Source organism: Lissotriton vulgaris, chromosome 2_1 (assembly GCF_964263255.1).
Source record: "Lissotriton vulgaris chromosome 2_1, aLisVul1.2, whole genome shotgun sequence".
NCBI lineage: Eukaryota > Metazoa > Chordata > Amphibia > Caudata > Salamandridae > Lissotriton > Lissotriton vulgaris.
Window position 1 is genome coordinate 603,530,773 of NC_141687.1, and position 72,089 is coordinate 603,602,861.

The 72,089-nt window shown below is 46.6% G+C and overlaps 1 protein-coding gene across 1 annotated transcript; it reads right to left on the reverse strand.

The window, feature by feature from the left end:
• Positions 1-16,090: 16,090 nt before the first annotated feature.
• Positions 16,091-55,880, reverse strand: LOC147730819 (uncharacterized). Its single transcript, XM_086954118.1, has 2 exons — positions 54,718-55,880; positions 16,091-16,220 (listed from the first exon to the last, which is right to left on the reverse strand). The coding sequence occupies exons 1-2, from the start codon at positions 55,878-55,880 to the stop codon at positions 16,091-16,093; spliced, it is 1,293 nt and encodes a 430-aa protein (XP_086810244.1).
• Between the last annotated feature and the right edge of the window lie 16,209 nt (positions 55,881-72,089).

The following is a 72,089-nucleotide window of genomic DNA, read 5'->3' on the forward strand; positions in this document are numbered from 1 at the left end:
TGAGTGAGTAGTGTGGGAGGATTACTCCCAGGGTCATAATTGACTCAGCACTTGGGGGCAGATTTATGATGCCCTTGCGCCTCTTTGCGCTGCAATTGCGTCACTTTATTTGATGCAAAGGCGGCGCAAACAATGCGCCCTATTTACAACGTGACGCATCTAGGAGATGCGTCACGTTGTAAAGCCCTGCGCCATAAGGAGGTGTTCCTGCGCAGGGGGGGGGCGTTCCTGCGCAGGAACGCCTCCTGAAAGTGGCTGAGTGAAATCTATGAGATTTCACTCAGTCACTTTCAGGCCAATGCTGCGTCAAAACCCTGTGCCTGCTTGAAGCAGGCGTAGGTCTTGACGCAGCATTGTGTAGATGGGGCACCCCCGAGCCTTGCTGGAGCTGCGTCGCGCTTGTGATGCAACTCCAGCAATGCGCCACCTTTCCGGCACAGATGCGTCATGCATCTGTGCCGTTTTTCCACCATGGTGTGCCGCATTGTAAATGCGGCGCACCATGGGTGGCGTAGCTGTGGCTAGAGACAGCAGAGGGCAGTACTACAGAGTACCCTTAAAGGGCTAGAGACAGCACAGGGCAGTACTATAGAGTACCCTTAAAGGGCTAGCGACAGCAGAGGAAGCGCACCTCACATGCTTGAGGTAAACAATGTCCTGAATCCAGAATTTGCCTGACTTTTGGAATGTCTTGTGCCAGTGTGTCTACCTGCATGTGGACAAACATGAGTCTGCACCGGCACAGATGGTTAACCGGCCCTCTGAGTCCCTCAGGCCATCCTTTTCATACAGGGAACAATGCTCTGCAGGTAATGCCAGTACTGGTTCCACAAAAAGCTCCTTAACCTGATGTGACAAATGTATGCAATACTCGTGAAACATTCATTTGCACTGCACTAGGTCTCGCATTAGGAAAGTTTGAGCTATTGGTATTGTAAATGACAAATATTTTATTTATGTGTTGGTTTTGAAAATAGTGAAATTAATAGCTTTGTCATTTACAATGCCAATAGTTATAACTTTTGCAAATGTGACACCTATAGCATTTGCAATGCAATATGTGTTATATTTACATGACTTACATGTATTGATATTACAAATAACAATGGCTTTTATTTTTTTTATAATTAATACTTAAATAAAAGTTATTGTAATTTATAATGGCAATAGCTTAAACTTTTGTAAATAACTTTTGTGAAGATTATGTTCAGTGTATTTTATTGTGACGAAAACCCAAGAACCGAAGTGAAATATTAACATATTTTTGTGACATTTGTAATAAAGCTTGAAACATTGAGAGAACATATTTAAACCAGTTGTTGTTGAATGGTTGCACAGATTGATGCTGTGGTGGCGCTGAGTGATGTTGTGGTGGCGACGAATGATGCTGTGGCGTTCAGTGATGCTGTAGTAGCGCATAGTGATGTTGTGGTGCCCCAGTGATGCTGTGGTGATGCGATAGATAGAGTGAGTGCGATAGACCGATATAGTGAGGGCGATAGATAGATAGAGTGAGGGCGATAGACAGGTAGAGGGAGGGCGATAGATAGATAGAGTGAGGGCGATAGATAGATAGAGGGAGGGCGATAGAAAGATATATAGATAGATAGAGTGAGGGCGATAGATAGACATATAGATAGAGTGAGGGCGATAGATAGATAGAGTGAGGGAGATAGATAGATAGATAGATAGATAGATAGATAGATAGATAGATAGATAGATAGATAGATAGATAGATAGATAGATAGATAGATAGATAGATAGATAGATAGATAGATAGATAGATAGATAGATAGATAGATAGATAGATAGATAGATAGATAGATAGATAGATAGATAGATAGATAGAGTGATGGCGATAGATAGATAGACATATAGGGCCCGATTCACAGAACTAACTTGAGACAAAATCTTAAACTTACAACCATTTTCGTATTCACAGAAGGCACTTAATCAATTCGGTATTCACAGAAGTTAGGAGTCCTAACTTTAGGACTCCTAAATGCCTTCTGTGAATACCGAAAGTCCTAAAGTTAGGATTTTTCTCAGTTTAGGAGTAGTAAAGTTAGGAATCCTAACTTTAGGACTCCTATATGCCTTCTGTGAATACCGAAAGTCTTAAAATTAGGATTTTTCTCAGTTTAGTAGTAGTAAAGTTGAGAAAAATCCTAATTTTAAGACTTTCGGTATTTACAGAAGGCATTTAGGAGTCCTAAAGTTAGGAGTCCTAACTTTACTACTATTAAATTGAGAAAAATCCTAACTTTAAGACTTTCGGTATTCACAGAAGGCATTTAGGAGTCCTAAAGTTAGGACTCTTAACTTCTGTGAATACCGAAATGAGTCAGTGCCTTCTGTGAATACCAAAATGAGTAAGTGCCTTCTGTGAATACCAAACTGGTAGTAAGTTTAGGATTTTGTCTAAGTTAGTTCTGTGAATCGGGCCCATAGACAGAGTGAGGGCGATAGATAGATAGAGTGAGGGCGATAGATAGAGAGATAGATAGATAGATAGATAGATAGATAGATAGATAGATAGATAGATAGATAGATAGATAGATAGATAGATAGATAGATAGATGATAGATAGATAGATAGATAGATAGATAGATAGATAGATAGATAGATAGAGTGGGGGTGATAGATAGAGTGAGGGAGATATATAGATAGATAGATAGATAGATAGATAGATAGATAGATAGATAGATAGATAGATAGATAGATAGATAGATAGATAGATAGATAGATAGATAGATAGATAGATAGATAGATAGATAGATAGATTGATAGAGTGAGGGGTGATTGATAGAGTGATGGTGATAGATAAATAGATGTGGGGGTGTGTGTGGAGGGGTGTGTGGGGGGGATGTGTGGGGGTGGTGTGGGGGTGGGTGGTGTGGGATGTGCGTGTGGGGGGGGTTGTGTGTGGGGTTGTGTGTGGAGTTGTGTGTGTGGGGTTGTGTGTGTGGGATGTGTGTGTGGGGTTGTGTGTGGGGTTGTGTGCGTGTGTGGGGTTGTGTGTATATGGGGTTGTGTGTGTGTGGGTGTATGTTTGGGGGGTCTAGGTGTGTGTGTGGGGGGGTCTGTGTGTGTAGGGTTGTGTGTGGGGGGGTCTTTGTGTGCATGTGTGTGTGGGGTTGTGTGGGTTGTGTCTGTGATTGTGTGGGGTTGTGTGTGGGGTTGTGTGTGTGGGGTGTGTGTGTGTGGGGGGGTGATGGATAGATAGAACAGCGCACCCATAGCTGCATAAAATAGTGAAAGGATGAATAGGTAGAAGCACCACAAAGAATGGACGGATAGATCACCGGAAGGATGCCACTGTGAACCGAATTCTTCCGGTGTGGGTCGCATAGCAGGTATAGATCAAAGGGGGAGTCACTTCTTCCTGCTCCCTTGGCTGTTGACCTTGTCTGGGACAATAAACTGAAGGAAGCCAGGCAGGAAGCTGCAGCAGTAATTGCTTGTGCATATTACTAACGCAATCGCCAGGCCCGTGGCAGTATGAGAGGAGAGATGGGGGATACATTTTGCTTCTGTTTAGCTCTTGGGTTTCTCGCTGCTGGGTATTAGTGTGAAGTTTCCGTGCTCTGACTATGCTGAAAAATGCTTGAACTGAAGAAAGGGGCGATTTAACATTGAATCCCGGCGCTCACAAATCAACCAAACAGTGTGATCCTCTGCAAAATGCCTTAACTCTCTGTAGGCCCCCTTGTTTGCCAAAATATTGAGGGCCAGATTTAGGATGCCCTTGCGCCTCTTTGCGCCGAAATTGCATCACTTTATTTGACGCAGCGGCGGCGCAAACAATGCGCCCTATTTACAACGTGACGCATCTAGGAGATGCGTCACGTTGTAAAGCCCTGCGCCATAAGGAGGCGTTCCTGCACAGGAACGCCTCCTGAAAGGGCCTGAGTGAAATCTATGAGATTTCACTCAGTCACTTTCAGGCCAATGCTGCGTCAAAACCCTGCGCCTGCTTGAAGCAGGCTTAGGTCTTGACGCAGCATTGTGTAGATGGGGCACCCCCGAGCCTTGCTGGAGCTGCGTCGCGCTTTCGACGCAACTCCAGCAATGCACCACCTTTCTGGCACAGATGCGTCACGCATCTGTGCCGTTCTTGCACCACAGTGTGCCGCATTGTAAATGTTTACAACAAGGGGTGGTGAGGGACAGAGTCTCTGAATTAAGCAGAAAGCTCTCACCCAGTCAAGAGATCAGGGCTAGATCCAACACCGTTTTTTAGCTCACTGCACCATCCCAGTTTCAGAACCTGGCTGTATGCAAATTAGTCTGTTCCTGTCCCAGTGCATGATGGGAACAGGACAAACCAAACTACAAAAGCCAATTCTTACACTGGGAAGGAAACAAGCTCCCGGGGACCGGTTTCTGGCATTACAGCCGTCTTCGGCCCGGTTTGCTTGAATCCTGATGGTGCAATGAGCAAGGGTCTCACATCTGAGAATACCCTTCCACGCTTAGGGTGGACAAAAATATTTACAACAAGGGGTGGTGAGGGACAGAGTCTCTGAATTAAGCAGAAAGCTCTCACCCAGTCAAGAGATCAGGGCTAGATCCAACACCGTTTTTTAGCTCACTGCACCATCCCAGTTTCAGAACCTGGCTGTATGCAAATTAGTCTGTTCCTGTCCCAGTGCATGATGGGAACAGGACAAACCAAACTACAAAAGCCAATTCTTACACTGGGAAGGAAACAAGCTCCCGGGGACCGGTTTCTGGCATTACAGCCGTCTTCGGCCCGGTTTGCTTGAATCCTGATGGTGCAATGAGCAAGGGTCTCACATCTGAGAATACCCTTCCACGCTTAGGGTGGACAAAAATATTTACAACAAGGGGTGGTGAGGGACAGAGTCTCTGAATTAAGCAGAAAGCTCTCACCCAGTCAAGAGATCAGGGCTAGATCCAACACCGTTTTTTAGCTCACTGCACCATCCCAGTTTCAGAACCTGGCTGTATGCAAATTAGTCTGTTCCTGTCCCAGTGCATGATGGGAACAGGACAAACCAAACTACAAAAGCCAATTCTTACACTGGGAAGGAAACAAGCTCCCGGGGACCGGTTTCTGGCATTACAGCCGTCTTCGGCCCGGTTTGCTTGAATCCTGATGGTGCAATGAGCAAGGGTCTCACATCTGAGAATACCCTTCCACGCTTAGGGTGGACAAAAATATTTACAACAAGGGGTGGTGAGGGACAGAGTCTCTGAATTAAGCAGAAAGCTCTCACCCAGTCAAGAGATCAGGGCTAGATCCAACACCGTTTTTTAGCTCACTGCACCATCCCAGTTTCAGAACCTGGCTGTATGCAAATTAGTCTGTTCCTGTCCCAGTGCATGATGGGAACAGGACAAACCAAACTACAAAAGCCAATTCTTACACTGGGAAGGAAACAAGCTCCCGGGGACCGGTTTCTGGCATTACAGCCGTCCGTCTGCTCCATCAGGATTCAAGCAAGCCGGGCCGAAGAAGGCTGAAATGCCAGAAACCGGTCCCCGGTAGCTTGTCTCCTTTCTGGTGAAGAATTGGCTTGGTAGTTTAGTCTGCCCTGTTCCCATGATGCACTGGGCCAGGGACAGACTGATTTGCATATAGCCAGGTTCTGAGCTGGGATGGGGCAGTGAGATAAATAACGGTGATGGATCAAGCCCTGATCTTTGGACTGGGTAAGAGTGGTCTGTTTAACTCAGACACTCTGTTCATCACCACCCCCTTTTCTAAATCGTTTTTGGCCACTATAGGTGTGGCAGGGTATACTCAGACATGAGTCCCTTTCTCACTGCTCCATCAGGATTCAAGCAAGCCGGGCCGAAGAAGGCTGAAATGCCAGAAACCGGTCCCCGGTAGCTTGTCTCCTTTCTGGTGAAGAATTGGCTTGGTAGTTTAGTCTGCCCTGTTCCCATGATGCACTGGGCCAGGGACAGACTGATTTGCATATAGCCAGGTTCTGAGCTGGGATGGGGCAGTGAGATAAATAACGGTGATGGATCAAGCCCTGATCTTTGGACTGGGTAAGAGTGGTCTGTTTAACTCAGACACTCTGTTCATCACCACCCCCTTTTCTAAATCGTTTTTGGCCACTATAGGTGTGGCAGGGTATACTCAGACATGAGTCCCTTTCTCACTGCTCCATCAGGATTCAAGCAAGCCGGGCCGAAGAAGGCTGAAATGCCAGAAACCGGTCCCCGGTAGCTTGTCTCCTTTCTGGTGAAGAATTGGCTTGGTAGTTTAGTCTGCCCTGTTCCCATGATGCACTGGGCCAGGGACAGACTGATTTGCATATAGCCAGGTTCTGAGCTGGGATGGGGCAGTGAGATAAATAACGGTGATGGATCAAGCCCTGATCTTTGGACTGGGTAAGAGTGGTCTGTTTAACTCAGACACTCTGTTCATCACCACCCCCTTTTCTAAATCGTTTTTGGCCACTATAGGTGTGGCAGGGTATACTCAGACATGAGTCCCTTTCTCACTGCTCCATCAGGATTCAAGCAAGCCGGGCCGAAGAAGGCTGAAATGCCAGAAACCGGTCCCCGGTAGCTTGTCTCCTTTCTGGTGAAGAATTGGCTTGGTAGTTTAGTCTGCCCTGTTCCCATGATGCACTGGGCCAGGGACAGACTGATTTGCATATAGCCAGGTTCTGAGCTGGGATGGGGCAGTGAGATAAATAACGGTGATGGATCAAGCCCTGATCTTTGGACTGGGTAAGAGTGGTCTGTTTAACTCAGACACTCTGTTCATCACCACCCCCTTTTCTAAATCGTTTTTGGCCACTATAGGTGTGGCAGGGTATACTCAGACATGAGTCCCTTTCTCACTGCTCCATCAGGATTCAAGCAAGCCGGGCCGAAGAAGGCTGAAATGCCAGAAACCGGTCCCCGGTAGCTTGTCTCCTTTCTGGTGAAGAATTGGCTTGGTAGTTTAGTCTGCCCTGTTCCCATGATGCACTGGGCCAGGGACAGACTGATTTGCATATAGCCAGGTTCTGAGCTGGGATGGGGCAGTGAGATAAATAACGGTGATGGATCAAGCCCTGATCTTTGGACTGGGTAAGAGTGGTCTGTTTAACTCAGACACTCTGTTCATCACCACCCCCTTTTCTAAATCGTTTTTGGCCACTATAGGTGTGGCAGGGTATACTCAGACATGAGTCCCTTTCTCACTGCTCCATCAGGATTCAAGCAAGCCGGGCCGAAGAAGGCTGAAATGCCAGAAACCGGTCCCCGGTAGCTTGTCTCCTTTCTGGTGAAGAATTGGCTTGGTAGTTTAGTCTGCCCTGTTCCCATGATGCACTGGGCCAGGGACAGACTGATTTGCATATAGCCAGGTTCTGAGCTGGGATGGGGCAGTGAGATAAATAACGGTGATGGATCAAGCCCTGATCTTTGGACTGGGTAAGAGTGGTCTGTTTAACTCAGACACTCTGTTCATCACCACCCCCTTTTCTAAATCGTTTTTGGCCACTATAGGTGTGGCAGGGTATACTCAGACATGAGTCCCTTTCTCACTGCTCCATCAGGATTCAAGCAAGCCGGGCCGAAGAAGGCTGAAATGCCAGAAACCGGTCCCCGGTAGCTTGTCTCCTTTCTGGTGAAGAATTGGCTTGGTAGTTTAGTCTGCCCTGTTCCCATGATGCACTGGGCCAGGGACAGACTGATTTGCATATAGCCAGGTTCTGAGCTGGGATGGGGCAGTGAGATAAATAACGGTGATGGATCAAGCCCTGATCTTTGGACTGGGTAAGAGTGGTCTGTTTAACTCAGACACTCTGTTCATCACCACCCCCTTTTCTAAATCGTTTTTGGCCACTATAGGTGTGGCAGGGTATACTCAGACATGAGTCCCTTTCTCACTGCTCCATCAGGATTCAAGCAAGCCGGGCCGAAGAAGGCTGAAATGCCAGAAACCGGTCCCCGGTAGCTTGTCTCCTTTCTGGTGAAGAATTGGCTTGGTAGTTTAGTCTGCCCTGTTCCCATGATGCACTGGGCCAGGGACAGACTGATTTGCATATAGCCAGGTTCTGAGCTGGGATGGGGCAGTGAGATAAATAACGGTGATGGATCAAGCCCTGATCTTTGGACTGGGTAAGAGTGGTCTGTTTAACTCAGACACTCTGTTCATCACCACCCCCTTTTCTAAATCGTTTTTGGCCACTATAGGTGTGGCAGGGTATACTCAGACATGAGTCCCTTTCTCACTGCTCCATCAGGATTCAAGCAAGCCGGGCCGAAGAAGGCTGAAATGCCAGAAACCGGTCCCCGGTAGCTTGTCTCCTTTCTGGTGAAGAATTGGCTTGGTAGTTTAGTCTGCCCTGTTCCCATGATGCACTGGGCCAGGGACAGACTGATTTGCATATAGCCAGGTTCTGAGCTGGGATGGGGCAGTGAGATAAATAACGGTGATGGATCAAGCCCTGATCTTTGGACTGGGTAAGAGTGGTCTGTTTAACTCAGACACTCTGTTCATCACCACCCCCTTTTCTAAATCGTTTTTGGCCACTATAGGTGTGGCAGGGTATACTCAGACATGAGTCCCTTTCTCACTGCTCCATCAGGATTCAAGCAAGCCGGGCCGAAGAAGGCTGAAATGCCAGAAACCGGTCCCCGGTAGCTTGTCTCCTTTCTGGTGAAGAATTGGCTTGGTAGTTTAGTCTGCCCTGTTCCCATGATGCACTGGGCCAGGGACAGACTGATTTGCATATAGCCAGGTTCTGAGCTGGGATGGGGCAGTGAGATAAATAACGGTGATGGATCAAGCCCTGATCTTTGGACTGGGTAAGAGTGGTCTGTTTAACTCAGACACTCTGTTCATCACCACCCCCTTTTCTAAATCGTTTTTGGCCACTATAGGTGTGGCAGGGTATACTCAGACATGAGTCCCTTTCTCACTGCTCCATCAGGATTCAAGCAAGCCGGGCCGAAGAAGGCTGAAATGCCAGAAACCGGTCCCCGGTAGCTTGTCTCCTTTCTGGTGAAGAATTGGCTTGGTAGTTTAGTCTGCCCTGTTCCCATGATGCACTGGGCCAGGGACAGACTGATTTGCATATAGCCAGGTTCTGAGCTGGGATGGGGCAGTGAGATAAATAACGGTGATGGATCAAGCCCTGATCTTTGGACTGGGTAAGAGTGGTCTGTTTAACTCAGACACTCTGTTCATCACCACCCCCTTTTCTAAATCGTTTTTGGCCACTATAGGTGTGGCAGGGTATACTCAGACATGAGTCCCTTTCTCACTGCTCCATCAGGATTCAAGCAAGCCGGGCCGAAGAAGGCTGAAATGCCAGAAACCGGTCCCCGGTAGCTTGTCTCCTTTCTGGTGAAGAATTGGCTTGGTAGTTTAGTCTGCCCTGTTCCCATGATGCACTGGGCCAGGGACAGACTGATTTGCATATAGCCAGGTTCTGAGCTGGGATGGGGCAGTGAGATAAATAACGGTGATGGATCAAGCCCTGATCTTTGGACTGGGTAAGAGTGGTCTGTTTAACTCAGACACTCTGTTCATCACCACCCCCTTTTCTAAATCGTTTTTGGCCACTATAGGTGTGGCAGGGTATACTCAGACATGAGTCCCTTTCTCACTGCTCCATCAGGATTCAAGCAAGCCGGGCCGAAGAAGGCTGAAATGCCAGAAACCGGTCCCCGGTAGCTTGTCTCCTTTCTGGTGAAGAATTGGCTTGGTAGTTTAGTCTGCCCTGTTCCCATGATGCACTGGGCCAGGGACAGACTGATTTGCATATAGCCAGGTTCTGAGCTGGGATGGGGCAGTGAGATAAATAACGGTGATGGATCAAGCCCTGATCTTTGGACTGGGTAAGAGTGGTCTGTTTAACTCAGACACTCTGTTCATCACCACCCCCTTTTCTAAATCGTTTTTGGCCACTATAGGTGTGGCAGGGTATACTCAGACATGAGTCCCTTTCTCACTGCTCCATCAGGATTCAAGCAAGCCGGGCCGAAGAAGGCTGAAATGCCAGAAACCGGTCCCCGGTAGCTTGTCTCCTTTCTGGTGAAGAATTGGCTTGGTAGTTTAGTCTGCCCTGTTCCCATGATGCACTGGGCCAGGGACAGACTGATTTGCATATAGCCAGGTTCTGAGCTGGGATGGGGCAGTGAGATAAATAACGGTGATGGATCAAGCCCTGATCTTTGGACTGGGTAAGAGTGGTCTGTTTAACTCAGACACTCTGTTCATCACCACCCCCTTTTCTAAATCGTTTTTGGCCACTATAGGTGTGGCAGGGTATACTCAGACATGAGTCCCTTTCTCACTGCTCCATCAGGATTCAAGCAAGCCGGGCCGAAGAAGGCTGAAATGCCAGAAACCGGTCCCCGGTAGCTTGTCTCCTTTCTGGTGAAGAATTGGCTTGGTAGTTTAGTCTGCCCTGTTCCCATGATGCACTGGGCCAGGGACAGACTGATTTGCATATAGCCAGGTTCTGAGCTGGGATGGGGCAGTGAGATAAATAACGGTGATGGATCAAGCCCTGATCTTTGGACTGGGTAAGAGTGGTCTGTTTAACTCAGACACTCTGTTCATCACCACCCCCTTTTCTAAATCGTTTTTGGCCACTATAGGTGTGGCAGGGTATACTCAGACATGAGTCCCTTTCTCACTGCTCCATCAGGATTCAAGCAAGCCGGGCCGAAGAAGGCTGAAATGCCAGAAACCGGTCCCCGGTAGCTTGTCTCCTTTCTGGTGAAGAATTGGCTTGGTAGTTTAGTCTGCCCTGTTCCCATGATGCACTGGGCCAGGGACAGACTGATTTGCATATAGCCAGGTTCTGAGCTGGGATGGGGCAGTGAGATAAATAACGGTGATGGATCAAGCCCTGATCTTTGGACTGGGTAAGAGTGGTCTGTTTAACTCAGACACTCTGTTCATCACCACCCCCTTTTCTAAATCGTTTTTGGCCACTATAGGTGTGGCAGGGTATACTCAGACATGAGTCCCTTTCTCACTGCTCCATCAGGATTCAAGCAAGCCGGGCCGAAGAAGGCTGAAATGCCAGAAACCGGTCCCCGGTAGCTTGTCTCCTTTCTGGTGAAGAATTGGCTTGGTAGTTTAGTCTGCCCTGTTCCCATGATGCACTGGGCCAGGGACAGACTGATTTGCATATAGCCAGGTTCTGAGCTGGGATGGGGCAGTGAGATAAATAACGGTGATGGATCAAGCCCTGATCTTTGGACTGGGTAAGAGTGGTCTGTTTAACTCAGACACGCTGTTCATCACCACCCCCTTTTCTAAATCGTTTTTGGCCACTATAGGTGTGGCAGGGTATACTCAGACATGAGTCCCTTTCTCACTGCTCCATCAGGATTCAAGCAAGCCGGGCCGAAGAAGGCTGAAATGCCAGAAACCGGTCCCCGGTAGCTTGTCTCCTTTCTGGTGAAGAATTGGCTTGGTAGTTTAGTCTGCCCTGTTCCCATGATGCACTGGGCCAGGGACAGACTGATTTGCATATAGCCAGGTTCTGAGCTGGGATGGGGCAGTGAGATAAATAACGGTGATGGATCAAGCCCTGATCTTTGGACTGGGTAAGAGTGGTCTGTTTAACTCAGACACTCTGTTCATCACCACCCCCTTTTCTAAATCGCATTGTAAATGTGGCGCACCATGGGTGGCGTAGCTGTGGCGCACTGTGGCACACATTAACTTGCGCATCCCTGGGGATGCGCCAGTTAACATAAATCTGCCCCCTTGTGCTTAGAAACGAGCTAACCATATTGCAGCTGTGGGACACACTGGACGCTTACGTTTTTTTTTTTAGAGAGGTTCCAGTTTTAATGTTGTTAACCACTTTTTGAAACAAACAGATATCAATTCAATATTTACCATGTAAAACCTTCTCTTTAAAAAAATTAATGATCTGTTACCTAACATGAAAGCTGCTGGTATCATCCGAGTGATGACATCCAAGGGGACTATCTTTATCAAACCGGTAAGATAAGGTGATGAAGGTGATGAAAAGAATTAATGCTGTCATCAGTGAAAAAGAGAAATTATAAAGGCATGTAAATAGGATAAAAGCACCCCGGTTCAGGCGAAGGAAAGACAAGTGGGTGCATTCCTTTATTAAATTTTATTAGGAAACACAGTTTGGCTTTCTTGTGATCCATTGTTATTAATGCTGAACCGATTGTTAACTACGGGGGAGGGAGGTAGTTACCCTTTTAATATTGTAGATCACTGGAAGTGCAAGATATATGTTGCGAGTTAAAAAATCATTATGAGGGAGAACGCTGTTTGAAATAGATGTTGCAGATATATTAACTAACAGATGCACTGAAATTCATAATGTACTGACCAGGATACACTACTACGCAATATGCACGATAATATAACTTGTACAACAAATGGAATTTCATTCTGGCTTAATCTCTGGTGCAGGATACTGCACTACTTGTAAAACTCTAACATTTGTTTAAATAAAAAGAAACACAAAATAGACCTTCACAATAAGGGCACTAAATATTACCTGAACCTGTCAAACCCTGTAAACAGGGTGGAAGTCGCGGCTAATACAGTAAATGAAAACTGACAATTCAGTGGCAAAGGCATGGGCTTTTTAAGATCTTTGTGTGAAGAACTTGCAAAAAAAAAAAAAAAATCAGGTGATTCGTGCTCTATGCTGGGGGGGCCATTAAATGAATGGGGCGGAGAGGAGCCTGTGAGAACTCGCGGCAGCGATCAAAAGAAGGGTGGGAGGGACATTGGCAAGCGAGCATATGGGGATGAGGGGTGTGCAGCCTGGTGAGCTGAATGCGTGTGGCAGCAGAGGCGGAGCATGGAGCACGCGCACGAAGTGTCTGGTGGCAAATGGAAGCTGTGCACAATGCGCGTGGTTGTGCTCACATGCACTGTACCCGATCCGCACTTTGGGTGCACTTTTGAAAGCCCTTACTTTAATCTCGCCAAAGCATCCCTAACGGGATGGCTTCAGCGAGTCCTAAAAATGACCACCCATTAAGCAGGCACGAGCAATGCTCTTCAAGGGAGATGTGTCACTCCACCTCATCTTGTGTCTGCTCAGGCACCTGGCAGACTCGTAGAAACTCATAGATGAAGAACCTGTAGTCCAGCTCTTACGTGGTATAGCATATGACAAGGCAATAGCTAACGCTGAGAACTTTTTTGGCAACCAGGAATCTCAAATACAAGCAGATCAAATAAGTCTGTCCATTCAAGGAGTGCAAATTCATTACCCCTGTATGAGAAATGATAAGCATAGGCAGCAAAATTCCCCTGCTACAGCCATCTTCTCCACCGAATGGCATAGTCGAACCAACTGAGCCGTCCAATGCTGGGCAATACATTAGGAGAACAGCTGCCCTTGCTTATCTTCGGAGTTCACTCTGGTTAAACATGACATCTGCTCTTACAAATCAGTGGCCAAGAACACCTATGCTGGTTAGAGTCATCCAGCAGTAGGCATCTCCTGAGAAGTACCTGCAGGGCGCAGGCAGGAAAACGGCCAACCTCAAGGCCACGGTGCAATACGTCAGACCACCCTGGCGCCCTGCCAGCTGCACCCTCCTCACTGCCTCCAGCACCTCGCATTCATGGTGAGAGCAGGTTGTGGGGGCTTCTGCATCACCCGATTCCTCCCCCTAAAATTTAAATTTCCCAACAGCATTGCCGTTGGTAATCCCCATCGGGCCGCACTGATCACCAAGGTCCCACATAAGGAAGCCGCCTGCGTGTTAATGCTTCTATATCTGATCAGTAAACAAACTTAGGTGTTTACTGACTAACATAGGATACATTCGCAGTGAGAGGGGAGAACAGAGTGAGTGGTTTCCACACGGGAATCAGGAGATGCTTGATACATACAAGATTGATCAGACATGAATGTTTCCATCTAGGCGTGGTCAAAGGGGAATGTTTACACACTGAGAGACAGAAGCAGAGAGAAGTTTACCTAGAGAAGAGTGACCATAGAAGATAGCTCCATATGACAGGAGTGAGTAGATGGAGAGGTTATACACACAAGTGATCGGAGTGTGTTTATACAACATACACACAAATGCAGGGACACAAACATGCGCACACATAGTGCCGGTAAGTCTCCAGGTACAAGGACCGACATAACCTCCACAGACTGTCGAATTGTATAAACGGAGGTGTGAACTTTGTCTATTTACGCCATTTACACTACAAATGCTCGTAGCAAGGTTACTGAAATTCACTGTGGTGGCACATGGCCCATGAGAAATCAGGTCGACACGGGCTCTGATTAAAACAGCAATTGAAGATACCCATTAGTGAAACCCACAAAGGCATTGCTTTCCCGTACCGGATGATAGATAAATCTATCAATAATTGAAAAATATATATTTTTATATGCAATAAGAAAACAGACATTCAAATATTCTGGTCTTGACAAAGATGGTGCGTACCCAGCAATTCACCGAAACGCGTCGACGCTTCTGTCTTATTAACTTCAAGGGACTATATGCTTGGGACATTGATGATTCTTACCCAACAGTGATTATAGATCCTAATGAATTAATAATCTAGGATGTTTCTACATTGAGTCACCTATTATTGTCTCTTTTTTGAGCTTTTAATTGTTTTCATGAAATATCTGGGGGACTATTGAGATGATGTATGCAGTTGATTATGTTTTTATATGTGTTTGATAATTGAATTGAATAAATTGATATATGTTTCCTAATTTGGGATTTTTTCGTTTTTGTGCTTATATTCACAGCTGGCAGAGGGTGTACTATTTGACATTGTATTGGAGTTGTGGTGAGAATGAAAGTATGATTGACATCTAAACCAAGGGAAAGACTTTGATTACACTGGTTGTGTTGGTACCCTGTCCCTTGGATAGTTGGGCCACTCCCTTTTTAATTTCATATTGTGTAAGTTAGTACACCACTAGGCATTTCCCCAGGCTGAGTGTCTGAATACACGTGTTGGGCACCTTTGCGTTTAGAGTTGACTCGCCCTTTCCTTAATTGTAGTCGCCAGTTTCTACTAGCTGCACCTCCTCTTTCATGCTTCTGATGGACACGGTGCTGGCATCCTGATTGAGAGACCTGTGAGATCCCATTTGTCCTCTTCTATCTATTTGGGCAGTAAATGTGGCACGCAAATTCCACGTACGCTTCCACTCCCTGCACGATTGCAGATCAGAGATGCTTCCCACTTGGCCACCTAGTTTGGAACCAAATTTCACCAGCTCTGCACGAATGAGTATGTTTGGTGAAGGGGAAACAAATGACCTTACCTCATTTTAAAACCTGGTGGAAAACATCTAAAGGACATCCAACCGGTTAACTTTTATGGACAAAGCCAGGATGTCCTGACACAGCATAATTGGATGAATTCATTAGATAAATCATTTGAGGATTTTGTGGTGGCTGGATTTTAACCTTTAAGCGATCACTGTTAGGAGACCCCTGAGGCCAACCCCTCGAGATGGAGGGTAAAGGGACACTATGCAAAAGCAAGGCCAAAGCTTATACCTGCTGAGTAAAGGAGTACAGCAAATGAAGAGATTCCAGGAATTCGAACCAACGACCCTCTTTGCAACAGCAGGAAGGGGATAATTGTAGAGAATATAAGGTAACTGACCTATTTTCCTAGTTCTCACTGGACCATTTTTGATTTGCTTCTCTTCCTACATTCATTCTTTCAGCTGCGAGAAAAGTTGGTCGCTTTTTGCTAAAACTATGGTCTTAGGAGTGAGTTTAGAAGATCACGAGATAATGGAGCCACCAAAATGAAGCATAGTTTTGCAAGTATTGGTTTACTTTCATCCTTCTTCCTTCTAAATCTTTTCTCTAAATTGGCTACAGTTCCTCTGTAGGTAGATAAGAGAACTCAAATATTCGAGGACAATTTTAGAGGAAGTCGCAAAAGAAAGTGAGAAGCAGAGCAAAGGGGACCAACCTCTTGGGAAACTGTGAGAGTTACTGATTGTCTGCTGCATCTCAAAGCTAGGAGAGGTGGAGCTGAGTCGATAAAATTAGAGGCATAAAATGCGAGATCTAGCCTTGTCCTTTGACCCTTAGGGGACTTGACCTGATTGGCAATCTTGCAGCTTCCTTAGGTGCCAAGTTCATCTATGGTTTACACTGAGAGATAAGCGAACAGAGAGAGGTCTACAATGAAATAGGACATTATATGCAAGGCTGTTCTGTGAGAATTTATAAGAAAGTAAGTGTAGTGCACTTTGAAAGCAGTGAACAGAGGCAGATATCTACAAAGGGAAAGAAAACACAGAGAATGGGCAATTTACCAGGTTAGGGGATTGACCTTGAGTAGATGGTTTATGAAGAGTTTAACAAGAGGGATGAAGAGAGTAAACACATGAATGTTTTGCACAAATATAAAGAAGTGCACCATTAAAGGGGGTTAAGAAGAAGAAAGAAAATGAAAAGATGCTTACAGCAAACTGTGGGGCATATTTACAAGCCCCAATCGCCACAACAATGTCACTTTTCTCAACGTTGTGGTGGCGATAGGGGCTTCGCCTTATTCACAAGGCGGCGTTAAGCCACTTCATATTCACAAGGTACCATTAAGCCACTTTTAAGGCTTAATGCCGCCTTGTAAATAAGGCACCCTTTCACACTACACTTAGCGTGAAAGGGGAGGGCAATGGGTGTTGCTATAAGTGTTCCACCGCAAAACCCACTGATTTTGATGATGTCCCATATATTTACAAGGCTGGCTAAATATGGGCCAGCGCCGAAATTAAGACCAGGGAAAACCTGGTCCTATCCTGGCACAACGAGGAGAAATTTTTAATTTCTCTTTGCTTTTGCTGTTTCCACATGTGCTGCCTTGTGCAGCACACATGGAAACAGCAAAATACCAGTGATTGTTTATTTGCAGGAAGGTGTCCCTTCCTCCACATAAACAATCATTATAAAAAAAATTATGTTTTGCAGCTATTTTATGTCCTGCATTAAGCAGCACACATAGAAGTTACAAAACACCCTTCATGCACATAAACAATCTTCCCCCACAACCCAGACACCCATGGACTATGGTGCAAGGTTGCCTGTGTTGGTGCTAGGCAGCTAAATTAGCTCCAGCACAGGGGTAAACGCAGCGCTGCACCATATTGTTGTAAATATAGTGCAGCCCAGCGTTTCAGAAGTGGCAGAGCACGGCGTTAAGCCAACCAGGCAAATGCAACGCTCCGCCACTTCTATTGTAAATATGCCCCTGAGATTGGTGCTTGCCAGCAAGAGTGGCATAAAAAGAGGAAAAGGGTGAGTAAACAGAGATATGTTTACAAAAAACTTAGGGAAAGAAAAGAAATGTTCCATCAAGAGGAGTTCAAGAAAAGGAAACAGGCAAATGTTTGTATTGAACTGAGCGGGACAAATTAAGTGTACAGTCAAAAGTATTTTAAGACGAGAACAAAGGAGGGTTGTTGGACAGGCCTCGTGGAAGGCCCGTTCCCTCCCCGCATGATAGGGCCCGGGCACCGGCTCTCCCTGTATCCTCAGAAAGAATCATCCCAGCAACCCACCGAGACAACCCGCAACCCGTCCCCAACGGGGCGACTTCTCCCGCACACCCCGTTATCGGCTGGCCCGGGCCTCCATCAGCAACATTGCCCCGGCCCAGCCGCCATCTTGGGCACTGCACCACGAGGCCGCGTGGCCGCGGCTCGACCCCAACCCTGGGCCCGGCCAGGCCCTGACATTGAGGCACCACCATCCACCCAGGAGGTGAAGAGACCACTTGGCAGGTCAATGGGAGAAAGGAGTGTCGATGGCTCTCCCCCGCCAGGTGCCGATCGCCCCCAGCCTCCCCGGGCGCTGGCTCCACCCCCCCTGCTGGGTGTCTGGACTCCCTCATCCCGGACCTCCCGACCTCCAAGCGCGAGGGTCCGGACATCAAAGGAGGCCAGACCTATAACTGGGGCAGCTCCAGAGCAGGAAGGTAGTTGTATCCTGGAGTCGAGAGACACCTTGAAGAACTCATCCCTGACGGACTGCTGGCGCTGCCGCAGCCCTGCCTTGTGAAACTACCTCTGAAGCCTGCTGGCGCTGCCGCGGCCCTCTGCAACGTGAACCATCATCCAAGCCTGCTGGCGCTGCCGCGGCCCTCCTTTGAGAACTATCATCCAAGCCTGCTGGCGCTGCCGCGGCCCTCCTTCGAGAACTATCATCCAAGCCTGCTGGCGCTGCCGCGGCCCTCCTTCGAGAACTACCATCCAAGCCTGCTGGCGCTGCCGCGGCCCTCCTTCGAGAATCATCTTCCAAGCCTGCCGGCGCTGCCGCGGCCCTCCTTCAAGAACTATCATCCAAGCCGACTGGCGCTGCCGCGGCCCGACCTTGCAGACCCCTAAGCTCGAGGATTGTGAGCTTCCCTCGTGCCACACCTGTACCCGACCGGTACCAAGACTGTCCCGCTACCCCTTTCCCTACAGAAACTAGAATTGAGAGGACCCTTTTGTCCAGACCTCACTGTATCGCTGATAACCTTGCTTCAAGAACCGTATATAAAGTGTGTTGACCTCATCCTCGTGTGGTGTCCATCTGTGGGGGGGAAGTTACTTGTCTGTACGATCGCTGGAGACGGTCCTCACCGGAGGCCTCTCCCCCTGTCCTCGGCCGACCCTCCGGGTCCCCGTCTAACATTGGTGGCCAGCGGCGCGATCCGAACCAACGCGTAATCGTACAGAGAGTAACTCACCCCACGACTCAACCACAATGACAACAAAAGAGAGCGGAATCACAGAAAACTTCCAGATGGAGAAACTAGAAGAGTACAACCACAGAGAACTGAAACAATTTTGCATAGAACTAGGCATTGCTACCACCGGACTGAGCACGAAAGAAGACTTCAAAAAGGCCCTGGAATCGTGGGCAGAGACGGGTACGGCTGTACCCCAAAACCAAAGCCGCGAGGCACCGGAAACGAGCACCACTCCGACCGAAGAGAGAAGATCGGGTCTCTCCCCGGAAGAGATCCGAGAACGGGAAAAAAGCAGGCTCCACGAACTGGAACTAGCTCGACTTTGGTTAGATGGTGAACTGAAATTGGCAGAACAAAAAATAACGTTGGAACACCTGCGGCTCCGAGAGGAAAGGGAAGAGAAACAAAGACAGAGAGAGTTAGAAGAGAAAAAGCTAGCCTACGAACATGAGCGCAACCTAAAAGAAATAGAGCTTCGGAAACAGAACAAAGATCTCGGGGTTCCCGAACGCCCGAACACTCCCGCTTCCACAGACCCTAAAGTCCACATTCCCAAGGATGTCGTCAGAGAGTATTACCGGAACGATGACATCCAGCAATGGTTCAAAGCCTATGAGGTAGCCATGACCTCCCACCAGATTTCCCGGAGCGACTGGGGAGCCGGGTTATGGGGGAGGTTCGTCAACGAGGGGCGAGACGCCCTGCTGCAACTCCCGGACCATCAGATGACAACATACGACCACATGAAAGCCGCACTCCTCACTCGATACGGACTCACGCCCGAGATGTACCGCCAGCGGTTCCGCGACTGCAAACGGATCCCGGGTACGACTTGGGTGGAGTACGTGAACTTCTTCAGCCGAGCCTTCAAGGGGTGGATCAAGGGCAGCAAGGTGACCACGTACGAGCAAATTCCAGAAGACCATGAGGAGTACGAGGCCGACCAGCCCGAGTGGGAACCAGCCGCCATGTCCCTGGTCTGCCTAGGGGAAAGAGACATGATCCCGCGGGCCCCCCTACCCGCGAACACGCAGAAGTACAGCCAGTGGGTCAACATTAATGGGCGCCGGGCTGAAGCCCTACGCGACACCGGGGCCAGTGTGACAGCAGTCCGCTGTCATCTGGTGACCCCGGATCAGATTCTGCCAAACATCCTTTGCCCCGTCCGGTCAGCCGACAATTCAGAAAGCCTGTGTCGGATGGCCTGAGTCCCCTTTGAGTGGGGAGGAGTGTCCGGAATGCTGAAAGTGACTGTCCGCGATGATGCCCCTGTGGACTGCCTCCTGGGGAACGACCTTGAAAGTTCCCCCTGGGCCGCCGTCGAAAGAAGAGAGCACCTGGGGATGTTGGGCCTCCCTGAATGGGCTTGCATAACGACCCGGTCCATGGCCGCCCGCGCCATCCCCAGTCCAGAAGAACCGGAATGGCCAGAGCCTCCTCCCCCGATCATCCCAGAGGGAGCCGCCCTAGGAGCTAATCCCCCAGAACAAAATGAAGACGGGCCCGTTCAACCCCAGGACCTTCCCGAACTGGCCCAGTGGCGTCAAGAGGGTGGTCCCACCCCGGAACAATTCCGCCAGGAACAGAGAGCCTGTCCCTCACCCGAGGGACTCCGGCAGCAAGCCATCGCCCAGAGCGCAGGAGACACCTCTGGGGCCCACTGGATTTATTGGGACAATGACCTGCTCTACAGTGAGCAAAGAATCGCTGAGCTAGGGGCCAGTCGGGTACTGGTGGTACCCCTCCGCTTCAGAGACTTCCTTTTGAACTTGGCACACGATGTCCCCCTCGCTGGGCACCTGGGGCAAGACAAAACGTACAACCGCTTGGTAAATCACTTCAACTGGCCCAAAATGCGAAACGACGTCTCCAACCACTGCCGGGCCTGCCCCACCTGCCAGGCCAGCGGGAAGAGCGGCCGAAAGATCAAAGCACCCCTGCAACCCTTTCCCGTCGTCACCACCCCGTTCGAACGGGTGGGAATAGACATTGTGGGGCCCCTGGACCCCCGCACGGCACAGGGGCACCGATTCATCCTGGTCCTGGTGGACCACGCCACCCGCTACCCCGAGGCCATTCCTCTCCGGACCGTGACAGCACCTGTGGTAGGCCGAGCCCTGATGGGGATCTTCTCTCGAGTGGGCTTCCCCCGGGAAGTCGTCAGCGACAGGGGCACGAACTTTATCTCGAAGTACATGAAGTCTCTCTGGCAGCAGTGCGGGGTCACATACAAATTCATGACCCCTTATCACCCGCAAGGAAATGGACTGGTCGAGCGGTTTAACCGCACTCTCAAAGGAATGATCATGGGCCTGGAAGAGCCCCTACGTCGACAATGGGACGTGCTGCTCCCTTGCCTCCTATTCACCTATCGAGAAGTCCCACTGAAATCCCTCGGCTTCAGCCCCTTTGAGCTCCTTTACGGACACCCAGTCCGGGGTCCCCTCAGCCTGGTCAAGGAAGGATGGGAGATGGCCCCCCAAAAGACCCCTCCAGATGTGTTTAAGTATCTCCTGACCCTCCACAACCAGACCCGGCGATTCAGGGAGCTCGCCAGTCAACCTTGAGGCCAGCCAGGAGGACATGAAGAAATGGTACGATCAGCATGCCTCCTCCATCGAGTTCGAACCGGGACAGCAAGTCTGGGTGATGTCGCCGGTCGAACCCTGTGCCCTGCAGGACAAATGGACAGGACCCTTCAAGGTGATAGAGCGCAAGGGCCCCGTCACCTACCTGATCGACATGGAATCTCCCCGGAACCCTCTACGAGTCCTCTACGCCAACAGACTCAAACCCTACTTCGTACGCTTGGAACTCTGCCTACTGATGGCAACAGACAGTGGGACGGAGGAAGACTCCGAGCCCCTCCCTGACCTACTGAGAACCCGTGAACAGGATGGCTCAGTGGACGGGGTCAGACTCTCCGACGCTTTGACCCTGGAGCAGCGCCAAGACTGTCGAGCTCTCCTGCTACAATTTGCAAACTTGTTCTCCCTCACCCCCGGGGTCACCCCCTGGTGCCTTCACGACGTGGACACCGGGGATAGTCCACCTATTCGACACAGGGCGTACCGGGTGCCAGATCGGGTGCGCGCCTGCATCCAGAACGAAGTCACCAAGGTGCTGGCGCTAGGAGTGATCGAACCATCCGACAGCCCCTGGGTCAGCCCAGTCGTACTGGTCCCCAAGGCTGCTGCCCCGGGCGTTGCTCCCGAGCTCCAGTTTTGTGTGGACTATCGGGGCCTGAACGCCGTTACCAGAACAGACGCTCACCCCATCCCCCGGGCAGATGAGCTAGTTGACCGCATGGGGGCGGCCCGCTACTTGAGCATCTTCAATCTAACAGCGGGCTACTGGCAAATCGGCCTCACTCCCAGGGCCCAAGAACGATCCGCCTTCTCCACCCCGGATGGCCACTACCACTTCAAAGTGATGCCATTCAGCATGAAAAACGCTCCAGCCACCTTCCAGCGACTTGTGAACCAGGTACTGGCGGGCCTCGAAGATTTCAGCGCCGCCTACCTGGACGATATTGCTGTGTACAGTCGCCACTGGTCAGACCACCTCCACCACCTCCGAGAAGTCCTGCACGCCCTCCAGCAGGCCGGCCTTACCATAAAAGCCAGCAAATGCCAGGTTGGCCAAGGGTCCGTGACCTACCTTGGACACCAAGTGGGGAGCGGTCTGGTGGTACCCCTTCAGCTCAGGATCGCTGCCATCCAGTCCTGGCAACCACCTGTCACCCAAACCGAGGTCCGAGCCTTCCTGGGGCTCACCGGATACTACCGGCGGTTTGTAAAGGACTATGGCAGCATTGTGGGGCCCCTCACGGAACTCACATCCAAGAAAAGCCCCAAAACAGTCAACTGGACTTCAGACTGTCAAACGGCCTTCTTGAAGTTGAAGGCCGCCATGTGCACCGCCCCCGTGTTCCAGGCCCCCGACTACAGCCGGGAATTCATAGTCCAGACGGACGCCTCGGATCATGGCGTTGGGGCAGTCCTCTCTCAACTCAACGTTGAGGGAGTCGATCAGCCAGTGGCCTTCATCAGCCGACGCCTGCTGGCTCGAGAACAGCGCTGGAGCACCATCGAGCGGGAGGCCTTCGCAGTGGTCTGGGCCCTCAAAAAACTCTGGCCCTACCTCTTCGGTACTCACTTCAGGGTACAGACAGACCACCGACCCCGGCAGTGGCTGATGCAAATGCGGGGGGGGAAACCCAAAGCTGTTACGATGGTCCATCTCATTACAAGGGATGGACTTCACTGTGGAGCATTGCCCTGGCCAGGATCATGCCAACGCGGATGGCCTGTCACGCTTTTTCCGCCTCGGCGAGGAGAGTACCCAAGAAGATGGGTGACTCTCCCTGCCTTCAGCTGGGGGGGACGCATGTTGGACAGGCCTCGTGGAAGGCCCGCTCCCTCCCCGCATATTAGGGCCCGGGCACCGGCTCTCCCTGTATCCTCAGAAAGAATCATCCCAGCAACCCACCGAGACAACCCGCAACCCGTCCCCAACGGGGCGACTTCTCCCGCACACCCCGTTATCGGCTGGCCCGGGCCTCCATCAGCAACATTGACCCGGCCCAGCCGCCATCTTGGGCACTGCACCACGAGGCCGCGTGGCCGCGGCTCGACCCCAACCCTGGGCCCGGCCAGGCCCCGACATTGAGGCACCACCATCCACCCAGGAGGTGAAGAGACCACTTGGCAGGTCAATGGGAGAAAGGAGTGTCGATGGCTCTCCCCCGCCAGGTGCCGATCGCCCCCAGCCTCCCCGGGCGCTGGCTAACCCCCCTGCTGGGTGTCTGGACTCCCTCATCCCGAACCTCCCGACCTCCAAGCGCGAGGGTCCGGACATCAAAGGAGGCCAGACCTATAACTGGGGCAACTCCTAGAGCAGGAAGGCAGTTTTATCCTGGAGTCGAGAGACACCTTAAAGAACTCATCCCTGACGGACTGCTGGCGCTGCCGCAGCCCTGCCTTGTGAAAGTACCTCTGAAGCCTGCTGGCGCTGCCGCGGCCCTCTGCAACGTGAACCATCATCCAAGCCTGCTGGCGCTGCCGCGGCCCTCCTTCGAGAACTATCATCCAAGCCTGCTGGCGCTGCCGCGGCCCTCCTTCGAGAACTATCATTCAAGCCTGCTGGCGCTGCCGCGGCCCTCCTTCGAGAACTACCATCCAAGCCTGCTGGCGCTGCCGCGGCCCTCCTTCGAGAATCATCATCCAAGCCTGCCGGTGCTGCCGCAGCCCTCCTTCGAGAACTATCATCCAAGCCGGCTGGCGCTGCCACGGCCCGACCTTGCAGACCCCTAAGCTCGAGGATTGTGAGCTTCCCTCGTGCCACACCTGTACCGGACCGGTACCAAGACTGTCCCGCTACCCCTTTCCCTACAGAGACTAGAATTGAGAGGACCCTCGTGTCCAGACCTCACTGTATCGCTGATAACCTTGCTTCAAGAACCGTATATAAAGTGTGTTGACCTCATCCTCGTGTGGTGTCCATCTGTGGGGGGGAAGTTACTTGTCTGTACGATCGCTGGAGACTGTCCTCACCGGAGGACTCTCCCCCTGTCCTCGGCCGACCCTCCGGGTCCCCGTCTAACAAGGGTAAACAAAGAAAAGTTTACATTGAATTCAGTAAATATAAAGAAGTTTGCAATCAACAGGAGTTGAAGGAGAGGATAAAGGAGAATACATGTTGAAATGCTTGCATTGAGCTGAGAGAACAAAAAGAAGCGGGCCATCAAGAGGATTTTAAGAAGAGGGCAGAGGAGATGAAACAGAGCAATGTTTACACCCAACTGAGTAAATATAAATAAGTTTACAATCCATAGGAGTTGAAGGAGAGGTTAGAGGAGAACAAACTTTGAAAATGTTTATTTTGGATTGAGCGCACAAAAAGGACTGTACCATCAAGAGAAATGTTTACTGAACTGAGGGAACATAAAGACGTTTACCATCAAGAGGATTTCAAGAAGAGGAAAGAGGTTTGTAAATGGAGATGAGTTTACAACGAACCGAACGAACATATTTTTTTTTCCATTAAGAAGATTTTAAAAAGAGAAAAGAAGAAGGTAAACAGAGAAATATTTAGTGAACATAAAGAAGGGCATCATAGAGAGGGTTTTAAGAAGAGAAAGTTTCCATAAATAAAAGCTAAGAGATTAACCGGGAAGATTTAGGAAGATAACGTTTGCAGTAAATACAGACATGCTTACAATGGGGGAGCAGGAAGAGAATCAACCTTTAGTAGGCGTTGAGAACAGAGTGAATCTTGCAAAGAGAGAACATTTAACAGTGAATTCTTGACGCTGTGAGTGGAGTGCTCAGAAAGGGAAGTTAGACTGACAGGAGATGGGTGGGTTGAATGGATGATTGTAAAGAGAGAGCGGCGTTTTCACGGAGAGAGTGGGGCGTTAAGAGACGGTTTCACTTAGGAGAGGACATGAATGCAAATATTTGCAGTGAACGGAGCGGGAAACACCTGCACTGAAAGAGGACATGGCAGAGAGATCCCACAGTGAGAGGGGAGTCCGCAGGGAGATGTGTTTACATCAGACAAGGGTGACATCACCTGTCAGGAAGTGAGTAGAGATGCCTTCTCGGGCCAGGCAATGAACACAGAAAGACTGTTATTCCGAAATAGCTGTGAGCAGAGGTTCGGAGACCGAGGAGGGAGCTGTACGTACTGTAAAGGCAGAGCAGAGATGTATGCTCTCGGGAGACAGGAGAGAGCAGAGAGTAGCATAGCACAAAACAAAGGAGAGAGGGTAGAAGCAAGAACAGAAGAGAGAGCGCTGGAAGGAGCGCTCAGCATTTCCACTGACACTCTTGATGCCAAAAAACATTCGCTTTTGCATATTCTGGGAGGTGCGTTTTTTGGCTGCATAGCGACAGCTCGACGCCCACGTGCGGTGCTCTGCCTGGGAAGCACTTTATATGAGGGAACATTCCAGGCACTTGTCAGAGAATGAAGCGCGCGCGTGCTCTGGGGCTGCTAATAACTGCTTATAGGAGCCATCATTATCCCCACCGGCGCCCCCACCCCCCCTGTTTAACTCGCTCTGCCTCTTCACTTCACTCCCTGCTTCACCACCCCCGGCTCTTTCTCCACCGCCTGCCTGCCCCTACCTCTTGAACCCATCCATGCTCTCTGTATGCCCCCTGCCTCCGTGTGCCCCACCCCCCGTGCCATGCTTTCCTGCACCCCATAACTGCCCCTTCTTGATCTCCTGCCCAACCCCTGCTTGCTGGTTTCAGCTCTTTCCTCACCCTGTGCTTAGCATCTCAACCCCTGCCTCCTAAGATCCCTCAGTACTCCCCACCTCACTTCTCTTTCTTCCCCTGCCGGTCCTCTGCCTCTCTGAATGATGCCATGCAGTTTTCTGCCTCCTCACCTCGCTCTTCCTTTATTGCCTTCAGCACTCTACCTCCTACTCTGGCATTTTCCTCACAGCTGTCTCTTAGTCTTACCTCCCTCCCGCCATGTCCACCATTCATCCCCCTGCCTCATAAGATACCTCCCTGCTCTGCTCCTTCTCCCCTGCTTGCCTGCATTCCACCTCCAGGCCCATGCTTCTTCACCCCATGGGGCATATTCTCAAGGACTCATCGCCGACTTTTCAGCACTTTAGCACCGCAAAAGTGGCGATAGATTTATCGCCCTATTCCCAAGCTGGTGCAAACTGCCGACATCGCCAGTTTTCCAGGGACAGCTGCCACAAAAAACATCGCCACGGGTGAGAGCGACAATTAAGGCTAAAGAGATGTAGAGTAGGGTTTCCCATGCAAAAACACACGAAAACACAACTTCTTGACATTCTAAACGATCAGCTAGATCTGCGATGCGATCCAAAAACAGGCGATAAGGTGCGTTAGCAAGGAGGGATTTAACACCTGCCTTTTACTGGTGTTAAGAAGGACGACAATCTGCAGTATGGAAGGGAGCCCAGCCCAGAGCCACATCTGATGACCAACACATGTCATGGATCTACTGATCATGCAGCTCGGAAAACTAAGAGGGTCACAATACCCACCACCACCACCCCCAGGACCACCCCCTTGGAAACCCCTCCGGACTACCACCGAGGCAGCGCAGCACAAGACATTTGACCTTCTGAAAATGGTATGGCCCCCAGCCACACAATTGCTGTATGTAGGGAGAGGTGGGAACCAAGTATGTGTGAAGGAGGCAAGTCACCCATGAATAAGAATGTACACAATGCCAAGTGTGAGGGTGATGTGCTGGACAGACATCCGAATGCAAAGCACAGACATGTCCATGTGGGCATATAATGCTGGTGTCTGTAGTGTTGTGGACAGTAGACGCAACCATGTTACCTCAGGCAGTGGGGAAGACCTCTGTCATGTAGCTTCATCATCCCCTCATGTAAGCGTAAGCGGAGTGGGCTGGTCCGGCGTACGCGAGCCCTGCGTAGGAGTGTGAATAAATAAGCTGGGGCTCCGGACGTGGTTCACTTCCAAGATGGCCAACGCGTCTGGCAGGGAGGCACCGCTCAGCCAGCCACGAGTCTGCTGCCGTGCCCGCCAGCCTCCTCAGCCGATCTCTGACCTCCACAACACAAGTCTCCAGCGCACCCAGCAGCACAGCACCGCAGAGTTATGTGTGTGCTGACTACTGCCTTCGGCCTATATTTCGTTCAGCAGGTCCCCCAATTCAAATCGAGTTTGATTTATTTATGGCAAAGTCCAGTAGGCTACAGACATTGCTTCCAGTGCGGCCCACCCGGATGACGACTCACTGAAGGCAGCGCACCCGCTTAGTTCTTCAGGTGCCACTGGTTCTGTGCAGCTCAAGTCAAAGCCATGTGGCTGTGGGCCCTTGCTGATCACTGCCTCCGGCCTACACTGCGGTCAGCAGGACTCACACATTTCAAATCCAATCCTGACCCTCAAGGACACACCATCATCGCTGGCTGCGCACCAGCTCAGCTCTTCAGGTGCCGCCAACTATGTGCACCACAACTCATGGACCCTTTATGAATGAGTTTCGTGCTGTGTACAATGTCACTTCAGGCAGTGGGGAAGGTCTGGGACAATGATGATGATGAGGCAGGTGTACCACACCCCACTGCAGCTGCAGCAGGAATATCCCGAAGGGACACATCGAACAACAATTTCTTCACATGAGCCCGCTCAGCTCTGGTGCCTCTGCCTCAGTTCAGCTCTATTCCTGGACCTTTTGTGTGTGATTCCAGAACTGGTGCCCCTGCCTCAGTGCAGCTCAATTCCTGGACCCGTTATGATTGAATCTGTGTGTGTGATCCGATGATCACTGTTCTGGTTGTTGCCAGCACCAACCACTCCCTGAGGGCTGGCTTATACTCACCCCACACCCATCCAGCACAGGCGTCACTGGACATGTGACCCTTGTAATAAAAAGGGGCTGGACGCATGTGCCCATAGCCAGTTCCACTATCTATCTAAGTGTGTCTGTGTGATCATTATGTATGCATGACGGCCCCGGGCCCTACCACATTACATTGTGCTGTTGACGGTGGACGCAACCATGTCACCTCAGGCAGTGGCTGAGACCTTGGGCATGTAGCTTTGTCGTCCTACCCTGAAAGTGTAAGCGGAGTGGGCTGGGCCGGCATATGCCAGTCAAGCAGAGGGATGTGAAGAATTTGCACGAGTAACTACATATCTGCAGCCACAACTGATTTGAACACATTGCACATGTCCCAATACCTTGTTACATCTTGGAGATCTGGTCACATATCCCACGACAACAGTGGACATTGCTGTATTTGCCTGGACTCTGACTACATGAGCGGACAACAACGCGGTTTAACACACAGCTGTGAAAGTAAGGCACTCCCCAGAGTGGACAACGGTGCTTGGCAACAATCCTCATTCTGACATACTGCTGCATTGGTCTGCTTGTTGTGGCACTTATCTTGCCCATACTGGCACGCATATGCTAATTAAGTCTACACACCTTCACTTGTATTCAACTGTGATGAGTGTTGATTTGAATGACAATGTGTGTCTCACTGACTATCTGGATCACAGCCATTCATGCACATTGAAAGCATTACCCAGGGAGTACCTTTTTGTTGAGTCACTGTCCCTACATTCATCCATACTTACATACTTGATTGATCATAGCCATGACACATCTGTGTGATTTAGAATGTGTTATTAACATTCAGTGGTGTGTTGAAGCTGGAGCAATACAGGACCATGCAAACCTCTCTTTACATTGTTGCCCGTGGAGGGCCAGCCAGAGTCCTTTAGGGATAGACAAGTTCATTTGAAGTGGAAGACTTCAGTCCGCAGTATGATTACTGGGTCATTGGTAACCAAAACAAATATGTCTGAGTGTATCGGGGGACAGTAGAAGGTGTTATTCCAGGGCATGATGCAGAGGGCAGAACCAAGCTGAAAGCGGCCATATGGCGGAGATGAATGCTACCACTTCATTCTGACCAAAAAGCCGGATTCATCATCATCCTCGTCCTCTGATTTGTCAGGGGCCTCACTTATTAATGGTGATGTTCTGTCTTCATCACTGTGTTGCAGTGACACATCAGGAGCCAGAGGTGGAATGTCTGTTGCACTGTGTGGCACTGACACTTCAGGGAGCAGAGATATGGATGTAGTTGTAGCAGCAGCATTCATCAGCGTCTGGCCTTGTAGTGGCAATGCCATGAAGAGTATCTACAGGGCATGGAAGATCCAACCTACACCTCGCTGGTGTGCAGACGTGGCAAACATTCTTTCCTCCTGCATCATCTCCAAGCTCTCATCCTTCTTCTTCTGTGTCAAAACTCCAGGGTGACATCGCTGGAGCCACTCTGAAATGACAGTTGTTCTTAGCTCAGAGTCATGACTCCAGCACTGTCAGCCATGGATTGTTGGAGAGCATGGAGCGGACAGTGGGTGTCTGTTAGGGACTGTAAGTGGTCCCTGATTCGACTTAGACACCCACGTATGACATCTAGTGTGGCTGCCACGAGGTCGAACTCGATCCGCAGCTGATCAGCCATCTTCTCCTGGCACCCTAACACAGGGCATTGGAATGCCATGTGTTCGTCGCAGGGGTCCTAGTGTGGTAAATAAATTATTACCCTGTCATAATTTCTATACATTAATAAGGAATAAGGATAGCTCATAAAATGAGAGGCAGAGTCCGTGGTGTCCGATTCAAAAGGGCTTTAATACAATGACTCGAGTCACTGGAGAATCGGGTTCCATCACCACTAAGGTTCAGGAAGGGTCGTCATCTAAATATTCATTCACATAACACATTATACATAGTAAAACCATACAATTGCATTGAATAGAGAAGACGGAGCGCTCCAGGCGGAGCAAGTGAAAGAGAGAGATAAGAACAGATGGGCGTGAAAGAAGGCGTGTAAGGAGGCGTACACGTGGGTGTTCACTTGATGAGTCATAGGTGTGTCATAGGTGGGTGGATGCATAGAGGAGATCTGCAGGGTCAGCAGGAACCTTTACCCTACTTGTGCGTGCAAAACTGGTCATGACGTGTAACTGGGGGGAGCTGGGGGGAGCTGACTTTAGCACTAGTAGAGGAGTCTGGGATGTCAGAACGACCTGCACCTTTGGCATATCTGATATCTTGTGTTTGGAGGATGTATTGTCTGAAGTAAAGGTCTCTCGAGCAAAAGCTGTTCATCACTAAATGCTAGTGTGTGCATATATTTCTTCGTGCATTGCGTGGGGGCCATGGGCCTTCTATGGCAACGGGTTCAGTAAATCACGTGAATGGAGACAGGAAGGCTAGGCCCTATGTTCTGCAGGCGGAATATGTTTACCCCTTTCACTAGACTGGAATGTGTTTTTGCGGAGCTGAGCAGATAACTGTAGGCAAAATACCGTCTTGGCAGGCCAGGCTGGGCACCTCTCGGCTGAGCAGGATGTAAGGGAGAGGTCAGGGATGCATAACTAAACTGCAGCTTTCAGAGTCAGGAGAGGCTCGGAGCCTGAATTCAGGGCCTGGCTCAGCTGGGCCACAAAAACGTGTGCATCTCGACTTTTAACACTATGGCTGCTAAGGCAATTCCACTCCTGTGCTGGGAATTGCCATTTTGCTGGTGTCATGACGAGCTCAGCTCGTCATAAGCACAGCTCCAGGCTACCTCATGACGAGCTGAGCTCGTCATGAGCATGGAAGTGGTTAAACCTGTACCATGTAAATGCATTGGCAACGTAGGACTCAGTGCAGAATTAACGTTTCATTCATGGAAGGCCTAATAACTGACATGCTAACATTAGACGGAATGCAGGGGCATTATTATTACAGGCATGAGAAGGGAATTTCATGACAACATGGACATACATGGGGCATAGGTACATGGATAGGGTGCGAGTGGGGGACACACTGGCCACATACAATTTTCTATTTCCTCATTCCCTCCTTGTCCCCTACTGTGCCCTTCAGGACACATCTATATTCATGAGACCATCTATTTGTTCATATAGCATCATTTGCTCGTCTTTTTTCATTTGTGCACGTGAACATGGATGTGGACGGGGCATACAGGCAGTGGCACACAAGCCGCAAATCGCTGGGCCACATTGCAGACAGAGACAGCAACTGAATACTACGAGCAGTATTATTCCTAGGAATGACAATACTTTCCATCCCCAGGCTGATATCACACTCCAGAGCCAACCGGACCAAGTCCAGGTGCCTGGATTCTGGTGTATCTCGTGAGCTATCTTATGGAGCCTTGTTATTGCTGCATACACTGATGGTGCGTTATTAGGAATAAACACACAACAACTGGAGCCGATCACTCTACAAGCTCCGCCCCTATCGGCCAGGATGACGTCAAGAACAAGGCGGTTCTGAAGAACAACAAGTCTCATAGCAGACTGTTCCTCGGTCAAGTTACCTAAGGCAGAAGTAGTCTCATTCACTACTGCTTCCAAAGTTCTGGTTAATTTGCGTATTAATTTACTGTTTTGGACAGGACCTATGAAGAAAAAGAATCCTTTATTGAAATCTGTATCTTGCTCCCACGCTGTCTCAGTCTGATCGACAACCGGGGACTCGGTCTCCCTCTTGTGTCTTACATGTACGAGTCGGGAGTCTCGATGATAATGGGATGGGGCTAGAAAAACAGGTGGCAGTAGGAACGCAATATAACACGTTCCACCCCAGTCTAAGGGCAGACGTACATAGGCTGTCTGACCGCAAATGAAATAGGAATGGCGGGAAGCTTTGAAAGTAGACTTTCCTTTATCATTGAATTCGACCACAGTATTACAATCACTGTGTCCCAAGTGCACTGAACCATTCTTTCTAACGCATAATTCACCTTTTACTGGTAAGACTGTTATAAACGGTGAACCTGTATTTGTCTCGGACTGGACGTTCAGAATCATGAGGCTAAGGGAAACATTTCCTAATTCGTACACTTCATTTTCTAGATCTGTTCCTTTCCTTTGGGGAAAACCATCTTTGTCGGGAAAACATGCCTTATTCATTACTATATTCAGGTCCCCCCAAATCCATTCACTCTGGGAATCTGTGAACTTTCTGTCTTGTGTTGATGACATTAAAGCAAACCAAGCTCCGCACGAACCATTGTGCGAAAACGGATAAGGAAAGAGGGGCAGAACTCCCTTCATTTTCTGATAAGGTGGGAGTCGGCCACATACCCAGCAATTCGTTACATTGCTGGTCTGGTGAGAATGGTGTAACATACGAATAAAAGTATTGTTGCGCAGTGCTAGTCGATATGACAATTCATGGGGTGGCAGGTCACTAAATGTGTGCTCTACAGTGTCATTGAAGGAAGAATGTATATGTGAACCAAGAGGAGGAAAGAAAACATGTAGCGTCAAGCTTATACATATAATCGATATACTTAGAAAAAACATAATGATCAGAGTTACTATGCATCTGCTGCGTAAGTTTTTGCAGTATTTATCTTTCATCCCTTTCTGTCTATCTCTCTGTCTATTTGGGTCTACGATCTAACACATGTCAGGAACCTGTCTAACCGCTTCACCCGAGGGGGACTTAAACAATTAAACGCTGTCTGACTTACTAGACCGTAATCGCTGTTTATACTCCTGTTGCGGAGTCTTTTCTAGCAAAGGGAGTTTAGAGTCACTGATTTCAAGGCAGTCCTTAGAGTCTTTTACCGAACCAAGTCCATGGAAGCGTTTCACGTGGTGGGCATGGAGCCAGCCCTTCCTCCCCTCGACCTTGACGGCGGTCCTCGTCGTGAGAAGAACCAGCTTGGGTGCGCTCCAGCGGGGCTCGAGAGGACTTGAACGATCAAAATTTCGGACAAACACCAGGTCTCCCGGGACAATCGAATGATTCTTCACCTGGGTGTTGTCGGGGAAGGCAGCTGCAACCTGTGAACGACAAGAAAGGAGTGCAGACATCAAGGAAGCCAGGTAATCTGTCAGCATATTACTGTCGACATCAGTGATCTTTTTCGGCATAGGCGTACCCCACATATTCGGCGGTCTATCAAAAACCACCTCGTACGGGGATAGTCCGGTTCTGGAATGAGCTACCATACGCATGTAAAAGAGGGCAACCGGCAAGGCTACCATCCAATCCACGCCTTTTTCTGCACAGACCTTCGCTAGCTTGGTTTTGAGTGTCTGATTGTGTCTCTCTACGAGACCTGCTGCCTCTGGGTGTCGTACGCAATGGAATTTCCACTGGTACCCTAACAGAAGAGATACTTGTTTCATCAGCTCAGAAGAGAATGGCTGACCGTTATCTGAGTACACGACACGGGGCAAGCCATATCGCAGAAAGAATTCTCGGACCAACTGCTTGGCAGTGGTCACAGCAGTGTAATCTGGGACTGGGTACGCTTCTGTCCATCTAGATAGTGCACATACAACTACGAGGACATACTTGAATCCTCGACATCTGTCCATCTAAATATAATCCATCTGGAGGACTTCAAAAGGGTGGTCAGGAGGATGAAATCTACCTTGTTCCACGGGAATGCCTTTGCCTGGATTGAACTTACAACAGATCATGCAGGTACGCACTTTCTGTTTCGCTGCTGCACGTAAATGCTTGTTGAACCAGATGTTCTGTAAACTGTCTAACATGGCCTTTTCTCCTAAGTGTGCTGGACTATGTGCTGTATTAATGATAGCTTGAACCATGGAGTCAGTTAGAAACCACGTGGCTTTGCCTTTTGTCATCCAACCCTGATCTGTCTGGACCCCTCCTTGTTCAGTCCATTTCTTGATTTCGTCTGGAGTGGCATGTGTCTGTATGTCGAGTACATCCTGTGAGGGATCCCTGACTGTCATGCAATTCGTCAGTGATGGTACTTCTGTCTTTGTCGTGTCAGTTGGAATGTCTGTTTGAGTCTGGGCTGTAAGTTTAGCTGTTCGATCTGCCAGGTCGTTACCCTGGGAAATAGTGTCAGTGACTTTCGTATGTGCTTTGCACTTCATGATAGCTATGGCTGTAGGCAAGTGTATTGCATCTAACAGAGCCTGAATGAGGGGACCATGCTGTATTTTGGCCCCATGAGAGGTCAGAAAACCTCTCTCCTGCCAGAGGACTCCAAAGTCGTGAACGACTCCGAAGGCATACTGTGAATCTGTGTATATGTTTACTTTCAAGTTCTTGGCTCATATACAGGCTTGGGTCAGAGCGATGAGCTCTGCTGCTTGGGCTGACAGTGTGTCAATTCGATGTGTCTCTATGACTTCAGTATCAGTGGTCACTGCATATGCGGCCACTAACTCTCCTGTGCTTGTTCTCATGCATGAACCATCTACATAAAGTGTCAGGTCTTGGTCGGGTAGTGCAATGTCTGTCAAGTCTTGTCTTGGCTTCGTCACTGTGTTAATTACTTCCACACAGTCGTGTGGTGCAGGGTCTGCTGTGCTCGAGGGTAAAAGTGTAGCAGGGTTCAGGGTATTGCATCGTCTGATCTCTATGTGTGGCTGGAACAATGTCAGTTCATATCCTGTCAGTCTTGCTATAGTCAGGTGTTGTGTCTGAGTCCTGTTCAAGAGAACTTCCACTGAGTGTGGAACCTGCACTGTCAGGGGATGTCCTAACACTATGGAATCGCTTTGTCTGATTGCTAGGGCTGTTGCTGCAACTGATTTTAGGCACGCAGGCAGAGCCTGGGCCACCGGATCCAATGTACTAGAAAAGTAAGCACAAGGCTTGTGTTTTCCTGCTTGATCTTGTGTAAGGACAGATAAAGCTGTGCCTTCGCGTTCAGTGACAAAAAGTGTAAAAGGTTTGCTGTAACATGGAGTCGCTAAAACTGGTGCTTGACATAAAGCTTTTTTCAATTCATCAAATGCAAGTGTATGTTCTTGAGTCCAAGGGAGGACAGTCGAAGTCGCTGCCTCCTGCGTTGTCAACTGTATGAGTGGTTTGGCTAGATATGCGTACTGGGGAATCCATTGTCTGCAGTAAGAAGTGAGGCCAATGAAGGCCCGTACTTCCTTTTGTGTCTTGGGCTGTGGAAGATGTGCAATTAACTGAATGCGATCAGGTGTCAACTGTCTACCCCTCTTTGACAGCAAGTGTCCAAGGTACACCACTTGCTGGACACAGAATTGTAACTTTTAAGGAGACACTTTGTGCCCCTTTTCTGCCAGGAAGTATAAGACTGTCAGTGATGCACGTTCACAGTCTCGTTCTGTTCGTGCTGTGATCAAAAGATCGTCAACGTATTGGAGCAGTGCAGTGTCAGTAGGCATGTGAATGCTGTCTAGTTGTCTTTTCAATGCTTGACTGTAAATACTTGGACTTTCTGTGAACCCTTGAGGAGCCCTCGTAAATTTAAAGCTTCGTCCATTTAAACAGAATCCGAAGAGGTATTGGCTCTCTGGATGGATCGGGACATTAAAGAAGGCGTTCTTGAGATCAATTACAGTACAGAACGTCGCTTCCGAATCAATTGCAGTCAATAGTGAAGAAATGTCTGGGACCACTGGGTACTGTGGTATTATGCATTTGTTCAGTTCTCGGAGGTCAATCACTAGTCTGTAGACTGGTGGTGCATTTGGGTCAGTTCGTTTAAGAATCGGAATGATAGGAGAATTACATACATTGGAGTCAGTCTCCACAACCACTCCCTGTGCAATGAGTTCGTCAACAATTTTCAGTAATGCTACTACAGCATCAGGTGGTAACTTGTATTGTCGGATTCGTGGCAGTACAACTCCTTGTTTGAGTGTGACACGGTGTGGTGTAATGTGCATGTAACCTACATCAGTCGGACCTTGCGCCCATAAGTGCTGTGGTACATTCTGGAGTCTGGGGTCAAAATCTCTCAACACATAATGTCCTTTAAAATCACGTAAAAATAATCTCACTCCTTCCGGAGAACAACAAATCACTGCTCCTAGTTCTTTCAATGTCTTTATACCAAGCAAGTTTTCTGGACATGATTTAGTAAGCAACAAGTCTGTAGTGCGGGACAATGGACCGACTCCTAGGGAAACTGGCTTTGACACTTCGTTAACAATAAGCTTTCCTGAAAATCCCAGGGAAACATTCTGTGAGCCTGAGAGGGGTGCCCCTGGAACCTCGTCATGACTGATGGTAGTTCTGCTCGCCCCTGTGTCAATCAGAAATTTTCTATCTTTTCCCAATACACGACTATGTACATAGGGACCCTCTTGATCTACAGGTACCTCAATAAGGCGCAAGCAAACCTCCCTCTCTAGGCTGTTTCATGAATACTGTTGATAGTCTGGGTAGTCTGACTGTGCATACTGGTACATTTGTTGCGTGACATGTTGTGTGGCAGCAATGGGTTGGGGTACAGCTACTGTCTGTTGCGTGTTCTGTGGCGTTTGCGTGTTCTGCGGGATGTTATCCTATCTAGGAGGACGCGGTCTTTCTTTCGTCTTGCCTGTAGCTATATTGTGTTTCAGGACAGCACATTCATTTATATAGTGACCTGGTTGTTTGCAGTAATTACAGTTCCCTTTGACAGGTGCTGCGCCCTTTTTATGGCCATCAGCTGGAACTGATTGAGCAACTAGTACTTTCATTTTCGTATCTTTCATGCGTCTCTTTTCGTGTTCCTGTTCTTCTCTAATTCGGTTCTGGTGGTACTGTAACATTTGTAACATTTGGGAAGGGCTATTTGCTTGCCAGGTACTCTCAACCTTCAGTACTCTATTTTTGATCGGGGGTAAAGAATTCTCTACTAATTTGCTCACAAAAAGATGTGGGTACGATTCACTATTTGTTTTCAGGCCACTGTTAATAATAAAAAAAAATTCGAATCTAGAATAAAAATCACTAGTGTCTTCATCTGGTTTCTGTTTGCAGGCTGAAATAGCATCCCAATCTTCCTTTTTAGTAATCAATAATCTCGGCAAAACCTGTATTAATAGTTTGGGTAGTTCTTTAGCTTTGGCCCCAAGACCAACAGCAGGGCCTCGGAGTTTATCCTCGTCTTCTAATTCTGTCCAGCTGATCTTTTTCTCTCCCACTTCCCAATCTGTTTCTTTAAGCTTTTCATAAATGCCTGCTGGTAACAGTACTTTCAATAATTTAATGATGTCAGCGTATGTGTAATCCCCCATGCGGAGCATGTCTTTTAATTCACGGTGGAACCCCCCTGGGTCTTTATCATGACAGGGCAGTAATTTTTTCATTTCCAATATCTCTATTTCCGACAAGGGTGTGTAAATGTATACTCGTTGAAGCTCACCCCCTGCAGTTCTAACGGGATGAACCTCTCGTAGGGGGTTCTGTCTATCTATGTGGAAGGTCTTTCTTTCTCGGTGTGGGGCAGGAATCAAGTGCGGAGTCAGAAAAGTCAAGTACTTATGTTGTTGATCTAGAATAACATTAATTAACTCGGCACCTAGGCCTCTCCATCTCGCTAGGAGTAAATCGTCCAGTAATTTATACAAGGGACCTGGATCAGAATGCTGACTCTCGTACAATGTGATGAGATGTTGAATCATGTAAATACCAGCTAAACGCTGTTCTTCCGGAGGAAGGCTTAAAAATGTTTGCGCTACTATGTCATCATTATATATGTTAGAATTGCAGGCCCATTGGACCGCTGACCGAGCTAGTTCCTGTTCATGCATAGTACAAAGTTCACTGCCCCCTACTCGTTTTTTCAGTGCTTGTTCAGTAGCTTGGAATAGGTGTTCGAGGGAATATCTTTCTGGTATTGGAGAGAGGGAACGTTTACTGAAATCTAGGCCTTTAGGCCTGTCAAACTGTCTCGCCCTGCCTACGTAATTCATTTTATTTATTTCCTCTGTTTCTGTCTCTTCCTCATCTATGACTACCTCGTCCTCTTTCTCGGCTTGCTCTTTCTTGTGTATATTCAGAATTTCTTTACGAATTTTCCTGTACATGCATTCTATTCTTGACAATGTATCATGTTTACTGACAGCTATGTTGTCACTCCAAGTGATCATACCTTTAGTTACTTCTTTATTTGGCTGGTCTTGTTCCCTTATCAAACAATTAATCAAAAATCGTAAAAGCATGCCTTGAAGCTTCACCTTTCTATGTGCCATGGCCTCTTGCATACTTTCTGGTCCCTCCCCCATTCTAACGAAGTGGTATATTCTGTCTAAATGTTCCTTCATATCTGGTAAAGTGATCAAATAGTCTGCAACGCGTCTTAAACGTACTGAGTATGTGAGCATTGAGCCCACACCTGGTACTGGATCATATATACAATTGGAAACCGTAAAAGTTTGTCTAAGAGGTGCTGTTGTCGTTGTCGTTTTTGGCGTTCGTTGTAGTGCTAATTCTCGTAGTGTTCGTGATGGTGGTGGTGTGTGTAGTATGTCTCTAGTGGGCCCCCCTCCCGATGCCCCTTGACTTGAGTCGCCTTGGCTTGAGTCGTCTTTCACTGTCAGTGACACTACTGGTGCGGGTTGATCTTGTGCTACGGGCTGCTGGTGAAAAGGATTTGTTAGGGTGGTTGACAGGAGGAGGAGGAGGAAAATCTGCATTAACATAATCTGGAGCAGCGTCTTCTAAATAGGAGGAAAGAAAAATGTCCGCTGCTGTCTGTTTATGACTATGGACTTTGGTCGGGATCAGTGGTGGCGGCAAATTACTGGGTACTTCCGGGGTCGCTTTAGGTAGTCCTTCGGCGAGGACGGGATACATGCCTTTAATACGGGCATTTCTTTGTCTATCTACTTGTTCTGCCTTAACCCGTTCACCTTCTTCCTTTAGCTCTTTTTCTTTGGCTTTTTCTGATGCTTCTCTACTTCTCTCTGCTTTGTGGATTTCTTTCTCTGTTCTTCTATGCGCTTCTTTACGCCACAACTCTATGGCATCTTTCTGGGATTGTCTAGCTTTCTTTTTCCACAGTGCTTCCTCTACTCTCATGATGCAATCAGCATCCCATGTCCCTGAGGCAGGCCATCTATATTTCTCTTCCAGATCCTTCGTGTAATCTACCCACAAGTCTAAAAACAGTATGGCATCTAGCCCATGTTTTTGATACATAAAATGGCCAGGAGTGTCCCTAGGCGGGACGGGAACTGCCTCTTCGAGTATCCCTTTCCTGGTCCCTATCTGACGTAATTTCGGAAACAGCGGCATGTTTGAACTAACTTGAACGAAAACACAATAAGCAGAAGAATAGACTGAAAACAATCATTCACACCACGACATTAAAACATTAAAAACAGATACATCCTAACTAGTACATAGAAAAAACACACAATCCTGGAAAAACTCGTTTACTTTATGCACTGCTAGTACAGTACAGCCATACCGGTCTCATAAAGAGACACGTCTTTACCGCATCCACCTAAATGGACACGTCTTTACCGGATCTGTGTACCCAGACCCGTCTTGACCGGGCTCAAATAAATGAACCCGTCTCTACGCGTTCCCAACAACGGTACTCACCGGGAAGCAAAACTGAAGGCCTTGGAAACTCGATACTGGACTGGACTGCTACGGCTTCTGGTACTGCTACTGCTGCGCATGCGCCTCGGAACAGGTGGGCCTCGGGATACCTCGGACCTTGCTCTCTCAGCTTGGGCTCTGGTCGGGATAGTACGCAATCCTCACCGCCTCGTGTGGATGCCTGGTCGCAGTCTCCGTCTCCTCCGTGGGCCTGAGGGAGTTGGCAGGAAGTCCCGATGTCGTGTACACTTGAAGTCCGTCACGGCTATAGAAGGGGTCAGGGGGCTGCACCTACATCGCCAGCGCGTGGGGAAGGGGACTCGTCCCTGTTCGGGCACCAGATTAATGTGGTAAATAAATTATTACCCTGTCATAATTTCTATACATTAATAAGGAATAAGGATAGCTCATAAAATGAGAGGCAGAGTCCGTGGTGTCCGATTCAAAAGGGCTTTAATACAATGACTCGAGTCACTGGAGAATCGGGTTCCATCACCACTAAGGTTCAGGAAGGGTCGTCATCTAAATCTTTATTCACATAACACATTATATATAGTAAAACCATACAACTGCATTGAATAGAGAAGGCGGAGCGCTCCAGGCGGAGCAAGTGAAAGAGAGAGATAAGAACACATGGGCGTGAAAGAAGGCGTGTAAGGAGCCGTACACGTGGGTGTTCACTTGATGAGTCATAGGTCTGTCATAGGTGGGTGGATGCATAGAGGAGATCTGCAGGGTCAGCAGGAACCTTTACCCTACTTGTGCGCGCAAAACTGGTCATGACGTGTAACTGGGGAGAGCTGGGGGGAGCTGACTTTAGCACTAGTAGAGGAGTCTGGGATGTCAGAACGACCTGCACCTTTGGCATATCTGATATCTTGTGTTTGGAGGATGTATTGTCTGAAGTAAAGGTCTCTCGAGCAAAAGCTGTTCATCACTAAATGCTAGTGTGTGCATATATTTCTTCGTGCATTGCGTGGGGGCCATGGGCCTTCTATGGCAACGGGTTCAGTAAATCACGTGAATGGAGACAGGAAGGCTAGGCCCTATGTTCTGCAGGCGGAATATGTTTACCCCTTTCACTAGACTGGAATGTGTTTTTGCGGAGCTGAGCAGATAACTGTAGGCAAAATACCGTCTTGGCAGGCCAGGCTGGGCACCTCTCGGCTGAGCAGGAAGTAAGGGAGAGGTCAGGGATGCATAACTAAACTGCAGCTTTCAGAGTCAGGAGAGGCTCGGAGCCTGAATTCAGGGCCTGGCTCGGCTGGGCCACAAAAATGTGTGCATCACGACTTTTAAACGTGTACCATGTAAATGCATTGGCAACGTAGGCCTCAGTGCAGAATTAACGTTTCATTCATGGAAGGCCTAATAACTGACATGCTAACATTAGACGGAAATGCAGGGGCATTATTATTACAGGCATGAGAAGGGAATTTCATGACAACATGGACATACATGGGGCATAGTTACATGGATAGGGTGCAAGTGGGGGACAAACTGGCCACATAAAATTTTCTATTTCCTCACTAGGAGACAGCCGTGGTGGTGGGTACTTCCTGCTGTGTGGTCTGTGCAATTGGTGGGGTTTCCTCGATGAAGCGGGGCTGCCCTGCTCCTGGATGTGGGGTGCCAGAGCTGTCCATGAGCTGTTGGAGGGCGTCGGTGTCGATGTTGGGGAGATCCTCTTCATCATCAGTCTTGTGTTGTTGTGTCTGCTCTGCAGGAGGTGTTGATTCTCCCTCAGCGATGAGTAGAGGAGATGCAGATTGACATTGTATTCACATTTATGTTCATGCATTGTGCAAGTTTACTAACAGACTGCATGACAAAGTAGATGGTGTCTGTTTGTGAGGAGATGCCTATTTGAAGCGGGACAGTTGACATTTTGACACCCTCACGGATGTGAAGTTGTACCTGTACATTGTCATTTCATAGTTTTCTGCTATGCCAAATGTGAAATACCATTTTCTGCACACAAGAGGCATCTGTTTTTATGTAAAAGTGTTGCAGTGTGTACCACATTGTTGACAATGTTGAGGTGCTCGTATTCTTATGTGTGTGTGTGCTACATTGTGGGTGAGTTGTCCCTTCAGCTCTGATTTTGCGGGCCCTTATCCCTTTCAGGCGGTATGCCTTTCACTTCTGTGCTTATTCAGTGCTGAGATGTTGCAGACAATGGTAAATTGGGCTCTTGGTCGCAGTTGTGACTCATGGGCATGGTTTGTCCACAAATGTGCTCTACTTAATTGTGCATGTGCGCCATTGTGCCCATCTCCCCCCGTCCCTTCAGTCCCTGGTTGTTACTCACCCTGTTGCTGTTGGTTCAGGTCCTGTTGTGCAGTGTCCTGTCCCCCAACTCCTGCCACTGTCTCCCCAATGATGGTCCTAGGCTGGTCCTCTCTGGGGCTTATGGGGGTCTGGTTGTCCTCTGTACTTGCTCTGGCTACCTCCATGGTGCTTCGCAGTTGTATATGTTTTGTTTGTGTTTTTTGCTGCCGCTTTTATACTAAAATATCCCACCTGACTTTTGGGACTTGCAGGTGTGGCACTGCTTATCGCAGAATGTTTTATCGCTGTTGGGCCCATCGCGGCTTTTTTCACTTTTGGATGTAGATTTTTATCGCTGTCCCAGTGATTTTATCGCGGACACTTTATTCGGTATCAGGAAACTATCGCATGTTACCAGAGTGTTGTGATTAGGCTGTTACACAGTTATTTTCCCGCGATAGATGGCAATATGAAACATTGCGTTAACCTATTTTGGCCATGATTATCGTACGTTCTTGAGAATAACCCCCTATGTTTCTCCCTTATCTCAGTTAGCCCCCATTTTTCCTCACCGGATTCACAGCACCTCATCCCCTGTCAAAGGAGTAGCCTGAAAATTAAAGCCCCCGCCCCCACTTGAAACATACCCAGGGACTTAGCTTGGTCAGTAAGATTAGGAGGGGGGTGTGAGCTTCAGATTTCCCAATAATCACCCTGGCACAAAATGTTAAAATACATTCTACCATGAGCAGGGTGCACAGGAGGGGCTTGAGGGGCAGCAAAAGGAGAGGAATGTGGATTGGTAGGGTACTAAGTGAGAGCACACACCTTAATTTGTGAAATAACCAACATTTTTGAAGTATTTTCAAACAGAGCGACGGGGAGAGTGTGTGCGTTTTTGTCTGTGTGTGTGTAAAGATTCTGGTTGGAATCTGGCAGACACCACACCATACCCAAATGAAAGCACATGAGCCCAACTATTTATTTATCACAAAACACATTTATTAGGTAGGTGGGTTTGGCACCCCAAACACCTCCCCTGAAGCTACGCTCATGAACATATTTCTAATCACGCCTTGGACGACTTCCTTTCATCCCTTTATCCTTCTTCCACCTATCTATCCAATAACCCTTCCATTTATTCAATCAGCCCTAGGAACTTCCCTTCACCTGTCCATCCTTCCACCCAACCATTCATATATTCATGTGTCCTTACATCCATCTTTTCACCAATCCATCCTTTCACTCTTCTCCAACAATGTATTCTTAAATCCATCCATCCATTCAACCATCATGCCTTCCATTCTTTCATACTTTCATCTAGCAATACTTTCACTCTTACATCAATGCATGCATTCTTTTACCCCCTTTTTCATACTTTCCTTTAACTCTTTCCTCCCTTCCTTCCTTCTCCCCTTCTTTGTTTGACTTTTATAGCAACCTATCTTTTGTTCTCTCATTCTTACTCATTCTGTCTCATCCCCTCTCTTTAGAATTTTCTCTCTTCATTATTTCTGCTTTTCTGTTTCCCTCACTTTGCATGCCAGGCTAAACCTACAACTCTCTTTCATTGTTATTCACAGTGTGTTATTTATTAGCACTTTCTCTGAAGACCCGTTGCCAGAAGTGGGCCATAAACAACTAATAAGGTTTAAGTGGGACAGAGTTCAGCCAATGGTCAAATTGGGCAGGATCGGCAGGGCAAACCGTACCTCTACCTCTTTTATTAATTGGATTCCGTTCTCCTACCTTTTGATTTTAAACATGCATCCCAGGATGGCAGAAATAGCCAAGGCCTATAGATAAGGCTCGGTGTTCGTGGATGTTCGGGATGGGGGGGCGGTCAGAGAAGGAAAAGGTCTCTGTCTCTTCCTTCCTGCCAAGACAAGACAAGGACAGTGTCCACTTCTGCTCTGTCCCCTCCTCTTTCTTCCTCTTATTCCCTCTCTTTTTGCCTAGCTCCTCCTCACTTAATGAAAACCGTGACTTGAAGAAATAGTTTTCACCCTCTCTTTCCTTCTTTCGTTTATTTATTCCTCTGTAAAATGGATCCAAAAAAGAAAAACACTTTTACTGGAATTGTCGACTTTTTCTACATGTGAAGAGTCAGGAGGGAGAGAAATAAAAGGTTCAAAATATGAAAAATAAATACATAAGTGGCTGCAAAGTGGCCACACTGATTTTATTCACACTCAAACACATCAGCGCCACTTTACAGAGTTTGCAGATGAAGGAACATTGTTTTCCCTTGATGGGGAAGTGCACTATTCCTGGAGGTACTGTAATACCTGGTTGCTGGGTGGATTGGAAAACAAAATGTGTACTACAGCTCTGTGTTTATGGGTTTGGTCTTTTAAACCATACTGATTATGTTTTCCATTCTGATTATTAAAGAGAACCCCTAACCATGGTCATACATTCTAAATTCAAAGTTTGTGTTTTCCAGACCAGTCACTATGAAACTATGCTGCCTACTAGTATGGTTCTTATGTGACTCCGACGCCTTGTAGTCCTTTGTGTTATGTAACAATTCATATACAGTGATTTATACACGTATGATTGATTGTCTCTGTGCAACATGTGTGATGTAAAGTGCTTTGACACTGTACACTGGTAAGAGTGGCACTGTAAATCAAATTAAAATCATCTGAGAGAAAGTGCGATTATGAAGACTTGGTGGGCACTGTTATAGGGTGGTAGTGAGGGAGTCCGTGGCGGAGGTAGTCATTGGGGGGCACCAAAAAACATTGTTGCACAGGATGCCATTAGCGCTAAAGGTCAGTCCGCCTCACCCAGTAGTATCTCCATTGGCCTTGTTTCAGCAGTAGTAGCTGCAACTCACCAGGGATAGGCAATCCAGGATTTGCACACACACCAAACTAAGTTTGTAAACTTCACGGTGTCTCTGCTTCATGCACAAGCACTTTTAACATGTATGCCTGCTGTGGGGCCCCTGGATTTACACAGAAATGGGATTCAAAATTATGCCACAGTGTTGACTAAATTATGCAGCAAGAAACATTCTGCAACGTAATGTAATATATTTTCTGATACTTTATTATTTTAACATTTTTACACATGCTAACAGACTCTGCAAAGATTTTGCCTCTTTAGTACCAGTGTAACATACAAATGCGGCAGTGAGAAAGGCGATCAATCAACTTTTGCAAAGGGCTGTCCACGTCGCAGCAACACACGTCAAATTTTTTTGTAACTTTTGATCCTTTTGAGCTACAAACAATTTATTAGTTAAAATAGTAAGACTATGCACCAGATCTTGTATTATGTGGCACATATGGCAGAGCCATAATTATATAGGAAACATTTGCAAACTAGGATATTTTGCTATTTATGTTTGAACTGCTCTTGTGGAAAAAGAGAGGAGAAGTGTTGCTGACAGAAACTCCATGGCTCAGAAAAAAATGGCTTGTGTTTACACTTTTAAGCGAATTTGGGGAATTTTGTGATTGGAAACATATCCTTCTTTGTGATTGTATTTCAATGTCAATACCTCATATTAAACCTTAAATAATCATGTGTATCCATTAGTTGAATTAAATAACATACTAAGCTGTAATTGGGCAGTGAAATGCCAAGCAAATACATTCTGCCAACATCTCTGACTCCGCCCACTGATCCTATCCGCGGGTTAATCCTGCCCTCTGATTCTCCACTCACAGTTCCTACTACCCTTTTTTTTCCCTCTTTGACCATTGAGTTCAGCAGAACATTGGGCCAGAAGGCAGTCCCCACTCGAGCTGCCAGTGGGGCTCTTCATACACCACAGCTCTGTGACCATATACTGTCACTACCGCTACCTCTTCGCCTGCCTCCCTCTCTCCGCCTCCATTCCCCTTTTCCACTAATTGCCTTCTTGGGCTCTCTTTCCTCATCAGCCTTTTCACCTTTCCTCATGCCCTTTACCCTCCTCTCTTTCCACCCTTCTCTTCCCGTCCATCCCCTCAGACCTTTTATCTTCACTGTGACCCTTGACCTCTTCCCCCCACCTTTTCCTCTTACCTCTGTCTTCTCTCCCGCCCTATAACTACCTAGGCCTCTCTCCCTTGTGAACTGAGCTCATTACTTCATCATTTCCCCCCCCCCCCCTTTCTTCATTTCTTTAATTATGAAAGATCGGATCTGCATGTACCAGTTAACCCCGCAAAGAAGTACAAAAGCCCACAGCTGTTTGTTCCATCTGCCGCATCCCAAACTTTGTGTCCCTTAGTATTCTCCTGCATTTTTGTGTTTGACTATATGATTGACCACTAATCTAAGATGCCAGCTGAACACCACCTGCAGGGCTTACTTGTGACACTCTCAGTATTTGCTGGGCCAGGGGCTGGGGTGACCAAAAAAAGGCTTGAACACTCATTTGCCCTCAAGCTCATATTCACTGTACAACCTTATCACGGTTGCTGCCAGTATTTATAGCTTTTGTGGGTGCATCAAGGCTACACTTAAGGGATGAGGCCTTCTGCACCACCTTATAAAGTTAAGTAAGCACTAGTGTTACGGCGGGATTTTTGATCTCTCATCAGATCACTATAGATCTAGATCCCAACTCAGGTCGACTGAACCTTTGTTACCTGTCATAGAGTAAAAAGCAATCCACTACTAGGTTAATCAATTCAAGACTTTACACAACTCTGAAGAACCACTGACTACGAATACGTTTTAAAGTTTTATTATAAAGACAAAGATAACTGGAGATACAAACATCTCAATATAAGGTTCAAAAAATACACTGGCATCAATACAAACATGAATTCTCTAAAGGTTCTTAAGCGACAAAAGAGTATCACCAAAACTAATTCAAAGATCAGCAAGTTTGCAAGAATAGACACAAGTTGTAACTTGAGCGTCATTTACAAAAGGAAGAAAAATCCAGATTAGACTGTCCCTACACTAGACTAAGTGACATCCCTACTTAGCGGAATCTTAACCTAAAAAGGTGTCAGCCGTGGTGACTTCCAAAGAAGATCACTCACTTTCCCTTAGTCTTTGTTGTAAATCTGTGCATCGCAGTTATGCCTTATCTGCCTACCCATCCGCTCTCTTAGGTTCCTCAGGCCATCTGCTCTAACTCCACCCAGGGGTCCTGTCCCTAATACAAAATCACAATTACAGTTGAAACGCCCCTCAGACACGCCCCTCACGTACACCCCTCACGTGGTGTCGGTTCTGGCTTTTTCCATGCTGATAGTCCTCTGGGCTCCTTGTTAGCGTTGACCTTGCTTCCCAGGCTCTTCTCCGGCAAGACAGTACCCCCCAGGAAATTCCTGAACCCTCCTCCAGGCCTGTGCCTGTCTCCCAGAACAGAGCTCTATTCATCACTCTCTTGATTGGAACCCCCTCGCACCTGCAAACAGACACCCATGAAGTGGGCCCCAAATTCTGGCCTCCCGCTTATCTCACAAGTCGTAAACCTTCAAGCATGGTCCACAATTTATGCTTAACACGACCTGATTCTAACTAGCACATGCAGATCAAAAGAAACGACCTTATCTCTCCAGGCCTACTAGAATTACATGAAGCGGGCCTGTGCACTCTATGAACCTTTATTTCTCAGCCTAAACAGTATTCTAACTTATTACACACAACTGGTTATAGGAAACACTTCTAATAAACATATATTTTCAGTTCTATGATCAATAATACTTTGAATTATAACAACAGTAATCCATATCATGTGAAATTGTAAAGGCACGTTTTCTTTCTCAGTGAACTGCCATGAGGCCTACACATTTCTACGTTTGACAGCATTACATTCTCCTCTGCAACAGCCACATAACATGGAATTTAATATCATTCTAACATCTCTAAACACTCCTACATTAGCTTTTCACACTGATATATGCACTCTGTAATAATTAAACACTCTTATATGTATGCACTCTATAAATTTGACACTCTTATATGTTCCTTTAACTAAACTGGTGCAACGTGCTTCTAAATATGGTGCACCTCTACATTTTACTTGATTTGCGCTCTCTCAGTTCCCCCCTTTAATGACCTTCAGAGGTCATCACCATCACAACACCATCCTTGAGAGTATGAATTGAATCAAACAGAACTCGTTGCAATGCTCCCTCGCTTCATCATCTCTAGAGCCCTCAGACTCCTGTACTGGTTATCCTGCATCGCAGCTAACCTCTGCTCCTGCTCTCTCATAGATCTTTGCAACCTATTTGACCTATACCATTGATACAGCCGCACCAACCCCCACAATGTGATTACACAAATCACTATTATGATGATAGGTTTCAGTATGTACCAAATGAAACTCTTCCCTAGATTGGCAAACCAACCTCCAACTTTACCCATTCCATGACCCACTTTTTCCCACACATTCACCTGTGTCAGATCTTCAATCTCATGATTAATTTCAGTGATGTTCTGTATATATTTCTCAAGAGGTTTTGAATTGTCTGGAATGTAAGTGCAACATTCCTGGACCTTCAAAGCCTTACAGACTCCTCCCTCTTTGGCTAACAGAACGTCTAGAGCAAGTCGGTTCTGGAGAACCATTGCCCTTATCGATTGTATCTCTCCCTCCACCAGCATTAATGATCTAGCAGTACTGGCAGATAATCTATCTACAACTGTTGCCAATCTCCTAATCTTGACATCATTCAGTATTAGCCCTAAAAGAGGGAACATAGCACCAAATACGTCTCCAACTACCTCATCATTGCTTACATCCCTTCTCCCTCTAGCTTGACTTCTTCCCTCTATGATTTCTAGATCCTTAGCATGATATATTTTGGGGAACACAATTGCTAAATAACATGATCCGTACCAATTATCCGGTAGTTTCACATATGCATTTCTTCCACAGACAAAATATACATTCGGGATCACCTGCATTCCTTTCAAGAAATACTTATTATAGTATTCTATTTGGAAGGCATGTTCACAACTTACTTCTCCCACAAACACATTCTCATAATAGGTTTTACCCCTGTATATACATAGTTTCCCTCTTTGCACTCGATCTAAAGCTATTGGACCATTACTACCCTTCCTCTTGTGTGACTTTTCCTCCTCGGTCCAATCTGTTTTCCATTGGCCCGAAGCCTTTAGGATCTTCTGCCTCCTATATCGATCATCCACCTGCCCTATAAACTTTTTCTCAATTTCTGACACTTTACAAGTCAAATTATTTCTTCGGGCATATGAAGTATCCAGCGTTCTCCAAGGAATGAAAAATTTCCTTAATCGATCCCACTTGTTCATATGCTTGTAGGCCGGGACCTCTGGTAAAACAGCGTCAAAGTTTGAAAAATAATACTGAAAGCTATCAGGTTCATAAAATATACTATGCAACAAACTACATGTGATTCCATAAGTCAATGGAAGATGATGGTACCTAATACCTTCGTCTACAGAAGCTGGCAATTGCATGCAGACGTAACAGTCCTTTGCATCCATAGCATCAATGTATTCATAAAGCAATTTAGCGTATGCATTTGATTTGAAATTTCCTTGTGATTCATCTACGTGCAACCTACGAGCTTCTGCTGCTAGCAAAGCTTTATCCTTCTCTGTATTGTCCCCCCTTTTGCCAGCAGTAGTAGGTTTCAATGTTACTACAACTTTTGCTTCTTTTGTTGCCTTCTCTTCATTTTCATGTCCCACTATATATGATACAGTAACTACTAGAACTATAAGAAAAATTACTCCCACTAAAAGTGTGCCTACTATGCATTTTACTCTGCGGTTCGGGTTGCCGGCCTCCATGATCTCAAGACAGTGTAGTTCTAAATTTCTACCACAACACAAAGTCTCTTTTCTATGTTCTTCAACAGTGTTTTCCTTGCTTATTCGGTCTTTTCGAACCACACCTGGAAGCTGATAATCCCTTTCGCAAGATCAGTCTTTTGAATTATAGCAACAGACAACCCTAGCCCTTCTCCATCCACTAAATGGAAGAGTTCCTAAATTTCTTCTTCTTCCTCTTGGCTCTAGGTTATCTCTCAATCTTGCTTATTTATAAAAGTCTTTAGCAGTCTGTAATCATGCGTGTTCCAGCAGCTCTAATCACGTATTCTAGAATTTCTAAGCGAAGAATGATCTCCTCGAGTGCTGGTATCGTTGGACCAAAAGTTGGAAATTCTACTCTGTTTAAAACCAGTTCTCTTATTATGCTCAGATAAAGAGGATTGGGGACAGTGAGTGTCAGCAACCCTTCGATCTCAAGTCCAGGTACCAACAACACCACTTCCAATGTTATGATTGGGTCAGTACTGGTCACTGTCACTTCCCTCACCCTCCCGGGTTTCTCCGCGCACTAGACATCTGCTGCTAGGTAGGTCCACTCAGGAGTGGCGTATCTTCTGCAGGGCACTCGCACCCTCCTTGATCTTCTTGGACCCTCCTGTTCTCGATTCTGTGCACCTTCGTCCAGATCTGAGTCTTCAGATATAGGAGCAAGGGTTCTCTCTGGAGTTGGCTTCAAGCTCAGCCTCTTCTTCCTTTCAGGCCAACTAGCTTCTCCACGCCTTGTTCTCCTATTTCTTGTCCTCACACTCGGTTCTTGATCACTTGTGATTTGATCAGTGTCTGAGCCGTATTCACAGCAACTTTCTCCTTCTGTGGCAACGTCAGTTTCACTGTCGTCCTGTCTTTCTTCCGCTTGATCTGAAGCACTCCCAGCTTCCTCCGACACCCCCACAGCTTGACTGATCCCCTCTAGTGGTTCGCCGTCCACAGCTGGATTTTCATCTGTGAGAGGAGCTGTTTCTTCCAGGGGTGCTGGAACTCTTCGAGTGTGGGAGGCGTGAATCCAATTTGGCAGTCCTCCACACTTTACAGCAGTATTCGTTGTCAGAATTATCTGGTATGGCCCCTTCCAGCGCACGTCTAGGCAGTTCTTCCGGACGTGCTTCTTCACCAGCACCCAGTCACCAAGGCACAGGTCGTGACATAGGTCTCTGGAAGATGGAATTTCAGCAGCCTGCACCTGAAGAGACACAGAATGAATGACATCAGAAAGTCCCTTGCAATAATCCAGGATCAGATCATCTGTGATATTCAACAAAGCTGTAGTTGGAACAGATGGAAGTCTCATTCGCCTCCCCATTAAAACCTCGTGTGGGGAGAGGCCTGTTCTCCTGTCTGGTGTGCTACGCATACTCATGAGTACCAATGGCAGGGCATCAGGCCAGCTTAAGGACGTCGATGAACACACTTTGGCCATTCGGGATTTTATGGTTCCATTAATCTGCTCCACGATCCCTGAAGCCTGTGGTCGATAGCTACAGTGCAATTTCTGGTCAATATTTAATGCAGAGCAAAGCATCTTCACAACTTCACTGTTAAAATGTGTCCCTCTGTCTGATTCCAAAAAGGTCAGCACCCCGAAGCGTGGTATTAACTCTCTAAGCAACAACTTTGCTACTGTGAGTGTATCGCATCTGCGTGTAGGGTATGCCTCGACCCATCCGGAAAACATGCATACAACCACCAGAACATACCTGAGGCGGTTGCATTTTGGCATCTCAATAAAGTCTAATTGCATTCGGTTGAAAGGCCCACCAGACCTCCCAATGTGACTCAATGTAACTGGTGTCCTTTTCCCTATGTTCAATTGCTGACATGTTACACACCTCTGACACACTGCTTCTGCGGCTACTCTAAACTTGGGATTATACCAAGTCTGCCTAAATACCCGCAGCATGGCATCTCTTTCTAAATGTACTGGACCATGTATCTGTCTTGCCATTGGACTCACTAATTCATCTGGTAATACTGCCCTTCCATCTGCTGAAATCCACAAATCCATTTCACTTTTTACACAACCTGCAGTTTCCCATGTCTTTTTCTCAAAATCTGATGCGTTCTCTTGCATGCCTTTTAAATCATCCCAAGTATCAACTGTTTCGTGCATCATGTTTAACTCTGTCTTTTCCTGTGTCCCACCCACTTCCACTTCCGTGAAGGAGTATTCTTGCTCTGCACAGTTACGAGCAACCTCGTTGGCATAACGATTTCCTTGGGACACAAAATCTGTACCTTTGGTGTGTGCTACGCATTTAACAACGGCAATAGCTGCCGGACCTTGTAACGCTTCTAACAATAGTCGCACAAACTCCCCATTTCGGATAGGCGAACCTGAGGAGGTCATGTAACCTCTCTGAGACCACAATTGCCCAAAGTCATGAACTACACCGAAACCATATTGGCTATCCGTGTAAATGGTGACTCGAATTTTTCTACCTGCTAAACAGGCACGTGTCAATGCAATGATTTCAGCTACCTGAGCGGAGTGTACTCCTTCCAGGCAAGCGGCTTCTACAACTCCAGTAATGGTGCAAACAGCATAAGCTGCTCTCAACTGACCCGTATTGTCCCTTACACATGAGCCATCAACAAAGAAAATTTCATCAGGGTCAGTCAACGGCTCATCTACAATATCTGGTCTTGGCTTGGTGCATAGTTCAGTCACATCAAGGAAATCGTGATCTTCACATTCCTCGGCTTCTATATCATTAGATAGTGGCATCAAAGTGGCAGGATTCAAAACAGAGCACCTCTTAAGGGTCACGTTCTCCGCAGCAAGAATAACTTGCTCGTAGCGCGTGAGCCTATTATTGGTCAAGTGCTGTGTCTTGGTCCTGGTCATTAACAGTTCTACAGAATGAGATACATACACCACTAATTGATGTCCCATTACAATACTTTCCCACCTTTCAATGCTGACACCCGTTGCAGCAACGGATTTGAGACATCCGGGCAACGCTGCCGCTACAGGGTCTAAAGCAGCCGAAAAATATGCAACTGGTCTACGGGCATTTCCATGAATTTGTGCTAGGACTGACAAAGCACAACCTTCCCTTTCGCAACAGTAAAGTAAAAATGGCTTTTCGTAATCAGGCATTCCCAAAGCTGGAGCACGACACAAGTCCTCTCTCAGCTGTAGGAACGCCATCAAACAATCCTTGTCCCATAGTACCGGATCACTCACCTCCTTGTGCGTCAGTTTTTGTAAGGGTTTTGCTTTCAGGGAAAAGTTAGCTATCCACTGTCGGCAATAACCAACTATTCCTAGGAACATCCTGACCTCTCTTTGTGTCGTAGGCGAATTCATCTTCATGATCGCCTCTATCCTGTCTGGTGACACCTTCCGCTTTCCTTTTTCAATTTGGTGACCCAAGTACTGTACTTCTGTCAGACAGTACTGTAATTTGCTCGGAGACACCTTATGCCCATTTTCAGCTAAATGGTTCAACAAGGTGATGGTGTCTATCTTACAAGCTTCTTCTGTGTCTGACGCAACAAGTAGGTCATCTATGTACTGAACTAGAATCGAGTTCTGTGGTAGTACTAGACTTTCAAGATTTTTCTTCAGTAGCTGGTTGAAAATCGATGGGCTTTCTGTATACCCCTGTGGGATATGACACCACGTTAAGACGCGATTTTCAAGCTTAAATGCAAAAAGAAACTGGCTCTCCTCATCTAATGGAATTGAAAAGAAAGCCTAGCAAAGATCTATCACTGTGAACCATTCAGCTTGGAATGGTATCTGAAACAATATCACTGATGGATTCGGTACCACTGGACAACGTGAAACAACTATGCTATTAACCTTTCGGAGATCCTGTACTATTCTAAATTTCCCGCTAGGTTTCTGCAAACCCATAATCGGGAAGTTGCATGGACTACCCACGATTTCCTTCAGTATTCCCTGCTTAATCATGGAGTCGATCACGGGTTTTATTCCTGCAATCGTCTCCGGGGTCAATTTGTATTGAGGCATTCTTGAATATTCAACATTTGGTTTTATCATGATTTTCACTGGTTCTACTCCTTTAAACAATCCTATCTCTTCTCCAGTGAAATCCCATACTTCAGATGACACAGTATCTCTTAAGTCCCAGGGGAGCTCTTCCACCGTCAGGGTAGGATACAGTTCTATGCATACCTTTGAATTTGCAACTTTAAAGGTGGCGTCATTGTCGTTAGTCTGTACCTCTACTCCCTGAGGCGTGCAGTATATTGTGCAATATAGTTTGCACAATAAGTCTCTTCCTAACAGACACACAGGGCTAGAATCACATACTACAAACTGATGTTCATCGCTGTAGTTTCCTATTCTCACTAGCACTGGTTCTGTCAAAGGGTTAGTCATTCTCCTATTTGCGACTCCTACCACTTGAATTGTTTCCCCCGACATTTGCAGATCCGGAACCACGGCTGATCTCAAAGTTGATCGAGTAGCTCCGGTATCTACTAAGAATGTCGTAGGACACCCCGCCACCTCAGCCTCAACAAACGGTCCTCTGTGGTCCACCTCTAGAACTGCCCCGAGGGTACAGTCCTCTTCTCTACTCACACTCCGTCCAGTCAGTGGGTCAACGTAGTAACACTCTTCCCCTCCTACTAAAAGAGACATTTGTCTATAGATCTTGCCCCCCGTCGTAATCTTTGGTGGTTGCGGGAACTGGGCTCGAGGAGCCGAAGTCCCCCCTTTGGCCACCATACCCTTAGGTACTGTCACCCCTTGTACTGGAACGGTCTGAACTTCCTCCTCCTCTACTTCCAGTTCCCCGTTTTCAGAGTTATAGGGACACTCGCGTTTCCAATGTCCCACCTGGTGACACTGGTGACACTTTGTCGTCCTTTTCAAGGTAGCAAAGTCTACTCTAGGTCTCGGATTTTCCTCGTTGTCCCTATTCTGACTATTTGAACTCCTTCCCATAGTCCCTGTTCCCTGTTGCTGTTGTCCACCTTTTCCAGCCGACTGCATCTGAACCATCATCAACTTCTCCTTAAGTTTCTTTGCTTTGGAATCTATTTCATCACTGCAATACCTTGCGTACCTCAAAATTTCATCCAATGGTTTGTTTTGCCAGCAAATTAAGTGTTGCTGAATCATCAAACAAATATCAGGTCTCAACCCCAAAACGAACTTCGATACAAACTGTCCTATGTCTTTGGGATCCATTACATCTAATCCACTGTATTGTTTAAATGTTTTCAGCAATCGCTCATAAAATTCATGGACTGTGTCCTTGGGTTCCTGTCTAGTTCGGTCTATTTTCACCCAATCTATATCCTGTGGTGGTACCTTCTCTTTCAGCCATATCATCACCTTTTCATATTTTATCATTACTCTTTCTGACGGACCATTAGTACGAGCATCTCTTTTTGGTTCTTCTGTGGGCCATTCAACACTAACTTTGCATGCTGTCCACAAGTCTCCTGGGACCACAATATCAAATAAGGTGTTCAAATCAATCCACAGTACTTTGGAGATCTTCACAAACCTCTCTACCTGTTTGTACCACTCTACTGGATTCTCTCTTAACTTCGGAAATGAATTGGTAAACGCAGCCAAATCTCCCCTACTCCAGGGCACATGTACATAACTCCCATTCAATATTTCTCGCAAAGGGAATGCCTCCATCCGCATTGGCCCTCCCTCCGGGGACATCACAATCGCGCTCTGCCTGACAGTCCCTTTCTTGGACCACCTTTCTTCCCATTTATCCAGATCCCTCCATGCCCTCATTCCTGTGATCAGTTCCCTTATGTGTGTTTTTAATCCAATTGTCCTCCTCTCATCCAGGTCCTGATCTGAATAATGCAACCTATGGTTACCCTGTAATGTCTTTGTTCTCGACAAGTCTACCATATACTTGTCCGCCAGTTCAGACAATTTCTCGTGAGTTGCTTTTGCCTTCCGAGTAATATCCTTTGATATAAACAGCACCTCATCTTGCTCGTACATGTCAATCCTTTCTAGAGGCAACGTACCATCTATTATCTCGTCCAGATCAGATTTTAAACTGGTCACATCGAGCCTTTTTGCCTTTATCACAGCTTTCAGTGTGTTGTCTCTGGAGAGCCCATTTACGTCTCTCCCATCACAGCTCTGAGTCTTACGTCTGGGCTCAGGCGTGTTATGGGGAGTCCTCCCATGCTCCCATCTCTCCAGGTCCCATGCAGTTCCATCCTCTCTTGGTGTATGGTGAAATACTGCTCGATTCCCCATACTCCCACATCTCCCATTCTGCCTGGTGTCTCTAGGTGCATGGTAAGACACTCCATAATTCCCCATGTTTTCGCAATTCCCCTGCTGTCCATGATCACTCGACCCATGGCAAGGCCCTTCACGGCTCCCCATGTTCCCGCGATCCCGCTCCTGCCCATGATCGCTTGACGCATGGTGAGACACCTTGTGGCTCCCCATGTTCCCGCGATTCCAATGCTGTGTTATCGCCAGGTGCATGGAGGGTGCACTTAAAGCTATCCCTGTACTCTTGCGTCCTTCACTGTGAATGAGATGAGACACCCCTCCACACTCTGTACTTCTTCCTTCTTGCTCCTGCCTACTTCCACCATGGATATGACGGGTAGCTCCTCTACTCTCCTGGCCCTTACCGTCCCACTCCTGACTGCTTTCGCTAGCCCCACAGTGAGACAATGTCCCATCGCCTCGACTTCCCCATTCAGCTTCCGCTCTTGACCTGTTACTCTGTGTTTCTGTGGCAGCATCCCATTCCCTCAAATCAGCTCTCAACTCCTTAAAGGATTTCGGCCGTAGTCCTCTCAGATCCATCGGTCCTCTCTGACCCCCCTGATCTGTTATGGGATCCACAGCTGAATCCAATGGGGTGCTCCATTTTGTCGGTCCTGGCAATTGCCTCCAGGCATTTGTCATGTTGTTCCTTCTTTCCATTTCTGCTCTTTCTCTGTCTAGCCGTACCTGTTCCTCCTCTCGCACTTTCTCTGGGTTATAAACTGGCACTATAGGACCTATGGTAATGGGTACTTGAAGAGCATCTGGCAATCCATGAGACTCAACACACTCCGTTGCCGGCACCTTCTGCACCACAAACCTTCCGACTACCCTCTGTAATGGACTAAGTTGTGGTGTTTCCTCACCTCTGGTAGGTACCCGGTCCGTTATAGGGAGTGATCTATTCTCCTCTATGTCAACCCTATCTTCCCTTGGGAGTTCGATACCTTCCATCTCCCTATTGTACGGAGGCGGCCTATCTATCAACAACCTATTTATTAGGCAATCCTCTGTCTCCCTCTCGTCATCCTCCTCTGGGGTTCTCTTTTCTCCTGTAACCTCTATCACTGGGTACAACGTATCCACTTCAATAGTCTGTACCGTCAGTTTCTTGCTTTCTGCATCCCATTTGGCATCTTGTACTGCTCTTACCGATCGTCTCACCCTTTCTTTTTTGACGTCTGTTCTGATTCCTGTCGTGCGCCGCCCTAATCCACGCATTAAGGGCCTCAAACTGTGTTGGTCTAGGCAAGGGTCTCAATGAAGACATAACTGCTTTTAGCTGGTGCAACACTTCTAATCTAAACGTTCCGTATTTCAGAAAAGTCAGTTCCTCGTTCCCCTCTGTAATTTTACTCCAAGTACTAAGCCACAGTATAGTATGCAACCCAACATTTGAAGCCATATAATGAGCTGGTGTACCCTCTGGTGGGGCCTCTTCCCCGTAATACGATTCTCTCCTTTTTCTCTTAAAGATCGCTCTCAAGCATTTAAAACACTTCATGTTCAAAATCTACAATTTTTCCCTATTTCCCTGCGTTCGTTTACTTCCTGATGACAATCCACCAATCCCAGCGCGGTTCTCGCTAACCGGCCTATCCCAGCGCGGCTTCACACCAACCGGCCTATCACAGCGCCGCTCTCTCTGACGTCACTCATCTCCCCTTCGCAGCAGTTCCCCTCCTTTCTCAGCTCGTCTCCCGGTCATGCATGCGTCCCATTCATACTATGAAAAATGATTACTTCCGACCAAGCGATCACTTTCCTTAACTGTACGCCCACAGTCTAACTGTAATTGTCACCTTAACTGACGAAATGTCTTTCCGTGAACGTCCAGACAATCGCCTTGACTGATAGGTTACTTACACACAGTAACTTCCGACCAGCGTCCGTTACCCATACACTCACTCTTGCGTTCCCCCTATCACGGTCCTGCGGGCGATCAATGGTACCTCATGACCCCCTTTACAATGGTCGACAATTACTCTGGATGTTCGATACACCCGAACCACTTAAGCTCTTCTCTGAACTTAAGATTTTCACCAGGTTGCGAGCACTCACAACCCTCGCTCAATCACACTACAGGCATTCAACTCCGCATGACATTACAATACAGATACAACACAAAACGCCGCAATCTGACAACGCATGACCCTTATTATACTCACTCTCGACCGACTCTGCTGCTTTTCTCTCGCACCGTCAGCACTTTCTTCGGCAGGCGATTCTTCTGTTGCTCATCTCTCGATCTCTAGGGGCCTCGGGGTAATCTTAACCTAGTCTAGATCACCTTCCTCTAGAAGGTAACCATCCTAATCTGCTACCAACTGTTACGGCGGGATTTTTGATCTCTTATCAGATCACTATAGATCTAGATCCCAACTCAGGTTGACTGAACCTTTGTTACCTGTCATAGAGTAAAAAGCAATCCACTACTAGGTTAATCAATTCAAGAGTTTACACAACTCTGAAGAACCACTGACTACGAATAAGTTTTAAAGTTTTATTATAAAGCCAAAGATAACTGAAGATACAAACATCTCAATATAAGGTTTAAAAGATACACTGGCATCAATACAAACATGAATTCTCTAAAGGTTCTTAAGCGACAAAAGAGTATCACCAAAACTAATTCAAAGATCAGCAAGTTTGCAAGAATAGACACAAGTTGTAACTTGAGCGTCATTTACAAAAGGAAGAAAAATCCAGATTAGACTGTCCCTACACTAGACTAAGTGACATCCCTACTTAGCGGAATCTTAACCTAAAAAGGTGTCAGCCGTGGTGACTTCCAAAGAAGATCACTCACTTTCCCTTAGTCTTTGTTGTAAATCTGTGCATCGCAGTTATGCCTTATATGCCTACCCATCCGCTCTCTTAGGTTCCTCAGGCCATCTGCTCTAACTCCACCCAGGGGTGCTGTCCCTAATACAAAATCACAATTACAGTTGAAACGCCCCTCAGAGACGCCCCTCACGTACATCCCTCACGTGGTGTCGGTTCTGGCTTTTTCCATGCTGATAGTCCTCTGGGCTCCTTGTTAGCGTTGACCTTGCTTCTCAGGCTCTTCTCCGGCAAGACGGTACCCCCCAGGAAATTCCTGAACCCTCCTCCAGGCCTGTGCCTGTCTCCCAGAACAGAGCTCTATTCATCACTCTCTTGATTGGAACCCCCTCGCACCTGCAAACAGACACCCATGAAGTGGGCCCCAAATTCCGGCCTCCAGCTTATCTCACAAGTCGTAAACCTTCGAGCATGGTCCACAATTTATGCTTAACACGACCTGATTCTAACTAGCACATGCAGATCAAAAGAAACAACCTTATCTCTCCAGGCCTACTAGAATTACATGAAACGGGCCTGTGCACTCTATGAACCTTTATTTCTCAGCCTAAACAGTATTCTAACTTATTACACACAACTGGTTATAGGAAACACTTCTAATAAACATATATTTTCAGTTCTATGATCAATAATACTTTGAATTATAACAACAGTAATCCATATCATGTGAAATTGTAAAGGCACGTTTTCTTTCTCAGTGAACTGCCAAGAGGCCTACACATTTCTACGTTTGACAGCATTACATTCTCCTCTGCAACAGCCACATAACATGGAATTTAATATCATTCTAACATCTCTAAACACTCCTACATTAGCTTTTCACACTGATATATGCACTCTGTATTAATTAAACACTCTTATATGTATGCACTCTATAAATTCGACACTCTTATATGAACCTTTAACTAAACTGGTGCAACGTGCTTGTAAATATGGTGCACCTCTACATTTTACTTGATTTGCGCTCTCTCAAAAGTGCTGGGGTCTACTTGCTCCCTCGATAAGAACGCATGAAGATCCTACCATTTTGGAGTGTGTAACATAGACCGGGATATTATGCTCAACAAGCTGTGCAACCAGGATACTCCAAGTTATCTATCAGACCTACATTACATAGGGAGGGAAAAAGTCTTCTTCATCATGAATGACTGGTGCCCACACTTTATATTTAATTGGCATTAAGGTAAAGGCCAACTGCCAAGTGCTGATAAAAGTTGGAGCTCTGCTCTAGCAAGCTGTAGAAACTTCATATGACAAGACCTTCATTGACCATCATGCCTTCCTGAAACAAGACCTTCGTTGATCATCTTGCCTTCCTGAAACAAGACCTTCATTGACCATCATGCTTTCCTGAAACAAGACCTTCTTTGACCATCATACTGTAGTGTAGTTCCTATATTCCCAATAGGCTCTGCGCATTGGAATAATATATCCTATAGATTTGACGTACGATTTATGTCAACTAGATCTCTATCAAATATATTAAACTTAATTGTGAGTGCCAGCTAGCTCAGAGGTCACTAGAAACTTTCTCGAATGAAGAAGAAGGGATTAGTTTGCGACAACCGCATAAACATGACAACTTTGTTTCCCCAAGAATAAAACTGATTTTCAGAGTGTTGGAAATAATAGATAGATATTTTACTCAGTAAATCGTGCATGCTTCGTTTCAATAGAGAGACGGGCGTTTTCAATAAAAGGGTTTATTGAACAGTCTTCTTTCTCATGCAAGTAAATTGCACTGCTACAATTTTAATACTGGTTGCAAAGTATAATGCTTACAGTAAGAAGAGTATTATACAATAATATTGTAAAAGCATTGTATGGTTTCGAAACCATAGATAAATACATACATAAATAACAAAGGCTAAAAGTACTCAACTGGTGCTACTAAAATACGCCTACCCTAATGTACCTAACCTAAGTCTAGTACACGGGAAGAAGTAAGTGAGGTGTAGCATAGGTTTAGTTTTTCTTTGCCAAGAATCTAACCAAGATTTCTCTTAGGATCTAAGCAGCTCTGTACCTTGGTTTTAGAATGTCGGAGGTCTGGTATCTCTGTCTCAGGACTCGATTTTCCAATACCCCGCAAGGGGAGCTTGAAAACACTGGAGCTGGATTCTCACCAGGAGAAATGTAGCCTCTCTGTCAGTGCGTCAGCTGGAGGATCGGCTTCCTTCGGAGCTTGCTGTAGCGAGCTGCGTCGGGCAAGTAGATAGTCGAGATGCTCCAAACCACTGTGTGTTTGCTAGGGCAAGTGTAGGCATATTTATACCTTGAAGGTGCATAGTTTGACGTAAAGTCAGACATAATAACGTCATCAAAGACCCCAAGGAAATGGTAGTTCTTTGTAGACCCCATGATTTCTAGGACAAATCAATATTCAAGCAAGGGGACGTCCCTGCTTCAGAGTCGGGGAAACAATAGATAGATATTTTACTCAGTCATTCATGTATGCTTCGTTTCACCAGAGGTGCAGAGAAATAGAGAGACGGGTGTTTTCAATAAAAGGTATTTATTGAACAGTCTTCTTTCTGTTGCAAAAGAAATGAACTGCTACAATCGTAAGACTGGCTGTAAAGTATAACGAGTACAGTAATAAGAGTATTATAAATAATACTGTAAACGCATGGTATGGTTTCTAAGCCATAAAATAGATACATAAATAAATAAAGACTAAAAGTACTCAACTGATGCTTCTAAAATATGCCTACCCCGATGTACCTAACCTAAGTCTAGTACGAGGGAAGAAGTAAGTGTGGTGTAGCATAAGTTTAGTATTCATTTGGCCAAGAATCTATCCAAGATTTCTCTTAGGGTCTAATCAGCTCCATACCTTGGTTTAGAAAAAAGAGGTCAGTCTCAGGACTCGATTTCCCAACACCCCGCAAGGGTGGCTTGGAAACACTGGAGCTGGATTTCTCGGCAAGAGAAAAGGCAGCGTCTCACTCAGTGTGTCTCCTGGAGGGTCTGCTTCCTGCGGCACTTGCTGTAGCAGGATGCATCTGGCAAGTAGATAGTCGAACTGTTCCAAACCACCTTGTGTTTGCTTGGGCAAGTGTGGGCATATTTATACCTTGAACGTGCTGAGTTTGACGTAAAGGTGGATATAATAACATCATCAAAGAGTCTCAGTTCTTTGAAAACTCCATGAGTTCCTGGACAAATCAATATTCAAGCAAGGAGAAGTCCCTAACTGCTAAAGCTGACTCTCCAAGAAATCGTTGTGGATTTTCAGAACTAGTGGAAGGAGCCATGCTGGATTTGGACTGCATGAGCTATGTCTAAATATGGTTATGATTTCTATGCCTATATAAGGACATGGTGATTTTTACCTACATAAGGGCATGTATCGAGAAAATTACACTAGGGTCCTAAAATGCTATACAACACCCACTCCACTTTATTATGTTCGACATTACTAAATTTAACCACTAAGGGCCAGATGTAGGTAATTCCGATTTACCGACTCTTAAATACCGACTCATACCGAATCGGTATTTAAGAGTTGGTAAATTGGAAGGAGGCAGATGTAGGTAAAAAATTACCGATTCTCTAAGAGTCGGTATTTACCGATTCTGTAAATACCGAATCTGTATTTCCCATTGATTCCTATGGGCCTTGAAGCCCATAGGATTCAATGTGAAATACAGATTTGGTATTTACAGAATCGGTAAATACAGAATCCTGGCAGGGGGAACGGGGTGTCACTTTGACACCCTGTAGCACCCCAAATGCAGGCTTGTGTGCCATGTGGCACACAAACATGCCCTAAGGGCATGTCTGTGTGTCACATGGCATAGGTGTACATGCACAGATGTGCATGTACAGTGGAATTCAGTATTTTACCACCCAATAGGATTGGGTGGTAAAATAAGAAATCCTAAGGGCCTGTGGCACTGCAAACTCTCCCACATACATATGGATTTACAGAATCGGTATATTTACCGATTCGGTAAAATACCGAAGTGGTAAATTTACCGAATCGGTAAATATACCGATTCTGTAAATTCTGACCCATCTACATCTCAAAAGCCAAATACCGGTCAGTAATGGTCGAAATCGTCCGTTACCGACCGGTATTTGGCTACCTACATCTGGCCCTTTAACATTTAAAGCATGTGTTTACAATCATTGAAAAGGTTGTACACTAAAAATGAGTATTTGTACATTACGTATTTAAAAGCAATGATTTCATTTCAAGCATATAGTATGATACTGGGAATGCTAACTGAATAAATCAAGAAAATATACATTCATGAAATGGCTCTAAATACAGAAAAAAATCGAGACCATCCCATAGCAGAATATGTAAGCTGTTTCTATTTGTGGATAAGGTAAATATTGTTTCTTGGAAGTGTTCAAAGAATTCTTGTTCTCCAAGAATATTTCTATTTTAAGCAGATTACTTTATGCCAAAGTTAATTTTTTGGAAAAAGTTAAATATAATTGAGTTCCAAAGCTAGAAGTTTTTGTTTTGAAAAACGAAGGTCGAATTCAAAGCTGATAGAATGCTGTGTGCTAATTTCAAAAGTTATTTTCGGTTTCAGGAGAAAACATTAAAGGGCAGATTTATGTTGGTAATGCGCCACGTTTGCGTCACGCAACTGCGGCGTAAACATGGTGCATCCCTATGACCAATTTACAACATGACGCATCTAGGCAGATGCGTCACAGTGTAAAGTTCTGCGCCACATGTGGAAGTTCCGGCGCGGGGTGGGCATTCTGGGGCAGGTGCGCCTCGCAAAAGTGGCTGAGTGAAAGCTATAAGATTTCACTCAGTCACTTACAGGCCAATGCTGCGTCAAAACCCTGCGCCTGCTTGAAGCAGGCGTAAGGCTTGAAGCAGCATTGGACAGATAGGGCACCCCCGAGCCTTGCTGGAGCTGCGTCGCGCTTGTGACGCAACTCCAGCAATGCGCCACCTTTACGGCACAGATGTGTCACGCATCTGTGCCGTTTTTGCACCATGGTGCACCGCATTGTAAATGCGGCGCACCATGGGTGGCGGAGTCGCGGCGCAAAATAACTGGCGCATCCCTGGGGATGCGCCAGTTATCATAAATCTGCCCCTTAATCTTCTAGGCTGGAAAAGAAATCGTCTACCACAGTAGGTGAAAGTTGAACCACTTCATTAACTAGATCAATCGTACACAGATGTCAGCGTCAGTCGCATTAGCAATGTTTGCAGTAGATGGTACCTGTGTGCCTGTTGGTCCACGTATCTCACCCTCAGCTGGAATTGCCGTTGAGACCTCAATGAATGCTATCATCAGGATTGGTAGTCGTTCGGGGCAACACAATGCATGAGCTGTTACCGAACCAAGCAAAGCATCAACATCCGTTGGCAGTGCTGATGGAAGTGTTAGACAAATATCCAACACGCATTCCTCTCCACAAAGCAGGCATCTTAGAACAGGTAGTATGCAATCTTACCAGATTGGTCTGAACAATAGGAACCATGTGGTATTCAGATCTCTCCAACGAGCCAAGCCAAGAATCTGTGTTATGCGTTCACGATACTGCATTGACAGTAGAGTGTTCTCAATGGTAATCTGGGTATTGCTAGTGACTAGACGTGCCATAACGGAGCAGAAGGAACAAAAATAGTATCTCTGCTATGAGTCACAAAATGAGAGGCAGGCCGCCGAACACAGAGTGCACGAAGTTAGGAACAATGCCTAGGACTGCTTCAAAGGGTGCTAACAGTCCAGAAAAAATAGTCTTAAATACATGTACAAAATCACTGGTATCAGACATGTTCAAGATACGACCTAACATTTCTGTGAAATGTATGGGGCTCTTCAGAGGACCTTGAAACTTGCAGATTATACGTCTCTCTGGACGAGGTCAGTGGCACAGTTTTTTGTAAAAGAATGGCTTTCATTCTGCTTAAAGTATCAATTCGTATAGAAAAGATGGTCAGTGAAGGCCATAGTGGCGACTCTCCGTCTGTCTTAGTTTTAGGAAACAATACTTGCATACAGCAAGTGACCCTGGCTGACACACTAACAAGATAGGCTATTCCTGGCATCATTCCACAACAGCTATATCATTCAACATCATGTAGCTCCCATTGGAAAGCTGCCTTAAAATTGGATCTATCACTGCTGCCAGAGAACCTTGCAGGTGACATGATAAGTTATTTGAAGAACCATCTCAGGCTCAATGAAAAATGTATGCCCTGACATAGAAGTGTCACGCTCAGTGTGGGTTTGCAATTTTTACCACTAAGAAATACCTCCTTTTCCCCACTCCAACATTTGTGTGTGTATGGTAAATCCCAGGTCGACTTTATGTACTCTTTACCCAACCTTTCATACAGGCCTGCTGGTATGTGTTTTAAGCAATACTGAAACTGGAAAATCGTCACTGGTATCATGATGGTGCCATGTATTATCCATTCAACAGCTGGTTTCTAAGAAACAGTAAATGGTTTTCTCTCCAGTTTTGTTTATCTGTAAGGTTAAATCCAGTACACAATGACGTGGTGTTGATTAGACGCCAAGGCACATAGCCTGAACGAAGATTTTGTGACGTCCATCCTAGCAGCATTATAAAACGCAATTGAGACTGTTCATGTTGTAACATGAGCACGTCTTGTTCCATTATGTCTATGGCAAAGGATCCAATGCTGTCCAAAGAATAAATTCTGGACGACAGAGTTGTTAACGCATTGTCAACTACGGAGAGAGCTTTCTCTAGATTAATACGATAAATTTCTCGTATTCGTTCTGCAGTTTCCATTTGTGTGACTTTCCATGTTTCATTATAAGCAGCGTATATACCGGAATATATGCAATGTTTATGACGTTGTTTGCGAGGTCCTAGTAAGAATTCTCTCAAATCAATACCATCTTTAAGTAAAGTTAAGTGTTGTTTTATATCTGGGAGTGTGGATGTTTGTAGCCACTCAAGGCACAGTTTCCCTACATTGTAAGTTGGTATTATCCCTGGATGTTGTCTCTGGATATATCTTGGATCTGGCCTAGTTACTGTAAACCCTTGTGTCTTGTTCAGGAATCTATCTTCACAGTTATGCATGTCTGTGGGCCAGATTAACAATTTTTTCCAATCAGGATTAGTTCTGTTTTGTTGTAAAATATAATTTACGTCTACCTCCTCATCTGTAGTTCTATTACTATCAGGTGTGGGCTTAGGTATGGACGGTTTTTTAAGTCTTTTATCTTAGCCAGGCCAAGACAAGATGTCTGTCGAACAGTTTCATTTAAAAACAGAATTTGTTCTGGGATGATGCAGGCTCTAAATAAGGCTTCTAAACATTGCACCTGCCAGTCTTGTGTGCCCCAGACAGTTTTTATCTCAATGTTGTCCTTCCAAAAGTCAAAACCTAATGTGGACAATAGAGCATAAAAGGCAGCAGAATAGATTTGCTTAGTATTAGTCAACATACTTTTCATGCCTGTCTTATTAACATTTTTTAAGTAAAATGTTTCTGGATTTGTGACATTAAAGCCGGAGAAGTATGGAAATGTTTCATTAAATGTTTCAGAGCTACCCTTTGGTGGCGTTGGACAATGTTCCCATTGATTATAAGTTAAAAGATTTCTAGGGTTTATAGATTTGCGCAAAAAATGATGACCAAAATGATTAAAACAATACATTTCTTCATAATTTGATGAACCTTCTATGTATTCATGTTTTGCCAATTTTGCTGACATTTCTAAGTCTGCCATCATGTTATTAACAGTCTCAAAGTTCCAATCATCGGAAAATGTACTGGGTGAAACAAAATCACACAAGGAAACCTTAAATTGGTGTGGAATCTTCAGCAGCTCAACAGGGCCATGCATGTCATAATCAGTTCTGTTCCATGCTTTACCACCAGGTAGAAGAACAGCTGTGATGTTTACTGATGACAGATCTCTTTGTTCACGATGAGATGATTTGTGTGACTTCAGGAGCAAGTTGATGTTCTTACTTGCTGTGTTCATTTTACTATATTTTCTATCTATCAGTTTTCCCAAACTTAAAACAAGAATGAGCCATAGTAGGAGAAAAATTACACCTAACACAATCCAAAACTCAACCCATGGTGAAACTAGATATTTATTTGCAAGCTGTTGAAAAAGTTATTATACTTGTTCCTTAAGAGTTTTATTTGCTGCCGTTGTTTCGGGCTCATTGGGATCCTCATAAAACGTATCAAAATTAATGAAATAGCCAGAGGGAGTTCTGTCAATTGTTGGTATTGCATCTGGATTATTTCAAATCGCTGGAGCTGCTTGCTCCCTTGACATCTTAGTATAGTCAGATGCTACATCATTGTAGACGGGAGTTTCTTGACAAACTGTTATTTGGGTTTCAAGAGGCACAAGTTCTATGGCTTTGTTGCATAGTCCTTCTTTTCTTACTGCAAATTCTTCAAAGGTGATGAGTCTTTCAGTTTGAACCTCTTGGATAGTAGCCAGATTTGATTGCCTGCTACTTCTTTGGAGTCCACTGGGTCTACTACTTATTATCGGCCAATGGTGTGGTTTACCAGGTCAGTCGATAAGGACCGGTTCTCCTTTCTTCCAGCAAGGGGCGGCAGTAACACTGTTCTTGATCCTTGGATTGCTAGTACAGGTACTGGTTTCCTGCAAGAAGGCCCAAATTCCTTCTTGTCTGCTATTTTCTCTCTGACCAGATACCCACTCTTTGGAATCCAGACAGGTCTTGCTGGGACAGGTGGTTTTTCTTCATTGGTCATTTGCTTCTGTATGGTGTTGCTTAGACTTCTTCTTGTTTCATTTAAGTCCTGCAGAACAGCCAACGGTCTTTGATATCAAAGGGTTTTTGTTCTACCACTGAAGTATGACGATCGAGGTCTTCGACCATCATTCTAGTACCAAAAAGGATTTCATATGGAGTGATTCCACCCAGAGAATTTCTTGGCATGTTGTTAAGACTACGTTGGACACTTATTAGATGTTTGACCCACCCGTCACCCGAGCCTAATACCCTAGCTGTTATAGAATGCTTTATGTCACGTTTTTTTCTTTCCACTACAGAATTTCCCTCAGGATGGAATGGACTCGAAAACAACAATGCAACGCCCAAGCTGGCCATGGCCTCTTTGTAAGCTCGAGAGCTAAACGCAGAACCCTGGTCAGAATGCAGCGTGCCAATTGCGTATGTGCCGATAAAGACTAGCACATTTTTTATAACAGTTCAGGCATCAGCCGAGTGCTGAGGCCACATCCAAATGAATCTTGAGCATGAATCTGCTGCGACCATGATATATTTATAGTTGCCATCCCTTTGTAAGGAACCACAGTGATCCAGGTAAACACATGCTAATGGTTTATCTGAAATGAGAAGGGGCGTCTGTGCCGGGCGTTTCACTGTTGAAACTTTCATTTTCTGGCAGATTTCACATTCCAAAAATTAGTCCTAATCTGTGTTCCATGATTGGAATTACTCTATCCCCCTCTCCAGGGATTCGAGCAAAAGGAACATTATTTGCATCAGTTATATACGAGTACTTGAGTGGAAAGCCTTTTGGTAATGTTTTACCACTGTCTTTTATTGAAGCAGTGACAGCTTGCATTATTTCGCTGTCTATTTTCGTTTTTGAACGTGTGATTGCAGCCACGGAAGCTGTTTGTACAGCTGCCTTTGCGGCTTCATCAGCCAATTAATTCCTTTCAACGTGAACGCCATTACGCTGATGACTCAGTGTATGGATCACGTGAGTCTTTTGTAGCTCTTTCTGTAATAGAACTACTTGTTCCCAAAGCAATTTATGCTTAATTGTGCCACCTTTTGCTTCTTTGAAACCGTTTTGAACTCAGTTCTGCAAGTATTCATTTTAAGATTGGACGCAGTAATACGAATCGCACACTATGAGTGTGGGCAATTCACGATTGGTATTTTCAACTGCCATTGTAAAAGCCTGTAGTTCAGCTTGCTGAGCTTTACAGTCTCCGAGAGGTTGAGGTCTGAATTTACCATCGCACCAGCGACCTTTGACAATCGCGCACGCAGCACTATAAGCTTGTTTACCCATAATTGCGGGCTGTGCTGATCCGTCAGTATAAATTATACATCCGTAATGTTCTAGAGGCAGAATCTCAGAGGGCAGAGGACATTCTTGTTTGTATTGGAGAAATTCTTGAGTCTTCAAGTAGGTGTCAAAAATTTATTCAACGTCTGTTGCAGCAAGGGAGTAAACCCATTGTATCCATCTTGGATGTAAAGCTTTTGCATTCGGAATGTTTGCTTTTGTCACTGCCTTTAAGGCAGATACAGGAGTAACGACCTTCATGTGATTTCCCTGCGCGAGGGCTCTCTCATTTGCTACTGCAGTTTGAACCGCTGTCAGAATTTTTTCTGTTGAAGCGAATTTCATTTTAGCTTCTGTGTACAAGTGTGATTTGTAAACTATTGGTACCTTTTCACCGTCATTAAAGGTTAGGTATGTGAATCCGCATCTCCCTGGGATGATTCGGATTACAAGGTTGCGTTTGTTGTTAACATGTCTGTTTGCACTGAACGCAAAATTTCTGTGTGTTTTTGAGTCCAATTAGTTTGTTTGAAATCAGGTTTGATTAGTTCGTAGAGATGTTTAACCCTTTCTGCTTAGTTCAGAATATAAGTTCTTCCGAAATTCAGGAATCCTAGAACTGACTGTAGGGTTTTCAGTGTTTTTGGAGGTTGCAGCAGCGCACATTTTTCTAAAATGTTTGCTGCCAGGCTTTTGCCTTCACTTGAAAGTTTGTATCCTATGAATAGGACACTGAGGTGGGCAATTCTTGATTTCTTAAAATTGAATTTGTACCCTTCAGAGGCGAAGCCAAGTATTATGGTGTTCACCCTGTTCAAGTGCCTGTCCAAATCATGGTCTGTAAGATAGATGTTATCGACATAAGATAATACCTCATCATCATACGTGTTAGAACTGGGGGTCTCTAGTTGGCAGTGGTAGGTACCACTGTCCAAGTAGGGACCTTTGCTTCTAGTCAGGGTAAGGAGGAAACACTCTTAGATAACCTCTGCTCCTTCCCTGGGTAGCTTGGCATGAGCAGGCAAGGCTTATCAAAGGCAACGTGTAAAGTATTTGTACCAACACTCACAGTAACACAGTGAAAACACCACAAACTGACTCCACAACAGTTTAGAAAAATAAAGGTATTTAATCTAAACTACACACGACCAAAACGACAAAAATCCAACATACACAGTTCAAGAATATGGTAGCAAAAGAGTTCTTAAAGTTCCGATAGAAAAATCCACAGTTGTGTGAAAAGTTCACCGTTGCGTCACGTTTAGCCAACAGAACCTTTGAATGTGACAAAGTTCCAAAACAGAAGCTGGTGCGGTGGAAAACAAGGGAGGCGTCACTCCTGAGACCCAGGGGAGGTGATGCGACAGCCCCGCTGGATGTAGCAGGCGTGGTGTGGTGACTCCGGTCTGTATGTGGAGGGATGCAACCTTGTATGGATTCTGGTGCGGATGTTCTATAGTGAAAAAGGCACCATGCGATGAGCTTTGGAATTGCGACGATCACCGGGGCTACAATACGCGGACAAGCGGTGATCTTCCTCTCGCAGCTCCTCGATGCGATGGCTCTGCGCCAACACTCGCAGTGACCTGCTGCGGTCCACAAGCAAGCAGTGCGACGATCTCACCCAGCGAGGACAGGCTCTGCGACGACACTCGCAGCGATGGTAATCAGTCTGGTGCATCGGCAAAGGAAGGATGCGATGACTCTGGCAGTGGCAACAGGCGCTGCGATGATCTCGGCCTTCGTAGTGGCAGGAATTTCCTCGCACTGTCGGGGATGCGCTCTGCAAGCGAGCGATGCGACAAAACCTGCAGAAAGTCTTTAATAGCTTGGTTTCCATCTTTCCAACACAGCTACAACTTCCGGGGGCACCACAACTGGCCCAAGCACTCTAGGAAGGACAGAACTCTCTCAGCAGAGTTCAGAGAAGCTGGGGGTGAAGTCCTTTTGTTCCTGAGACTTCTTAACAGGGAGCCAGCTCTTCTCAGGCCCTTGGAGATTCCTTCAAGACAGGGGAAACAGCACCACAAGCAAAGTCCTTCCCCTCTCCTTGGCAGCAAAGCAACGGCAGGTCAGTCCAGCAGAGCAACTGCAGGACAGTCTTCCTTCTTCAGTTTCAGCTTTCTCATTGGCAGAAATTCCTTCTTGATTCCAGGATAATCTAATTTTCTGTAGTCAGGGGTCCTGTACTTATACCCCTAAAAGTCTATGATCCCTTCTTTGTGCAGAAGGGCTCTGATCCCGGGATGAACCAGTTCTGGGTGTTCCTCTAGCACTTTGTTTTCCTGGCCTCTCCTTTCCTTTCAGAGAGAGGGGCAGGGTCGTCAGCCGCCCAGCAGGAGGGGGAGCCAGCATTGTGGAAGGCAGGCACAGCCCTATTCAGGCCCAAGTGCTACCCCATCCCACTACTCTAGATGCAGATGGAGCTATTCAGCCCAGGGATGGCCCACTCAGACTCTAGGAGCCATCTTGCCCCTCTCACTCACAAACCAGACAGTCAATTCACAAACAGGCCAAGGCACACTGAAAGGTCAGACAAGAGAACAGCAACTTTCTAAAAGGGCTGTTCTCAAATACATGATTTAAAAACAACCTTTCCTAAAATATGTGTTATCAAATTCTGAGTTCAGGGATACCAGACTTGTACGTCCTATCTTGCTCCTATAGGAAGATATGCTGGTAGCCACTGTAGCGAGCATCCCCATGAGAACTGATAAAAGGGGCGGAGGAGTTGCAGCCATTATCCACAACACTTATAAGTTCTCATTACTATCATCCCTCGACCTTACAGGGTCAGAGAATATTGTTTTTAAAATGGACACTGACAGTGGATCATTACTAATGATCCTCATCTACCGCCCCCCTCAAATTATGCCTACATTTGCTGCTTCATTGGCAGAACAACTAGCTCCCCTTACAATCAATTACAAAAAAATTGTGTTGTTGGGCGATTTTAACCTTTGGTTTGATGCCATTGCCTTAGACATCCAGGCAGCTGAGCTGAAAGAGGCATTATTGGACCTGAACTTAACTCAACAGATTCATTTGCCAAGTCATGAAAAAGGGCATAGCCTTGATCAAATATGGTCCCAGAATATCCCCCTGGTTATTTGTTCCATTACTCCCTGCATTTGGACGGATCACTTTCTGATACACTTTACACTTGCCATTGTGAAGAGTAAAAAGCAGCCTTTCCAGACTGGTGGGAAAGTTAGAATATGGAAGAACACTGACATCTCAGCTTTTCTGGATACTCTGGCGTCGTCTCTTCCCCCTATGGCCCAGGACATTGATGGCATCGAAGAAGCCTATTCCAACTGGCTACGTCAAGCAGCTGACGCTCATGCCCCTTGTTCAAACTTTCCCGGTTCCCGCCCTAATGACGCACATAAGTG

What these genes read in the sequence shown, in the direction of transcription:
- LOC147730819 (XM_086954118.1), bottom strand. Translation starts at nt 55,880, where the DNA reads ATGGGGAATTATGGAGTGTCTTACCATGCACCTAGAGACACCAGGCAG. An exon ending in GTATCGAAGTTCGTTTTGGG is followed by an intron (nt 16,221 to 54,717) that starts GTTGAGACCTGA and finishes TTCCCTTTGTAG; the next exon opens with ATATCTGCCTCTGTTCACTG.